The sequence below is a fragment of the Ornithodoros turicata genome, chromosome 2, assembly GCF_037126465.1.
Source record: "Ornithodoros turicata isolate Travis chromosome 2, ASM3712646v1, whole genome shotgun sequence".
NCBI lineage: Eukaryota > Metazoa > Arthropoda > Arachnida > Ixodida > Argasidae > Ornithodoros > Ornithodoros turicata.
In genome coordinates this window covers 127493937-127566025 of record NC_088202.1, presented here as the reverse complement: position 1 = coordinate 127566025, position 72089 = coordinate 127493937, and positions in this window count along the sequence as shown.

Below are 72089 nucleotides of genomic sequence, written 5' to 3'. Positions count from 1 at the left end.
CAGGGAATGTATTTTCCAACGGAATGGTGTAAACCCGACGTGCACTTTCTATTTCTGTCAAAAAAAAAGAAAGAAAGGGAGAGAGAGAGACAAACGTCAGGTTGACTTGGCAAATTTCGGAGATCAACTGGAAAAATTCATTTTCTCGCGATAATGTTAGGACAAGGAGATTTTTAATACGATTTTCTGTCACGTTAGTGAAACGTACTGTAAATTTGCTGTTGCTTGAATATGGAATGGGCTGTCCTCGTTTTGGCCCAAAACGAATTTCACAGTGTGTTTGAAAGGATCTGGGGCCGCGGTAACATGAATGCGACAGAAGTTCTCGCACATCCTCGCACCTATGACCTGTGGATTGGTTGATGTGGTCCTGTCGGAGAGCATTTGCTACAATATGTCGATACGATACGCTTTGTCGCATTCATGTAAACGCAGCTTGAGTGCGGAAAACCAAATTTCTCATCAGTGATAAATTTATATTCTATTTCTTTGCTGCATATCAGCTGTACACCTGCTATTATTGTTTCGGTAGCTGTGCTACTATGACTACTGTCCCTGCCACCTTCAAGACGGAGGCGAGCCGTTTTTTGTCTTTAGCAATGAACAGTTTCATAGTTTCACATGAGCAGATAGGTCAGCATGACTTTAATGATTATAATTATAGACACTGATCGAATCAGGCCGCTTCCGCGGTTATGCGGGGTTCTCCAAATGACTTTGTAATGATTGAGCATCGCACCAGCCCTCTGGAATAACCTTAAAAACATTCAATCAAAGCAAAAACGAAAAGAAGGAAAGAAAGACAGAAACGTTCCATGTACTGGAGCTGGAACTACCGCCGGTAATGTGCTATAAAGAGTCCATCAACAATGTAAGCGCTGTAGTGCTCCGCAGCCAGCAAACATATCGCACGCACCATTTTCAGAAACACCTGCACGTACACAGCCGGCTGTGCGCCAAAGCAGAAAACACCCCTTCTGCTTCTGGCATTATTAAGGCACTAATAGAATTAGGATTTTATTTTGTTTTTATTTTTTTTATCGTTATGTTATCCACCGGGAGCACGTGCAGATGCTGCCTCAATGATCACGTCTTCTAACAACACGCTGGCTAATTATCTGGAAATCTTTTGACCAGCCGACGATGAAGTTCAGCTGCATAACTGCGGGGAAGACGACGCACGCATCAACAAAGGCGGTGCAGGTGCCCGCAGTTGCACCTGCCGTCTGTCGAGAGCGACGCGTCCGCCGAAGAAGCCAACGGTCGCGTCCTTCGAGAGGTCCCGCATGTGCCCCCCCAAGGGCGTCACGGGAAATTTCTGCGTGAGGAAATGCCTTGTAATAGGCGTAACGCGCACCCGAGGAGGACAAGAGTCGAAGAAGATGGGTTCCTTGCAGAAATGACCTCACGCACAGGAAATGCATCATGCGTCACAGGCATTCCGCTGCCTCTTTAATTTACACTTTAACGTATCGATGCTTATGGATACATTTGACTCCGCCTCCGTTCTCTTAGCTTCGAACTTGCGAGTGTGTTATAAAACAAGAGGGAAAGCCTCTCACTCTCGAGCTGAGGGGCCAAAAGAGGAATATTCTATTGATACTTTTGAGTCGACCAATCCTGTTAAAGGCACGCGTTTCCTTTTTGACGTTTTTTGCCGCTGCTTGCAAGGAACGGTGACACAACGGCACCTGGTGGTTGGATTAGGCAATTGAACCTGTCGATTATATGGCTTGCTACGACAATGCAAGTACTTCTTTGTTGGCTGTTAACACTGATATAAGAATGAAACAACGCAATTCTGTTGTCGGCTTGAAGAGTGGTGCGAGACAAATGTACAGTTCAACATAAGCTGCGTTTAGATGAAAGGGCCACATCAGCCAATCAACCCTTTGGGATAGGTGCAAGGAGTTGTGATAACACGATTCCATGCGAATCATGTGATTCGCATTCATGTAACCGTATTTTTTAAAGTCACGTACATACGTTTTGTAATGAAACTAGGATAGCTACCTGTTTTCACAGGGGGGGGGGGGGTAATTGCAGGATCGGCTCGCCGTTGTAGGCCACACATAAGTGGGCGTCGTCACGATTATAGCCAAAAAAAAAAAGAAAAATAACGACGGATGGAGGATAGGGGACGAAGGGTGGAGATGCGTAGAGGGTGCATGAGTTCGTCGGGGAGAGCAAAGCGTTAGATGGGTCGTTGAGCCAGACCTGCCTTCTGCAGAAAGAGAATAAGGTTTCTTGCTTGCTATTTTCACGCGTAGGTTATGTGGCCAGGTAGACATCCTATCGGCAAGTGCTTGGAACTACTTGACCAGTAATTACCAAAAATTCATTCATTAGCTTACTAATTAGATGTTTTCGCGGAAATGCGAGACAGCAGAATGGGGGCCAGTCATTATTTAAATCCATCCTCTTTTTTTAACAATCTTGAAACGAAATCGTATTTTGATCCATAAATCGTTAAATTTTGCTGCGCAAATGGAGCCGAAACCAAAACCGCGCACTTCTCAAGCGCAAAAGGATCGACGGGAATTCGCGTCGGAGGGCCACGTTTCTTGCAGCGACGGAGCTGATTGGCGCAGGCAATTATCTGCTGGCCAGATACACCGCTCTTCCATCCGGATAGGGCGAAGGTCGGGTCGTTTCTGCGTCCGAGAAGTGCCTAGGTGTGGTTCTGGCTCATTTGCATATCGAAATTTGGCTATTTATATCTCAAAGTACGTGCTCGTTGCAGGATATTTGAAAAAGAGGGTGGATTCAAACAATGATTGCCTCCAACTCTGCTGTCTCGCAATCCACAGAAAAAAAAATCTAATTAATAAGTTAATTAATGTACTTTAGGTAATTACTCGTTCAGCAGTTACATGCCCTTTCTCACAGAATGTCCTGCTGGTCGCATAACGCTCCTGTAAAAATGGTATCCGTGCTAAGAAATCATAGGCAAAAAAATGATATAGAAAAGAAAAACATATAAAAAGGGAGAGAAGAGCATGCCCTGTAGAGACCCTTTCCTGCACACACTTGTACAGACCATACCTGTCCCATACTGGTAAGCAAATTCATACCCCAAAGTCATAACTATGATACTGCAGTAGATGACATGAAATGGCAATCACTCAGCCTGGAACTACAAAATAATCACCGCTCAGTATAGCAGCTGCGGCCCTGCTTCAACAAAAGGCAGAAGATTGTTGCTTGTAACGTGATTTGCAAGTAGCGCAGCAAGCGGAGCCCCTTAGCTAGAAAGTAGTTACCATTTATGTTTTTTGCTTGTACTACTTCTTATCTTAACTGAATTACAGATACCATTCATGTGCGAACCCCGAACTTACATAATTGAATGCATTCTAAAAAATTTTGAGCAGAGTTTTCTCAAAGGATAAAGTAGAATGATCGAACCAAACGAGCAAGCTACCCGCTTGCCCGGAGCGCGAATCCCAATTACGGAGAATGTATCCAACAAGACAAATGAGAGCTGATGACGATGAACAAACTCACGAACTCTTATCACAACACGTCCTCATTTATCCGAGTGATGCGCTGAAAACGAGCACGAGTTTCTCAGCAATTAGAGACAAAATGACTCACAGTTACGCCTACCCAGTAAAAATATTGCGCCAAAGTCTCTCCGATCCTCCCCCCAGCAACATTCGCTCGTAATAATCGAGCGACACATAAGTTAGTGGTGCTCAGCGGGGCACGCAGATTCCCTTCTTCAACGAAGGTGCTGCCGCTATGGGGAAAGCTGAACCTTCTACACGTATCATAGAATTTCTATCAGTGGCCTAATCTCCAAAGAAGCCGTCTCAGGAAAGAAAAATGCGTCTTAGATAGGTCCGCTGTGGTCCCCTTATAATTGGCGTGCACATTCTCCGACAGTTGTGGTGGTGGCTTTCGGTGCCGTCTCTCTCTCGCTTCATTCTCTGAGGAGGAAAACAAACTTGGTTTCTACCGTCCTAAGTGGTCGACCAAGGTCGGAAAAGCAGAGAGAGAGAGTGAGAAATTCGTACTCTGGACTACAGTGGAACGAAAATAAAGAACGAGCTGTTGGAGAACGGGAATAAAAAACGACACACAGAAAGATAGTTTCATTAATGACTTCTGAGAACAGTCATTACGCAGCTACTGTTGGACGATGCTGGCCGCTGGTGGTTAGACCGGTATTCTAATGCCGGAAACCAGGACGGGAATTTTTTTGGTGTCCAGGAGGAGAGAGATCCATGCAAATTGGCGTCATGACAAAGTGAGCGTTCTAAATAGAAGTCACCAGGGAGCGGGAAGTTGTAGGTGGGAAAGGGTGTGTACGCGTTCAGTGTACGTACGTTGATAGTACACGTAGGTTTGCTTCATTCAATGAAATTGAATTAATATGATAGGGTTACTGATACCTTCACAAAGCACGTTAGCAAGTTCAGCATCGAATTTGAAAGGCGCTTCTAAACACGTCAGGTCAAACTATTCTGTTCTGTATTCTGTTCTATTGAACTATTGCCTCGAATTGCAAATATTCTGGAAGTACAACCTGTACAACGGTACTCTGGTAGTACTCGTCAGTTCACAGCAAGAGGGGACGGATTGACTCCGGTGATCCAAGTCGATAATGTGATAATGTGAGCAACGCAAAAACGTCGTGCACAAAGAACAAATGGCGAAAAGGCGTATATCTGAACTTGTAGTGGCCAACAACGTTAACAACGTTTGCGTTGTGGCCAACGTGGCCAACAACGTTTTGTTCTTACTGGTAGCCCCACGTTTGCAAGTTAAGCTGAGTCAAGTAATGAGCCCGAAGTTAGATGATGTGGTATATATTGATATTGAATATAAAGATCTATTGTTGCTTACAACATATTACAGAATACTTTTTTGGACGCGTCCTTCAAACTCCTTTACAACCCCCCCCCTCCCCAATAGCGCAAGAGTGGTGGCGCCAACCGGCGGCAGCACCAACAACAAGTCGGCCTGGGAAGAGTGACCCAGATTCTGATATGTAATTAATGCGTCAGGAGTACGAGCTTTCTACTCTTGGAGAGAGCACTTATGGAGCGTGTTGATTATGTCCAAACATGGTAACGAATGCAAGAGGATATATGTATCACAGAACTGTGTGGTCTGCAAACCAAACTAGGACATCACATTGTACATCCTTGGGAAAGCGCAGTGAAGAACATGCAACATGGCCAATACTTTTTGTTAGGATGCAAGCAGAAACACATTTCCTACCCTCCTCCCCGTACACATGCACAAGTTTACAGCGACCATTAATGAAGCAACTGGATGGAATGCCGTATATGTGGTGATGTTAATATCCTGTTCGCGTTGGCAGAATATGAGTGGCAGTCCCTGTCCTATATTCACACTTTGATTCGTGTCGCTCATGATCATAAAGAGCATCTGAAGCGCATAGGGTTAAAGGAGCACAGAGGTGACCCCCAAACTTTTTTTTTCGGTGTGGAGTGTTCTGCCACAAATAAAATGAGTTGCTGGGAAAGAACGATGAGCGTATAGGTGTCAGAGCGAGCGCGATAGGGCTCTGTTCAGCACACCCTCGAAAAATCATTCGCCTCCTGAAAACAGCGCATCGCAGAACGAGAGGACGATGTGACGTATCCTACTCCCCTCACGTGACCACTGACGTATGGCGGCGCAGCTCAAGCATGTACAAGCGGCGCGTGAGTTGCGAAGAAGAAACAAAGGAACAAGGCACGGAGCCTTTCAATACGTCACGCGAGGATCGTGTCGGCCGTCTGCGGCTGCTTTCTCCGACTGTTGTCTGTAAATTCGATTGCACAGCTAATCACCTTTTCATTGTTTACAATCAGAAGGCACAACCGGAAACTGTCTATAGGGTTCCCAGCGTCAGCGGCTGCATGTGGCCACTCTGCCACTCATTTGAGGTAAACCCTTTCACTATTTGTAAACAGTGAAAGGGTTTAACTGGAATGAGAGACACGGCGTGGCGCCACATGCAACCGCTGACGCTGGGAACCCTAGACAACTTACGGTTGTGCCTTCCGTTGGTTCTGGTGCCGGTTGCCTTCTGTTCTTGTGCCGGTTCTGCCTTCTGAGAATAACGCACCGCAGAACGAAAATATTTTGCATGGTGACGCCTGGTGGACAGCTTGACAGATGAGGCAGGATTTCGAGCGACGTTAAATGTCAACTCATTGCTCCTTTAAAGGAGTACAGAGGGCCATCCAAAAAAATTTCAGATTAAGACATCTGATGAAAGTGTGTGTGTCATTATACCGAATAGCACGAAAGGTTTTGATGTGTGCAATTTGTTTCCCAGAAAAAAACTCACATAAACATAGATCCGCGCCTTCACCCTTAACTCGCCACTCCAGCTATAACGAGCATGAGGAGGTATGATGGCACGTCACCGATGACGGCATAAGGAGACTCGTTCTGGTTTGCCGATCAGTGGGGGTCAGCGCATTGTCCCTTTGCCGCCGTAAACCCGTTTTGTCAGTTTTCCCGGAGAATTGGGGATAGAAGGAGCGGCCGAAGCATTACCGAGCAAGGAGAAAGGCTTTATCTGAACCCCGAACAGCCGAGTAGCAGACAACATTTTTCTAGGCCAATCAGCGAGCGTTCTCCTTATAGCGTCAGCGCGAGGTTCCAGGCAGATCAAAGGCTGGTACTGCTCTTCACCACCGTTGCGCACGGTCGCTTTTTGCGGCGTATTTTAAATTCAATTTCTGCGATAATTATGACTCGGTGGTGTAAATTACTTCGCATGGTGTATCTTACTGGCAAACTTCACAGTTTTATAAGAAGAAAACTTGGTGTTAAAAATGACTTCTGTGCTACTTTAATGTCCGCGGTGGATATGAGGCGGATATGACGTTCGGATATGAGACGGCCGCAGCAAGGGGCAGAAGCGAGCGCACCGGTGAGAGCTGAATCGGGCTTAGTACGTAGAAAACTCATGCAACTCCATAATATAAAGTCTTCGCAAATTGAATTCCATGCAATCAAATCATGGAGGCGTCCGTTCCGTACCACAATGCGTGTTTGATGACTCGAGGTATGTACGCACCAATTACTATCTCTCACACTTCTCTGCGCAAAGCTTAACATATTGAAATTCATTACTTCTCCACGTGTGCAATCTCAGAACGACGACGTCGAACTGCGGAACGGAGCAGTCTGCTCCATATTCGGGCAAGATAATAAGAAGTGCGCACGCTGTGTTTGGTTCGACAGACAAATACGACCATTTCATAGCAAATTGCCTTCCGGCACGCTGCTCCATCCATCCAATCAGCAAAAATTGTCGATAAATAAATAGAACGTCCCGCTGAGAGACTTCAATTACGTTAGTGGTTGGCAAACAATAAAAATGAATTGTTTCCAGGAACATCAAATACAGAAATAGACATTTTTTTTTGTCCGTCAGAATGGCTGACAGACGAGTTGTTCCCTGAAGAAAGGAAATCTACGTTGGTCTTAAAGAGGGAGATTGGACCGTTCGGGTTTACAAAAGGCCTTAGCGCAAAATGAAATGTCGGCCCACGATTGGAAATGCAAATTTAATAACGCATTATTTGGGGCGAACGAGCAAAACGCCGCGCCCCGCAGATGAAAAAGCGTATTAGTGTTCGTACAAGAAGAGAAATAGGAGATAAGTGAAAAGCCGTGCCGTTCCTTCCCCCAGCTACTCAAGCAGCAATGATAACGTGGAAGCTGGTCGTTTTATCCGTTCATTTGTTGTCCACTCTTTGTGCCGTCGTCAAATGAGTTTCTTTTCTTATTTTACCTTGACTTCATATATGTGTGTGTGTATTTGCGACATGGTTCCTGCAGATGATTGTTTCAACGGGATTAGAAAGACGGGCCCTCCTCGCAGCGGCAAATTTCAATTAAGCGTAATGACAGTGTGCTACAATGCAAGTAGTCAGAACAATATAGTCACAGCGGGTTCTGTCATAACATGAAGAAGGAAGGAGAAGAAACTATACAGAATAGTTCCTGCACTTACGTCAAGTTCATATCCTGTACGCAGTGCACCTTTCTTTCCCATATACAGATTTATCACAAGCTGAAATAGAGAAATGCATTTATGACATCTCACGCATCCAGTGGATGGCGATGGAGGGATCAGCCTGCTCAGGTCCCCACGTAAGTTCAGATCGCAACGAAAGTGAATCACATATCTTTGCGTCTCTGCTTCTTTTGTGTATATCTAATATCTGTTTCATTGAAGTTAGAGAATCAATAATAAAACTCATCGCGCCTACGGGATCTGATTTGTCAGCCTCCACGTTACTGCTATCTGTTCCCTGCAGCTTCCAACACGATAAACTGTAAGGCCAACTGTAAATAATAAACTGGAACCGCTATAGTGCTGACGCGATCGTCGTCCATCCCGCGGCGCGAGACAGCTATTATAAAAGGTGCGTCAGATTATGCAGCGTGGGTTACAGAAGAGAAAATTTCAAGATTATAGGTTTACACATTTAATGAGAGATTCAGTTTCAGTCTTCTTTTACAGCACCTGCAGGTAAAATATCAAGTCAAACTGAGGAGCCTTCGGCTTGGGTGGCTTAGAATGCTTTCTGATAAACAAGGGACGTTCAATGTTGACCGAGACTTTTGCTCGTTTCAGTTCAGTAGCCTCGTTTACATGAACTCGACAGGAGCGAGTCGAGTTGACTTCGAGCTGAGTCGAACATGACCCGACGCTGTTTACATGAACTCGTTCCAACCGGAGGCGATCGCAGCGGCGCCTAGCGAGTCCAGCCTAGCCTGTGCATGTCCAGTCGAGTCAGCGTATCCCCTGCTGTCGGGTTGACTCGACACGACGCAACGCAGGGTCAACAGAACCTGACAGCTACTACGTGAACGAATCGAACCCGACAACCCAACTCGACACGCTTTTGTCGAGTTCATGTAAACGCGGGTAGTGAGTAAATGTAATTAAATGTAATTGAATAAAACTTTCGACGGCGGTATCAAAGGGTCAGCCAGGGGTCAGCTGCGGCTATCATGGCGGCGAGCAGTGTGTCTGTAGCTGTGGAGCAGCGATGCATAATCAAGTTCCTTGTAAGGAGAAATGTCAAACCAGCTGAGATTTTCTCGTCTGAGATGTCAAACCAGTCTGTGTAAGATGGGTTCCGCGACACCTAACTTGTGACCAGAAAGGAGCGCGCATGGCAATCTCTGAGCAGTTGCTGAACCGGTTTCAATCGGATGGGGACGAATTTTTGCAATCAATCGTCCCATGTGATGAAAACCTGGACGCATCATTTCATCCCAGAGACAAAAAGAAGCAGCATGGAATGGTGACATAGGGCTTCCCCGCCGCCAAAGAAAAACAAGATGCAGTCGTCTGCTGGGAAGTCCATGGAAACCGTCTTCTGGGACATGTGTGGGGTCATCCATGTGGACTTTCCCAGTGCCCAGTTCCTCTCCACGTTGATAAAGGGTGCCATCCGAAACGCAATTCGCAAGAAAAGACCTGGGATGTCGACCTGGGATGTTATTGGGATGTTGCGATACGCTAGGAGGTTTTGCCCATGCAGCCCAGATTACCATTTATTTTTGCCCCTTAAAGAGAACCCTGGAGGAAAGACGTTCAACACTGATGAAGTATTCCATAAAGGTATCCTGCGTGGCTACGACAGCAGCCCAATTCTTTCTATGCCGAAGGCATCAAAGAGTTGCCATGGCGGTGGCAGTCGTATCTAGATGCTCACGGTAACCACTTTGAAAGTTTGGTGCTTCCCCAATTCTGCATTGTATTTAAAGAAAAAGGACTCGGCCGACCTCAAACGACCCTTGTATACAGGGTAAAGTACTTTGGCACTTGCAGTTTTTAACACATGGCTGGTAAAAATGAACGCCGCTTTATTTGGTCAGCACACACTAAGAGCTAAAATCAAGGGGAAGCGATCGTTAAAAATAAAACAAAACAAAGTTTTATCCGATATCCGGACCAGAATTAATCAGCCGAAGTAGGCTGCCAGCAAAAATACTTATATGTACAAGCTATATATTTTTAAATTTCTACTGGACTGATGCTCTTTACATATTCCCTCACACGTGCTACTTTCACTTTTTTTAAGCCTTAAACGAACATCGCATAAATAACGCAATCGGCACAAGACACTCACGAGTCATCTTCAGCGTACAATTCGCGCTCACAGAAAAACGATGTTGTGCCATTCTTCATTGCAGCGCCATACACATTGATATATCTTGACGTAGGGCCATCATTAACAGAAACTCTCGTGCCAGACTTGAGATAGAAACGTCCTTAGCGCATGCAAGCAATTGCATGCGCAGAAACTTGGTGCCCTCTACCTCCACTGATTATTGCAGGGATCCACCCAGCGTGTTTGGTTATCCTACCGTTTTAGTTTACGTTCCGTGGTAGTATTGCTTCCAAAGACAACTGATACTTTTAGGATGATGTATTATCTAGATAATGCGATGCGCGAGTGCCATTGCCGCCCACATCCTTATGTCCAGGCATGCGTGCGCGTCATTTTAATGGAGCCACTAAATGCGTGGGAATCGTATCCTCTTTAGGAATCGGACAAATTGTTAGCACAACTACTTGTTGCATCCCGTTCTTGCGATAGCGTCATGTATAATTCAACATTAAACAGATAACATGCTACGTCTCAATAGCTCAGCGGGTATTCTTGTAGCAGGTAAGATTAATGTCTTGGTACCTGAGGAGCATTGGTAACGATGTATTATAGTCCTTGGTCCTTGGTGTATCAGCAACAAGCAGTCGCAAAGGATGGTGTAGGGAGGCCATTCAAGTTTTAAAACAAAAGCAAAATGCAGCACCGACGCGGTGCAGAGGGTTATTGAGAAAGCGTTAACCTCGACCTTATCAAGTCAAAGTCCTGGAATAAGAGCGAGCCCTTGCAACAATATCTAAGAACTATATGTAGCATCATCGTTTCACAACCAATTAATGTCGAAAGTTAATAAATAACTGAATTTTCGCGATGGCAAAACGGTGAATACAAAGCCATATGCTTCTCCTGCAGTAACGTATACAGGGTGTTTGCTTTACCGTGTCCAGAAATTATATTTACAGCGAGCGATAAAAGAAAAGCATCTGGTACTTTTCTGCTACTTGAGTAAGAAACAGGTACTGCTTCACTAGTAGCACCTGTTTCTTAATCAAGTAGCCGAAAAGTAGTGCCTGTTTCTCTTTTATCGCTCGCCTTAAATAAAGTTTCAGGACATCTTAGAGCAAATACCCTGTATATTGCCTCACTCCTTTGCCGTTCTGACACCAAATTTCGTCCAATTGTCCACAGTGCTTGGCTTCGAACATCGATGTAAGAAACTTTACACAATGTGTATGTCGTCAAAATGCACGCAGCATAGTTCGTCCCCACTTGTTGCAGATGTTGCACGACCTGTGCGGTGTGAAATCACTATATACACGCGCCGTAGTAGAAAAATAAACATAAAAATAGGCAGTGAACTAGACTAGGAACTAAGACGCTTCCCGTGGTGTCTTGCTCTGTCCCAGTATATTTATTTTACTAGCGACGAAACCTCCCTGGCTTTTACAGCGGAAACGACACGGAACAACTTACAAGCTGTTCTCTTTTTTTCTTCTTCTGCTTCTTTTTCTGCTAGCCGTAGCGAAGCAGCTATCCGTGACATTTGCATTTAGATGGGGCGCGACTGACATTTAGGTTTCTTTTCCCTCATATTCAAATTCGAGCAGATGTAGACACAGATATAAAAATGCTGCTATCAAAAGTAAAGGGGGCTTGGGCGGTAAGATTTTTTTTTTTTTTTTTACTGTTGGAGAGGTCTGAATTCTAAATAAGGGGTAATGCCCCTTGAGCTGCTACTGCATTGCTTTTACCCGTTCGAGCCTTTTCCGCTGCGATAGGGAGGCATTGTTCTTTTTTTGGAAGCCTGTCAGAGACAGTATTGGAGCAGCACGGCAAAACGATGAAGGCGTCGCATAACACGCCGTTCGTATGCAGGAGCACATGTTCCACGTGCTTCCAGGAATGATAGCGAGGATTCGCCGCATTCAGTCCCATAGTGGGTGTTGAGGGTGGCGATGTATGTACGTGCTTAATGAGCTGTACAAAAGCGAAAACAGCCATAAGGGTGCATCGAGAGAGAGAGAGAGAGGGCTGTGAAGACTTATGAAGGGTTAAAAGGAGGGTGTAGTAAAAAAGGGTTGGAAGGATACGCAGGGGAATTGAAGTTTTTGCGGTGGGTGGGTAGGCGGGAAGGTGCTCTTGAGTGACGGCTTGGAGCACCCAGGCAAGGGAGAAGAGGGGAGGGTGAAAGGAGGGGAGAGATTGTGGTGTCACAGGAGAAGGAGGGTGTGCCCCTTGCTCTGAAATTTCGGTAGTCCAAGAGAACTACCGACCACAGAAAAGATGCGAGCATCTCTCTTAGTCTTCATTGGGATGGTCCCAGTACCACGGTAACCACCAGGATTATTAGCGAAGTTATACCTTATGGAAGTTTTGTGTTGCCCCTGCAGATGAGATGAGGCTCTGTGAGACGCGTTCGGAGTTGGTTCACAGCATACAAAGGGAGCTCACGTGAGAATACTCTGGCGTTAAGTATCTTCTGGAAATGGTCAGACCTGAGTACAGGAGCAGTCATACGAAATGAAAGCCAAGTGCGTGCACTTACAGTCTCAATATTATTTGCGCTTAAAAATTATGCAGACTTAAGTTTCGTGTTGCGCGTGGCACGGTGAAGGAATAAATTATCGTTCATTTTATTCTTCGCAGGACATAACTAGCTCGAGGACAAAGAGCCGTTCCATATAGTTAGGTGGGAAGGTGCAGTTATGCTTGGAGTACATGTGTCGTTAAATTCGGTACACTAAAGTAAATGCTACTAATAACCTCCTGGCAGGATTAGCTGTTTACAGGAACATTCATTATTCAGAGTGGTCGTAGTACTCCCGACAGCATACCTAGCAATTCACTGGTTAGTATAACAATATAACGTGCAAATAAGTACATTCGATATTCTCAAGGTGCCACCCACAACAACACCGAATATCCTCTGGATGTACGAATAATGTCCTAACTAATTCGTACGTCCTATGGATATCCTCGTAATATCCATCGGATGTACGAATCCGTTTGGACATTATTCGTACATCCACAGGATATTAGGCGTTGTTGGGGAGGAACATGTAGGCAGATTAAGAAGGTATGCTGTCCAAATTACTCTGTCTAGACATTGAAGCATGTTCAGTTGACAGAAAGGTGCACTTCACCAGCACCAAGAAGCACATTCCACATCTGCGAGGAAGGATCGCCGAAGCACCCATTACGACGGAACGGGATGGCGGGGCAGACAGATGCATGATCCCACCATGATCTACATGCCCAATAAAAATACCTCACACGTATCTACGGACATTACCTGAAAAGAAAGCGCAATGTCAGCGATATTCTACCCCACGGGAACCGTTGAGGGAAATAGATTTTCCTTCCCAAATTGTATTATGTACTTGGCAGTCTCTCAGCTCCCCCACTTTTGATGGCCGCGAATGGAAGGAGGGAGGGAGCGACTGTGCAGGCCTCCATATTAATAAGGAGAAATGGCTTCTGTGTGCTTCAGTAAAAAGCGGCAGGAACGCATTCAGATAAAGTAGTCCATTCGAGCAGCTTTATGCGTGCGGCATGGAAATTCTCAAAACTGGCAAGTTTTGGTTGTACCGACGCAGAAGTACGTCTGATAAGGCAGAGGTACACACACGCACAATAAGTAGAGAAGGTGATGAAATGAGCTGCTGCAGCGAGCTCCTGGAAGTGCAGCTCGTTATTGGGTGTAGTTGGGGAGTTGAAACGGTGGATGTGAGGGGTTGTCAGTGATCGGATGGATGGGCGTGATTGTGGCGTGCTTTGTGTGCTATGTTAGGGTTATCGGGTGCTGAGAACGAACGGGTAGAAGAGAACATTTCAAAGACGGGCGACTTTGCGCTGTTAAGGAAGCGTAGATAAGTTTTGAAGAGAAAAACATATCAGGAAGGATGTACAGGGTTCGCCAAGATAAACTTCGGGGTTCGTAACGAAGGTAAAACAAATAGAAACAGTGACGGGAAGCTAAAGTAGATGTTAGAGGACGTATTATGCCCCAAAGTTTTATGTCGATACTGCCACTTGTTTCTCTGCGGATAAATCGCGAAAAGGAAAAAAATAAAAAATAAACGCCGCTGCCTAACGTTTCCGACCGGCTATACCTGTGTTTCAGCTCCTTCCGCCAGATGGCGACACGGTCGAACGCGGCGTTGCAGACGACTTCGCACAGTAGTCCTCTGCATTCGGTTCCACTTGTTCATTGGTTTCGATATCGTCTGCAACGCCGCGTTCGACCGTTTCGCCATCTGACGGAAGGAGCTGAAACACAGGTATAGCCGATTGGAAATGTTAGGCAGCGGCGTCTTTTTTAATTTTCACGATTTATCCACAGAGAAACGGACTAATCGGCAGTATCGACATAGAATTTTGGGGCATAATACGTCCTTTAACATCTACTTTAGCTTCCCGAAACTGTTTCGATTTGTTTTATCTCCGTGACAAACCACAAAGTTTATCTTGGCGAATCCTGTATATACGGCTCCTTCACGCTCTGTATTCTCATGGCGCTGCTATTTGCTTCCGGTGCTTTGTTAAGGCTCTAAAGTCAAGAGCGCTTTATGCAAACACTTATAACACTGTATAGGCAAGACCGCTCCTTCGTGCCGTAGGCCCGTACTGTTTTGGTTGTGCAGCGAAAAGCGCCACTGACAGAAGGCGGCGTTAAGGATTTCCCGTCGTGGTTGCTGCGAATACTCAGCAAGCGCCGATGGATGGAATCGAACCCCGACCTCTCTGACTGCCGGTCAAGTGCGCTTCCTGATGAATGATAAGAAAACCATTCCAGCTTGGGCGTTAGTGAGGCTTAAGTGTTGTATTTGTTCTAATATGTTGATTCAGCCTCTTCCATTTTATGTTATTACGGTGTTACATATTTGACAATCAATAACGCATACTCCATTCCCCTTTTTGTTCTTCTTCCTTTCTTCTCTTGCGTTATGGCTAGCTGATAAGTGTTATTAAATTTTGTCATCTAAGCGATGCGGAGCAGCCGGAATCCACGTAGATGGAGCCAATTTCTTCATATTATCTTTACACTCACACAAGAGAAAAGAGATATACGCATTATAGGAGTTCAAAGTCGTTATTTTTTAGTCCCGTGTTAGCGCCGCGAAGCAACTGTAGCTATGAGCGCCGTACAGCCGTGGACAGATTGGAGTGATGACAGCATGAAGGAGGGGGGGACATCGGGGTAGTATGCGTCTTGGGCCTACTTCAGGGGGAACTGTGCCGACATTCGTCTCGAAGGTCTTCCGAAAGCCTCAGACAGCATAGCCGGTGGTAGGATTCGAACCCACCACCTCCCAGTCTTCAGTACGACCTTGGCTACCACCAACGAGGGCGACGCCTTAACCCACTCGGCCACGCAACTGGTTTAAATGTCGTTAAGGTCACGACCTACTCTATACTAGAGACCTGGACAGCTGGCGATCCCCTATGGGAGAGACGGGTCACGGGTTAGTTACGTTAGTGACCGCTGCAAGCGCCACATAGCATTATTGGGGAGAGGGAATCACCCTTGCCACCGCCTTTATCCTGCTACGCAGGGATACACAGGCTGTTGCTAAGCACGCGCTATTATCTTTCTTATACTGCTTCGTCGTTGTCAACACAGCCTACCATACATCGCCGCGGTTTCGACAAGTCACGTGGTAACGAATAGTGCGAGCTAGCGCCAAATCCCATAGCCAAGCGGCGATTGCCAGAACTACTACCCCGGTGCTGGGAGCGTTGCGGCTGTCCAGGTCTCTAGTATAGTACTAGGTCATGGTTAAGGTGATATGCGTTTCCAACTCAGAAAGCACCGTGTGTCATATTGGTGATCAGAATACCGTTGTTAGCCGATGGACTCGCGCCCGTCAATGACACATAGCGCTCCATGTATTGTTCCGTGTATGGCTATGGCATGTAGAAATGTACTTACAATTGCGCACGCATTATTCTCACGTTCTCCTAGTTGTGGAGGTGGAGGCAGAGGAGCTGCTTCCGCTGTTGGCCTCACTCGTTTGAAGTGCGTCACAACTGTAGATAAGATGAGGAGGTATAAAGGTTGAATGTTGATCAGCTGACAAGTCGCCCTCCGGATTGATAGGAAGACCTCTCATGGGAAGATCCGAGAGGATGACTGCCTTCGTTTTTTCCCTTGACCTGTACCGCAGCTATTGCGTGTAGATTTATCATCTGAGCAGCTCCAGAGCGTATCGGAAATCGCGACGACATTCCTGGTACGGCCAAGTTTAGCAACGTTATGTGTAGTAACCGCAACTAGCGGTTCTGCTGTGGTTGTTGACAGAACCATCTGTGAAAATCGTCGTGTGCGAGTGGGGAATGTCGGGAAAACGAGGGTCAGATTCACGAATTCTACTTCCTTAGTCTGGAAATCTTTAGTGAAACATTCTGACTATATCACGCCATGGCAGGGTGTGTAGATTAACGGGACGCGGTGTGCGATCCTCGTATTGTGTTAGCTGAACTCATTCAACCTGATTTTAACTGCGTGACCATCCTAAGACCACGTATGCCCGTGCGGTAATGCGAACTAAATGAAAGAGTGTACAAGATGTTGCTGGACCAACACACAAAGCCTGCACCTATGAAGAATCTAAGAAGCCCCATCGCCAGTAAGCAATGCACGCATGCATGCCACAGACAGAGGACACAGCTGTTCAAAGGAGCCGCTTGCTGTATTCTTGTTCACTTAACATTGTGCACAATGCATCTTACAATCCAGGGTCAACAAACCAAGTTTTATCACTGAAAAATAATAGCCTGATATCAGCGCACTGCCTTCAGAACAGAGCACGATGGTACCTGTTCTCACCACACAACGGACGGCCTGTTTGTTACTCACCACCTCGCCGCGCGAAATTACACGAGGGACACTAAAAAAAGCTAATCCCAATGCAATCTAGACTTGGCAACTGGACAACGCTCCATTGAGAACTGCTGCAGCGAAAGTATACCACGCATTACGCCGAGACGCGGCTATACAAAAGTGCTCCTCCTGCCAGAGATAAAGCTCGTATCAAAGAAGACGAAGGCAACTTTGATAAGAAGCGCGCCCCTTTTCAGCCGGTCGTCGTCCGCAAAGATGCGGTATACATCTCGTTGACCACAATAAATCAATGTGTCCATGGCTCCCTCGGTCCTTTCCCTCTCATAATCCATCACAACACTCGACATTCAGCGACGTTCAATCTTCGCTCCCTTTCCATGTCATGGCAGGGGGATATGTCGCTTTTCTATTTCTTCTTCCTCGTGTATCCGCTCACACAAATGTTTTTGACGCAGCATCGGGAATAGAAATTTCACCGACGCACGAAGCTCCAAAACGCGAAGACCCCAGTTTTTGGATGCCCCCCATGACGCAGGAAAAATGCTTCGACGAAGAAAAAAGAAAGCGGTACACTAACAAGCATCTTCTGATACCGTCTCTGATAGGTCCACCGTTTACTCAGTATCACGATCAATATGCTAATGAAGACGAGATGAACAAGACATCGTAAGTTATGGGTTCCTTTGAAATGCAAAGTAGCTGCACCGCAAAATGCCGTCAGCCGTCCCCGAGCACTTATTCCTAGTTTCTGCAGTTCACGTAAGGGGGCGCTGCAAGAAGGTGCGCCGGCCAATAGCTGCACAATGGATGGAAGCAACACCGGAAGGTCCCCAGATGACGTAGTGACTCATGGCGCGGCTCTCGTAGAGGAGTGGGAGATAAAGTAGGGAATAAATCCAGGGTAGACACATGAGTCACATGATTTTGATAACAGCAGGGAGAGGAGGGCTAATAAATCCAAGTGCAGCCAACCATTCCGCCCCATCTAAGTCCGAACAATCTCGTGTGCAACACTTACATCCTCTTAATCAGTAGGGCGAGATTGCCGATTAGAAAAAAACGGTTGGGTTTTTTTTTTTCTTGGTGGGGAAGGAAGAGAAGTGGGGTGACAAGGATTGCCTACGGTGCATTTTTCGGTCGGGGGATGCTGGGTTTGTAGATGAGATTAGAAAAGAAAGAAATATCAGAAAGCGTAAACGGGATGAACGTGTGCTAGTGCATACGATTTATGCATATGTGTTCGGGTAGGGTGACCTTTACAAGTGGCAGCGTTCGGTCAATTACATTTGATTCCAATCTCTTCCCCCTGAAATCAGGGAGCGGAGTGAATTGAGTTTCGTGAAACGGAGAGTCCTCCAATTTCTCACCCTTTCGTATCGCTGTGCAGCGGGGCGATCAGAACGAAGGCTGAAGTTCACATACAACGCCAAGTTAATGAAGGGGGGGGGGGGGGGGTTCAAAATCAGAAATCGCACATAACCTTTTCTTCTTTTTCTTTTTTTACGGCTTAGCGTACGAGAATATATCAAACGACTCAGAAATGTTTTCTTAACATTACCGACCTCTGCGAACTGATTTTTCCTTTCAAGAAGTCTAGTAGCATGCGGCAGCCATATGCGAGAGATGTACTCTGTACGTACTCCGGTACTTTTGCTTCTATTTCAATAAATCGATACTATCGAAGCAAAACGCTTTGTGTCACAGAACACAATAGAAAGATGCAAAATAACTGACGTGTATAAACGTGACGAAGGTAGCATCATCTCCTGTAGAGAGTCTGGGGAAATAACGACACATTTGCTAGTCGATTATGCATGCTCCTCACTCGGAGGTGGTATGTCGTTTGTTGTGATGTATGGCGCCATTCCCAAGCGCTGCAAAGCACAAAGATAATGGAGATTAATATTATACAGTCTGCGCTCGCTAGAGCGGATCCGGCTATAACACCACATACGGATATAAACCCCTTCTCTCCTACGCTATTAATATGCATAACTTCGTTTTCAACGGACCTGGTTATAACATACTTTCGGCTACAGCAGACCGAAATTAAGGTATGTAAATTTGGTCCAGTATACTTAAGAAAATTTATTTGAGCAGCAACAACAGTCTGTTTTGGCGCCGAAGTTCAACGGTTGAGCTCCACCTCACCTGGTGTAGAAAAAAAATCGTGTCTGCTTAAGTCCTATGTGATGGACAAATTCATGGCTAACGGAATCTGCGAGGCGGGAGATGGGACAATCCTGGGACGCCGATGGTAGAAGGCAGGTGGACGGGCCGTGGCTAACTCCAAGATATCCTTTTACGCCAACCTCTTCAAGTAATTTATTTCTCAAATGCCCACCAACAGCCAATGCCGTTTCAGTGGTACACACTACCGTCACCATACATACAGAAGGCATAGCAATGATATGGCAGCCCAAGTATAGCAACAAGCGGATTAATGATGATGTGAGATATTTTCAAGTATGAACATAATTTAGGATGGTAACAGGCCGAATAGGTCGTCGTAGAGCGATCTACATCAACGGATTATAGACGACAGTCAATTACAACGTGGCGCATCGCCGTTAAATACTACGGTGGCGCCACTCACACACATTGACGATGGTCATGTCAGCTGACGGTGACAATGACGGTGACAATTCCCAGACAGTGAAGGTATAATGAAATCAATTGTTTACGTCGTAAGTGAAGTTTTAAACCGGCCATCTTGTTCTATACCTGTGACAAATGCCTGCGAGGTTTGAGCAGGAAGCAATTCAAAGGCATAATATTCTTTCAGGGAGGAGTTAAAGATTATCGGCGCTGTTGAGAGGGGCGAAAGGCAAGCAGGCATCGCAAAAGCAGACTGTGAACTCGTTAGTAAAGAATAAAGTAGATGCCTTTCTTTATTTATTGTCTTTGATGTCGCGTACTCTGGATACAACAAACTGTTTCTTCTGGATCGTAAGGGTCTGTTGCACCAAGCTTCAGCTGTAATTGATATGCATAATGTAAAAACCCATAGACTCGGGGTTTTTACATTATGCATCATCTTCACCAGCTCGCTTGCTTTCTAGCCATTTTTTCGTTGTAATTTGTATGATTTTGTAGCTGTTGTGGTGGCAGGCATACAAGTAGTACATTACGGAGTATAAAGGACGGAGCACAAAGTGTAGTAACAACCTTCCCATGTTGTCGTCGGCCATCTCTACACATGGGACCCTCCACTATAAAGTTTTATTGCAAAGGAGTAATATTATAGGGCAGAAAATTCGATGTGGATCTGCTGTAACATCATGGCAGGTTCTCCCGCCATTAAAATAGCGGCTGCAACGTTGGGAGTGGCCACATGCTTGTGAAAACCAATGGGAATGTACAATTATTCATCGAAATTGGGGAGTGCTCATGAGCTTCTAGCTGTAAAATATGTCCAGTAGTATAACGCTTTTGTACTCATTAGTCTGGCATGAAGTATAATGCAAAATATCGTAAAATACTGATATTAAGGTTTCGCAGTCCCTTAAAATTTTCGTAATACTGACATGTTCAAGTACCAGTAATGATATTCAGTGCTGTACTTTAAGGCGACAACATTCGATAACAAGCAGCCTTCCGATCCGCAAACGCTGTGTCATCAAAAGTAGAAATTACGTAACTTGTAGATATGGATTTCTGATAGCTGTGACATTAGCTCCAACGTTCATATCATACTGATACTTTCGTGATTGAACTAATACATTTTCGGCCTAAGTTCCACTCTGTGTTTAGTCCCATACAAACAACCTACAGTAAGCACACTTGATTCAAGGAGTTCAGTTCGTTTCAACCAACCATGAACTGATGGCATGCTCTGAAAACGTCCCGGTGTTCTTCTTTCAAATATAACTAGCCATCGCCTGTTTCCACCACGCCGGTTGTTTCGGTCAGCTGCGTTCTGAAATGTTCGGCCCGTAGCCACTATTCACAGAAAAAAGACCAACACCGAAACGTTTCTATCTGCAGCCAGAACCACAATTCCATTGTGGCGCTCGAAAGTCTCGCTCATCCCGAAAGCGGCGGCGTGGTCTTGTGGACTACCACGCCCAACTGGCGTTCCCTGTCGCAAGTAATAGCAGTGTACAAGGATCGCAAGGTTGACTAGGTACCAACACAGATATCTGAATGCACGAAGACACTGTGGTCTTCTTGGAAGGACTAGCGTGTAAAAAAAGTCGCATTTCCGCCTTGAAGCATTCGAAGCCTGTTATACCGGTACACCAGGAAGTAGGCTGATGCGGTTTAATCCGGTGACAAGTTAAAGCGGTTCACTTCACACAAAAGGAAAGGGTATAGAGGATCATTCAACAGTACGTGAAATCCCGTTAGCTATGATTGATCGAAAGCGTGGGCACATAGGATGTGTCCTTCCTGCGCGTCAGTTCTGTGGCTAGTGTCACGTATTCATTCTTTTTCATTACAGGGTACCTCAAGTGTGCCCATTAGCGTTTGAGGATTGGAGGCATAAGATTATCCGTCTGTGTACTGTTTTTCACCAAACCACTTTCAGAGAACGATGCATAACAAAGGCGAACTCCGATCGCCTCTCGAGCTGCTGACGTATTTTATAACTGGACATGAAAATTACCTAATTACTGTAAGAAAACGTTGCATTAGAGAATATGTGTGTAGGATTGGAGTTTAGAATTCACAGGCTAATGTTGCAATACCCGTGTGTCACTGGTGCGCACGTTTTTGGGAAACCCTAGCGAAACGTCGCATTCTTTCTGCATTCTTTCCCAAATGATTTGACGCGCTGATTCAAATGCACAGTTACAGAACTGACTTGGTATACGTTTTCGCCCTGTTCCTTGCGCTTTGTTGCACATAATGACTACTCAAGTATTAAATAAACGTGCTCTGTTTTGCCTCGACAAGGTTTTGCTTCCCTTCCTGACGTGAGCTGCACGGATCCTGATTGTATTTAGGGAAAAAAGTTAACCAGATAGATATGTAGGCAGTACCGCTCCGAGGGTTCTGCCGCACACACACACACACGCATTGCTGATGCAACACGTTTGCCGATTTTGAGTCGCTCTGTTCATCTCTTCCGAAGATGCGTCAAAGTAGGCGGCATTGCACGTGTGGAAAGAAGAGAACGCGGAGAGACAAGCTGCTGTGCCTTCGGCGCGCAGAGTCGCATTGTGGCACAGGACAAAAGTCATTTGGTTTAGGTTGCGGGTCGTTGTCTGCACAGTTTCCTTCATCCATGATTTGAGCAACAAAGTACAGGTGCAGCTCAGTGAACCGTGCCAAAAGCAGGTGAACGCAAGTGAACGCGGCATCGGCCGTGTGAACCTGGATCGGTTAGTTCAGTGTTTCACCGTTGTGCGGCGTCGCTTCCATGAGAACCGCGAATATAGCCCGAGATATCGTTATCAGAAACCTGGTCTTTCCCCTTCTTTCTTTTTGAGTCTCACTTCTCTTCCTCTTCTTTTTTCCCTCTTCTTTCTCTCTTACATGTAATACAGTCAGTGGTTCCCAAACTTTGCCGACCCGCGACCAATGCGACCAATAACCCCCCTCCCGCCTCCGGTTTTCCACGTCCAAATGCGAGAGGTCTTCCGATCTCATCGCATGGACGTTACCCAAAACGATACACAGATATTTTATTGGAGCCACATTCAGAGAGAGTTTTCTGAACCAAAAAGACTTTTACCACGGCATGCCGCAGAAGTCCATGCTTGTACCACTGCATGCTTCGCTCACCGACAACGCACGCCAAACGATTCTCTTAGGGTCTGGCGGCCGCTCTAATAGACGATTTTAAAAAGATGCGCGCGCCACCAAGCGCGTGGCGCAAAGCATCATGGGAACTTTGAGAAACACTGCTCTGTCGTCTGCTTCGGTTATGGTTTACCCCGACTGACGCTGCTGCTGCGCACACCGGGAATGTCGTTGTTCTTCCTGCACCTCCGCCTCTGGCTGTCTCGTAATGCTTCAAGGCGCTCGAAGTTCCCATGAGCCCTTGCGTGGCACAGGTGGCTTAGACACAGGTTTTTCTTGGCAGGAGCGTGATGTGGGCAAGCTAACGCTTGTCCCATCCTACAGTTGGCGATACAAGGTCTATTCGGGAAGACGGAGATGACGTGGAGGCGAGGCGTCCGTGTATATGCCGCGAACCCGCGGTAGACGCAGACGCTGTATGGACCTTAGTGGGAGTGAGTGTTCCTCACGGCATAGATTTTGGGCCTCATGTACAAGCGAAAGCAGGCGTCGAAAGCTTTGCATACACTGAATGCAAGCGCATGTATCAGAAACCTCCAGGCCTGCTGCCACGGGCTTCCTGGTAAGGCAGAATAGCGGGCACGGCGTATATTTCTTTTTTTTTTTTTTTTTCATTCGTGGGCCGGTTCGCAGCCCCCCTCGTAACGTGTCGCGACCCACAGTTTTGGAACCATGGTACAGTATCTCGATGAGCATGCATGTTCGTGACTGAGAAGGGCTGACTGTTAACCAAAGATCGCGAGATTATTTGACACATACCGCTTGCCTAACTTGTGCTCATTTACGGACAACATTGGCGGACACAATTGGTTTTGTAGCGGCCTTATAAGGGACACGTGACTGACCACTCTTAACCCCGAGAAAGCAAACAAGGATAGAAATAATGAATCAAAAGACGAGTCCGTGATCAGTGCACCTGATGAACAGCTCGAGAACGAATGTTGCTTATCTGACTTTCGCTAATATCAAACAGAAGAAAAGGCGGCGGGGTATAGTCACTTTCACCGGTGATAAGAGCTTCAACAGGCAGTGAGAAATCTGGGCGATTTGTTTCTGGCACCGCTACTGTGGACTTATCTGGGAAATAGAGTGTCGGATGCAGAGAAAGTTCATTGGGGAATTAGGATCCGACGTTGTAGAAGATAGCTCTTGTTCGTAACGGATATCTAAGGTGCTTTTGTATAAGACACACTAACAACACCAACGTTATGTGCGGATGCAGAGCAGATGTAAACGAGTGTGACTACTGTAAAACTTATATTGATCGCGCACTCGTAATTTTCGCGGATGTCGCGAATTGAAAAATTCGCGAAATTTAAGAACATGCTAAAATTCTTAGCAAAAACTGACACTTCCAAAACAGTTGTATACTTGGAAACTTTATTTTCACCCTTGGTCAAACGCATTTCAACTGCATTTCAACTGCACTACAGGACAAGCGTACGCACTATCCTTAGTTACATTAAATATAGTAAGGGTGAATTAAAGCGTATCACAAAGTGAGTCAACCAAGCCACGAACTTTAGCATCTTTCGTGAAATGTAGTGGCCGCGAACATGTTCCCTGGGCCCGAAAAGCGAAAAATTCGTGTCGCGGAATGGAAGTGTTTTACATAGATGACTCCTTTGCGCTCGCAGGGTAGCAGAAGATAATAATAATTTAATAATTGGGTGTTTACGTCGCGAGACAACTGAGATCATGAGCGATGCCACAGCGGTCGGTCTGTGGATTACTTTTGCCCACCTGAGGGTTCTGTAACGTGCGATGAAAGCTCATCACACGGCACCCCGTATTTAACGTCCCTCGCGGAAGACGGCGTGTCTAAGCAACTTGTACCCTGCCGCCAAGTTGCTAGCGTCCTCGGCCGGGTTCGAACCCGCGATCTCGGGATCAGAAGGCGAACACGCTACCAACTGAGCCACCGAGGCCGGTTGGTAGCAGAAGAAAATACAATGTATACTATTAGGGAGTTTTAGCGAGTCACCACCAGCAATGGGTAGAGTATCGCCCCTGGCGATGGAACGCCCCATTCATCATTTCCTAATAAAGTTGTTGTTAGCGAGTCGTTTTCGCATGAACGAAACGACCGATTCGAGCGTCGCGCATGCTCATTACGAATCGGTGCGCGAGTCGTTGGGCGCGCGGATACGAACGAACGACCCACTCGCGCTGAGTCGTTTCGTTGTATTCGGCGAGCATGAACGATTGACATGGCGACGCAAGATGGCGGCCGTTTACAGTAGTGAAGCTGCAGTGGGACTGCGAGATGTTTGGTGTTTCCAACCATGTATATCCTCTGCGATAAGTTGTTAGATGCAACGACTTATCCATTAGAGCGTTTCACACGCACCAGCTATTCAGTTGTGGCGCCAGAACATCTAGTCCGCGTGAGAAAGTTTGTGTGTATATGCAAGGCGCCTTAAGCTATGCAAAGTGTTCATCCCTGTGTCTTTCCTTGTTTGGGTAACTGTCGAGAGAGGCACGCACGCGGGTGATTAGCCCTTTTCCAAGTAGGGCTAGAGTAATTCGCCTCACCTACAGCCGCCTTCTGCAAAGGAGAAAAATGTCCGGAGTACATGCACAACGGTATGTCATATATACTACAAGAATTAAAGCATGCGAATGATCCACAACGATCCAGTTGACCCTCAAATCGATCTGGAATACATTTGGAGATGAACGATTCGTTCGATTTGCTAAAAGTCTCCGTAGTTCGCTCCCCACTCGCTTTTCCAGTCGGCAGACTCGGTCGGTTGATTCCTGCAAAAGCGAGTTGCTAAAACTCCCTATTATAACGTTCCCATAGATCTACTAGACAAGACAGTTGCTATACAGAGGAATCTGCGTAGAATAACTTCAGTCTTATTTTTACGGTAGCATATGCCCCCATAAATGTTGCGAAATAAATCACGACGACACACGTACACCTGCTCATCCGGATGTTGCTGTTCATGTCGTGAACCAAACGTTGCGAAAGGAGAGTAAACAATGCCTCTAATGACGTGAAAAATATCCACTTTGTCCTCACAGGCCAAGCGCACCGTTCAGGATGTTCGATTCACAATGTGAGGTGACTCGCGGTACAAATGTTAAAGCTGAACTATACACTTGCCGTCATATGCAAACATTTTGTACAATATAATAATTATTCCCGAAAGAAATTCCGCACAAAGGATGTGGAAACGGTTTCTTATCATTCGAAGCGCCACCTCGTAAGGCCACTTCGCGCACGCCGCTGAACGAAATCCGTATACCAGTAATACGACGTGCATATGGAATGAAGTGCTCAAGCACCTCCGTTTTCGAGCGAAACATTGGCCTGTTTCGTGCAAAAATTGCTAAGCACCGCCCACAGTCAGACTCCAAATGAAATTTCTGCTCCAACATGAATGCGTCACTAGAAAAACTAAACAATGACAGCAGTCCGTCCTGGAAGAGCAATAACAGATGACATCAAGTGCAAACTTCGGGAAAACAGTTTCCCCTATACACACTGACGTATCCTTACAATGTCACGCTACAGAAAAAGAGACATATACGCCATAGCTTAACTTTCACCTCTGCCTCTTTCCCTTGTCCATCTTCTTGGACGTCTTGTTGTCTTGGTCCCTTCGAAGCTGATGACCTCACCAGAAATAAATGAGTTTTCTTTTTGGGTACCCGAAATTTCGCTACATCGATAAGCCTTACCCTAACGGGAAATCTGCCACGAATTCCCAAGAGGATGCCTTCCTCAACTTCTACATCGTTCTGTCTCTGCTTTCTGTGCCATAAAAACAAAACAGTTTTCCCCAACCACCACCACCACCACCACCAGTTTTCCCCAACTGGATTTGAGCAGCAGAGAAAGCCAAGGACTCCCTGCACTTGTCCGGAAGGGACTTCCCCACGCGCACGTCTAATCTGTGTCTAATCTTGCTTATGCCGGCTTCACAACCGAACTGATTGCTGTTTCATTGTTAGGGCGGAATTATTTTAGGGGTGCTCTACTTCTGGCTGTTAATCTTCCAACGTCAGGACAACAACGTCGAAAGCGTCCCCTGGTCTAAGTGGGAGCTCTTAATACGCTGGCATTGATTCCTCAAGAAACACTTGACGTGCAAGACAAATGCCACCGTATAAGTGAGGGGTGTTGGGCCACATTAGTCTTGTGTTCTTAAGATGATGAAGGGGTAGCGTTCGTGGACCTAAGCGGTACATAAGCAAGACGAACAGTGGCATCTGCGTTAGCCTGGCGCAAATGGGTATCTGGCATTAACTATTTCTTTCTCTGAACCAAAATCCTCTCAAAGCTCGACGAATAGTATGCCCGTTGTTCATGCGCTATGCTAAACTAAAACGACCACAGTGATGATGCGGTATTTCGCTGTGCTATGCAGCATACGCGAATGCTGAGAGATGCTATGGATGTCGAAACACTCCTTACAAGCTTCTGATGACGGGTACGATTATGAAAAAAGTAGTAGGCGAAAAGTAGAAAAAGAGCAAGAGGGTGAAGGAACATTGGCCTGCACATTGCATTCGAGCAGATATACTATGAACGTTGGAATGATTGTGAACCCGGGAGCTCCCTTCACGCGGTTAAACCAGGAAACAGGTTAAACCATGTTAAACGTTAATGTATAGTGTTGAATGTACCCTACAACATGAACAATCTTAACTTGGGCTCAAATTTTGAACAAATGCATGTCGTATCGTAATGTCACAGGACCAGGCTAATAGTGCATTTACTTCCACTCTTCGGTCTCTCAATAACTACGTCTTTCACAAATGCACGCTTCCTTTCGCACCATTCGCTATTCGCTCCGCCTGACCCGCGTAAACAGAAAACTTATCCCAGGCGCTAAAATATCACGCACAGAAGCAAAGCGTATTCCTCGCCACCCTATTATCGCAGCCTCCATGTTAAGAGAAACCGCCTCAATGCGTTGCAGTTTGAACTGCATCCCGTCTCCCTACTCCCTAAAGGCAAATCGAAAGGCGTACTTTACGCGCACAAACACACGCACTCAACATCGAGAGACCCACACGCGCTTTGAATACCGAACCCTACCCTACAGTATCCAAATTTGCCGACATTATCTGTGCTTATCTCTCCGCAGGCTGCGAATGCATCGAGCATACAGCGTCGCCCATACCAATCAACAGAGCCTTTCACCCCAAAGCTCGGGCTCCCTAAACAAAAATCTCTGCACGCGAACGGACCGTAGCGAATCCCGCTAGAAAGTGCACGCGTGTTTTCTATGTATTTACTGCCTTGCGTTCCTCCGGGAAAACCCTATTTGTGGGGTGTGATACGGTCTTCGTCCCCTTTTCGGTATGTATATTGGAGGGAATCATATTTGTGTGAGCTTCGCGTATAGAGAGATACACTGAGGTTGCGTGTGCTGGCCCGTCCTGGCTTGCGGCAAGCATCATGTGAACGAGACATTGATGGATAGAAAAGGAAAGGGGGGACGGCAGGAAGCGCTAAGCCGAATTTCGCTGGGCTCTGAAACATTATAGAGAAGAAGCGGATGAAGGTTATAAAAGAGGGAGGGAGGGAGGGAGGGAAAGAAAGAAGGAAACGTAATCATGACAAAAGCAGCAGAGTAGATGCGTAAACTTACGTGGGAGAAGTTTTGAGCAGGGATGATGAAGTATTAGGTATCCATGTTGGATCAACTCTGCAAGGAAAGTAATGATGGATAAGCGGGATATCTGTAAACTGTCCAAATTAGATATTCTGGGAAGAGTGTAGAGAATCCATACAAAGTCGGGGAACGGAATTACGCTTGCTGCAATAGTTTCCTGCTGATGTTTTTGACAGGCGACTATCACACTTGGTCAATATGGTCTGCGTCCCTACGATTGCAACGCAATTAAACGGCACGTTGCACTCCTACTACAAACTATTTGTATGTGCTGCCTCGTTACAAAACTAACTTTCGCAACGATAAGCTGTATCCAAACGTTAAGCTACGTAGTTGTGTGGGGCGTACAAAGTTTTGCAACAACATAGTGCTGCTGTGCGTCAATTACGAGTGGGGCCATAACAGTAATGTTTTGGATTGTAGTACTACTCCTATAATACCTCCGTGTAATTTATATTGTACTCTTACATTATCTGCGTTCGTCCAGCCTGAAAAACCCAATTCCATTTGCTAATAATCAGCTTAGCGAGGAAACCAAACAGGATTTAGGAAGCTTCACTTAGCGAATATTAGCGAATACTGTGCAAGCAAGCGATGGACGAACAATAGGTTCACTTCCTAACAACAACAACAAATAAGTAATGGTGATGTACCAAACGAACACGCCAACAGTATAGAAAATATACACAAAAACGCGATTCAAAGAATGGGCGCCGCCATTAGTGTTCCCCCGTGCGAAGTGCCACCCCGTGGTAGTCACAGGAACTGTGTACGTGTGGACCGCCGTCTGCCGAGTTCCTTCATTTTCCCGTGTGTGTTTTCGTTCATTTTCGTGTCCGTTCGTGTTAATTCCGCTCCCGTAAATTTTCTCCCGCTCTAGAACCGCTGTAGAAAAGATATCGTTTCGGCGAACACTCCTCACGTGAACAGCTGTGCATATCGCACGCTGAAGCAAGCAATCTTCTTTTCCCTTGAACTTTCGAACGCTGATACGCTACCCAGATGTTTACCGGATGACAATGTTACGTTATCGTCACTCGTACTCATTCAAGACGGCGGCCACCAGTGTTCGTCCCAATGGGAAGAGCAATTTTGGCAGTCCACACTGTTGTTTCGTCGCTGGGAACGAGGCTAGGGAGCGCACGGAGACTGGTGGTTTGAGAGTAACGCGACGAGATCTACAATGGAAAGTAACTGTGAGTGCGTCTCCTTCTCCTTGAATGATGCCCATTGGCAAATCGTCGGTAAGCCGCGTGCCAGTGTTGCGTAGTGGTTAGCCCACCTGACCGGTAATGAAGAGGTACGGGATCGATTCCTCCACCTGGTTGACTTTCTTTTTCAACGGCTGCCACATTTCAACCGCAAATAGGAACAAGAAAATCGCGTTCTTTAAGATCGTGTAAGAGTAACAGGAAGATGAAATTCGTCGTGACAATGGTCCCTGACGGAGCAGGAGGAGATCGTCCTGTCAGACAGGTTTGCCTTTCGTTTTGCTATTAGGGTAAGGGGACACACGGTTTTCGGTGCAAAATGTCGACTGTCTTGCGATCACGATAGGGACGATGTTATGGTGCGTCAAGTGGCCGCACATAAAAGTTGTCGAGCAACGTTCCAGACGTGATATACGTAACGTTAATTCGGCATGAACTTCGGAGGCCGTTCTATTTGGCGCAACGAGCATCCAGAGCAAAGAGACAAGCCTGGTAGTACTATTATCAGTAAAATAAGAGCGGAATAGTTTTCAGAGCGTTGTGTAATGTGAAATAATCATCTGCCCTGCCCTTCCACTGGAATCCACGTAGGTTACATCAACAGCATTCGTGTGAACGAACACAACTGAAAACTGAAATTTCTCATATTTGTACATTTTCTCAGGAGCTTTTCTACCCTTGAACAGACGCTGCACCGTGGAACCTGTCTGCAAGGAAGAGCGAATATTGGGATAGAGAGTAGTATATCGCTGACCACTCCAGACTGCAGCGAAATCAGGCTCCTCTCAGCATATCACGTGTGTCTTCGCATATCGAATTCTTTTCTCTTTCCAGTTTTGCTTCACTTCAAGTATGTAATATAAGCTATACAATAAATACCATCAAAAGTGGCACTGCGCCCCATACTTCAAGCTTCATGGTCCGTGAAAGATTACCGGACGTTACTGAAGGAGAAGTTGTTTCATGGCTGACAGCGATGACTAAAGCCAAATGGGCCGTCAGCGTCCAAGGAAGAAAGTGTCAAGGCTTAGGCGTTGTTCCGTTAGCGCATCTTTGGAGAAACTCACTTGGGTTTACATCCGAAGTTACACTACCTCTATACACCGTTGACGAAAACCTTGAACGAGACAAAATTGAAGCCTAGTGTACACAACCTGATTATAGGTCTCAACTATTATGCGTGCTTGGTTTTATTGCATTGGGACGAAGGTGTCTATCGCATGCAGGGGGTAAGCGTGAGTTGTTTTGCAAGGTACCGAATAGCACTTCCACAACAGTTTACGCCTTCGAAGCTTCGTGTCAAAGCACTTGAGAACAACGTCAACGTATTCAGGCTCCATATTACCTCTTCTATGACAAAGAGAGATGTGCCTGTTCTTATAGCTGATCTAAAAAGCACCTCACGGTCCGGCGATGAGCTTCGACTCGCAAGCACGTTAAGAGAGCTTCTCTCCCCATGTAAAGATAGAAAAACGGCAAATAAAATGACGCCACTCGCGCATTACTTCGATTAAATCGTCCCAATTACGAAATTACACTGCAGCAATTGACCGACACCTATGCACTCTGACTCCCGGAATAATTATAATTTACTCTGTTACGACGAGCAAATAGCTGCTCGCAATTATCATCTCTCAACACATGATTGCCTCCTCACGCTGGCGCTCCTCTTTTTTTTTTCTTCTTTCTCTTCTTTTCTTGAGGGCACTGCAATCGTTCACCTTCCAAATCAAGGCCTCAGCAATGAATGGGTGCAACGATAAACATCTGCTAATTCATGCCTCTAAGTGGCCGCCTGATAAAAAGCATGCGTCCATTGTCAATTATACACGGCTGTCATCCCCACATAAAAATATCCAGCCTACACTCCCAAGCTAACCAGATTTGAAAGGGCGCAACGGTCGCAGAATGCGTCATCCGTCAATTGCACTTCAGTGGGCGTCATTTAGTGTTCCTGCGTTTCGACGCATTGTATTGGTCCATGGTCCCTCATATGCGAAATGAGCTTGCAGTTGAAACGTGGCCAAGGGGCATAGCAGGGAGGATCCATATCAAGAAAAGTGGAGGTTAAAAGGTCTGCGACTCTTCATGACATCATGCGCGCATTGTTGTACACGCCAGAATATTATGGGAAAACAACATTTTTTTTTTTTAATCTGTCGTGGTTGGCGAGGTCCTAACGATTGAATACACTTCCCGTCGTGTTCTGACGACATAAGAGCGAGAGCTTCGGCCATTCTTATTGGTTCTTGTAAGCACGTGTCCTCTACCACGGCTGCCTGACAGACGAAGATGACTGTCATGATGCAGTCATTTACACAGGCCCACGTAAAACCCCTAACCCCCCAAACATTTGGCAATACCCCCTAACTTTTTCTAGCTGGGTACCCCCTACAGGGGGTACGATTGCTATATCAGCAATGTCGGTATGTTACATACATGTACTGTAGGGGACAGGGTTGTCTAAAATCAGCACTACGTGATGTATTCCATCTCAAATGTCCAGGTGCTGCATGACTATTTCTTTTGAGTAAAAAACACGTGCAGCACATGGTCCACCTTCAAATACAATATTCGCACAACACTTTCAAGCGCAACTGAGCTAATATGGGCCGCCGAACTACTGACAGAGGATTTTAGCTAACCGTGTCCCCAACAGTACATACATGTCGACGTGTTAAGCTGTTATGGCATAACTATCATAATGACCCCCCCCCCCCTTTGTTTTTTTTTCAACTCCCTCACGTGCTTGGGATTCTGGAGAAATCACTGTCATGATGTCACAGTCATGTGAGATTCGATATTCTTGGTGTCGATTTTTACGTGTCTGCTACACTCTTTGATGTAAAACTTGGAAGGTTTGTTCACATCAGAAGCTCAAAGCCTTTTACACTTATATGGTAAGACTCGTGGCAAGGTGTCACAACCCCTTTCTGCCCGTGCCATACCGCTTATAGTGATGTAAAAATTGCAATCTTGAACGACAAGCGTTCAGGAGAATGGCTTTCATACTGATATTTGAAGGCACCGTAACGAACTCTTAGCTGTGAAGAATTATTGCACGGACCGATCGCTCTCGTAAGCGTGGGAACAACTCCCAGAACAGGCTCACCTCATCATTCGTCTCAATGAGACGCCAAAGCGCTGTACATTGACAATACAGAGGGTGTTTCACCTGAAGTGATAAAAAATTCTAACTCGCGTCGTACTCGCCGGAAGATTGTGGGACTTTCGGCAGTTTCCTTCTGGAAACTTTTGCCGCCCTTTAGGAAGGCCTTGGACAATTTTTAACTGAGGGTAATTCATTTTTCTTTCAATCGAACTTTGAAAATTGTCAAGCCAACCTCACTTTTTTTTTACAGAAATATGAAGTGATAACCACAGGCCCAATAAAAACTACGCACAGTGTAGCAACAGAAACAGTGGAAACGAAATTACTAAAAGTGCTGCTTTAGCCCCGCCTGCTTGATAGTCGCAAAAAAAAAAAAAACAGCGCGCGCGAAAGGTGCGGCGATAGCAGGAATTGTCCCCGCCTCTTGTTTTACATTTCTTTGCCCCGCTTTGACCTTGATGCTGGTGACGACCGTCTTATCCCAAAGAACGCATGAGATAGGTGCCTGTTTCTTTCAAATTTGCCAGTCACAAATAAAAAGGGATTTATCTCTGCTGGGAAGTGCTGTCCGCTGAACCAAGGTCAAAGCGCTAAAATCAGCAAAACAAAAGGAGGCGCGGCAGCAAAGGGCGTCAAGCTCTGTCTTGGCCTTCCTCGAGCAACGTCAAACGCTTTAGCCATGGCAGAAGCACGGGAACCACCTGTATCAGCTCTCAGGATGCAAGAAACGTTCCGCCACTACGTGCGGTTGGCAACGCACCACCATCGCCATCCTCAGCTTCGAGCCATTATGAGTCGTCACCACTCTTCTTTTACCCAAGCTATCCAGACACAACGTGGTCTTATTCCGAAACACAAGCCACATGCATTACCAGATATCCCAACATGGGTCCTGCAGCCTCCTGACGTAAGAACTAGTGTGCCTGGACTCCCGGGAAACACACACACACACACAAATAGAGATACGATGATGAGATGGGGCTGATGCCGGCCAGCAGGCTGGGCGCTGCCCCAGTGCCACTTGTACATGATGAGAGATGATGATGATTATGATAAGGGGTCCGGTAATCAAAGCAGGGTGGAGAGGCCTGTTGATGACAAGAAGTCCCAGAGGTGACGCAGACCTTGGCGTGTATGAGCTGGACTGGACCATGGGCCCAGCACCTTGCCTATGGTAAAGGGGCGATGATCGATCGCATGCAGTTCGTGCTGCAATATCGCACGCTCTCGCTGGTAGTCCGGGCAGTCCATAAGTAGGTGGTGCAGGTCTGCACGCACACTGCATGCTGCACAAAGGTCCGAGGGCGCACGGCCAAGACGCTGCCTCATAACTGGTGTAAATGCAACATTCAGCCGCATGCGGTGAAGCAGGGATGCGTAGTGTCGCGGAAGGCGATGAGGAAGCGACAGTGAAAGAGAAGGATCCACTGCGTGGAGCAGAGAGTAGGGTGTAATATCATGCAGCCACTGTGATCTTGTCTTGTCTGCAGAGCGAGCACGGACGAGGGCCTGACGATCACCTTTGGGCAAGATGATAGAGTGGGCTGAGGCTATATGATGACCCCGCAGGGCCGCCCGGTCGGCCTCTTCATTGCCGGGTACGCCGACATGACCAGGTACCCACTGTAATACTACGCAGTGGCCCAGGTCTAGCAGCTCCTTCTAAGTTTCAAGCACGTCAGCAACAATGGACGCGAGAGGACCTCGAATGCCCATTGTTGCGAGGCATTGGATAGCAGCTTTCGAGTCTGTGTAGAAGACCCATGGCCGAGATGAACACTGCAGGATCTTGCGCATGGCAAAGAGCAAAGCATGTAGCTCAGCACATGTTGACGACGTCAGATGCGAGAGACGGAAGATACCAGTTATGTCTTCGGACGGAATAATATAGGCGCATGCAGAGCTGGATTTTGTGGACGAGCCATCCGTAAAAACAGGAGTAAAGCCTGCATACAGCTCGCTCATCATATCCAGTGTGAGCGCCTTGGACACACCTGCAGCGACATCATCCTTTCTCTGCAGCCCGGGAACGGATAGTGAAGCAGATGGCAGAGGGAGGGTCCAAGGTGGTGTTGGACGCGCCTGGGGTTCAACTTGAAAACGTGGCAGGTGAGGCTTTAGCTGTTGAATGCAGGGCCTGAACTTGTTATTCCTGCGACGGGAAAGCTTCAGCAGTAAAGGGTGGTGCCGGTGATGAGCCAACAAACGGAGATAGTGACGGCTCGTCTCATTAAAGCGCTGGATAGCAAGCGGAGTCTCTCTCGCTTCTGCCATGACTAAACAAGTATCCGTTGTTCTTGGCACGCCCAGGCACACACGAAGGCTACGTGCCAAAAGACACTGAAGCTTGGACTCGGAGGATGGCGAAATCCCGTGTAATACTGGAAGGCTGTATAGGAGCGGACCACGCACCAAGGCTCGATGAATGGCCAAAAGAGATCGCGCATCGCAGCCCCACCTAAGGCCAGCAATGTGTCGCATTAGGGCGATCCCTTTGGAGAGTTTCGCCTCTAGGCCCGCTATATGTCTTCTCCACGAGAGTCGGGAGTCCAGCGTTACACCCAAGAACTTACATGAGGTGGAGTACTGGAGCTGCTGTCCAGCCACAGAAAGACGATATGGAAGCATGTTCCTTCGCGTGAAGGCGATGACGTCTGTCTTCTCCCACGAGATATCTAAGCCTGCCGTCAACAGGTATTGGTGTATGGAGTTAAGGGTTGACTGCAGTCGCCGCTGAATGGCGGGGCGAGATTTTCCGGTAGTCCAGATGCAGATGTCGTCAGCATAAAGAGAGAAATATACTTTCCTCCCTATGCAGTCCTTAAGACCGGCCATAACTACGTTGAAGAGAAGCGGGCTAAGCACACTTCCCTGTGGCACCCCGTAGTCTGATGGAACAGGCGCAGTATCTCCCTCAGCTGTGCGGATAAACAGGGACCTATCGCGAAGGAAATCCGTGATCCAACGCATGGCCCTTAATGGCAAAGAAGCACAAGTAAGCATGTATAGGATGAAAATGCGACTGACGGTATCATACGCCCGTTTCACATCGAGGAATACAGCCACCATTATCCTTTTGCGGACCATTGCTTCCTGTGCTGCGGACACTAAGTCGATGATGGAATCCAGCGCTGAGCGGTACTGACGGAAACCCGACATTTCTTTGGGAAAAAAAGATCTCTTTTCGAGCCACCATTGAAGTCTGTGAAGTATCATGCGCTCCAACAGCTTCCCGACACAACTGGTTAGGCTTACCGGCCTAAATGAGGACAATTGTGAAGGGATCTTGCCTGGTTTCAGCAAGGGGACGACGCGTGCGCGTTTCCAGGCTTCGGGCAATTTACCTTCCCTCCAGGATGCATTCAAAGCCCCGGGAAAGAAGGATATACCAACGCATGTTCTTCGTCAGTTCAGTCTTGAGCTACTAAACAGCTCCGCAGGCAGGATGCAGATTTTCACGGATGCCTCTACGACATCATCCGGCTCCTCGTGTGCATTTGTTATCCCGGAGGCGAATATTGAGAGAGCGGTGCGGCTGTCTCACGTCACCTCTGCAACGGCCGCTGAACTTTATGGAGTCCTCTTGGCAATAAGTTTCATCAACTCACAATCTTCAGCTGCTCGCTGGACCATCTATAGCGACTCAAAATGTGCGTTACAGACCCTAGCTACCATGTTTACTACGGGATCTCTGGCGACACCAGCACAAGATGTCTTACACGCACACCATGCAGCAGTTTTAAAAGGTCATGACATCCAAATGCAGTGGATCCCTAGCCACTGTGGCATTGCAGGTAACGAGGCTGTGGACGCTGCTGCACGCCGGGCTATTCAACTAAGGCGCGCCCAGGTGTTGCCCATTTATTTCACCAAGGGTGACGCGGGGCGAATGCTGAACGAGTTAAAACAAAGAATGTGCAATACCTCCTGGTTAACAGGATCGGCTCGGGATTCGCTTCTGTATAAGGTCGACCCAGGGTTACGCTTTCGAGTACCACCTTCCTTTAGGCGACAAACGACAACTGTCCTACATAGGCTACGGCTCAATGTACCGTACAGCGCACGTCTCCTCTTCAAAATCGGAAAGCGAGACTCTCCGAACTGTAGTGAGTGTGGCGTTGTAGAGGATGTAGAACACATCCTTCTCAGGTGTCAGAAGTACGTCGCTGCTCGAAGGGCATTAGAGACAAGCCTCTCTCGTTTGGACTCCCGAGCCTTCGACATCACGAAACTATTAGGTCCTCCTTCGTCCGACAAGGCGCTAAGGGCACTTGAAGACTTTTTGCATGCAACCGGGCTTATGGACATCCTATGACACGGTGAATGTGTGATGTGTCCTGTGTGTGCCCCCGGTGATTCCGCCACTTTACTCTAACTTGGGCGCAGCTCTTGAACTTTTGACCTACATGTTGAACTCAATTATCATCTCTGTTCGTCTCTGGACATCATCCTTTTGCGTTTTCATCATCTCATCATCAGATTGAACTTTCTGTATTAAGTGTACTGGGGTAGCCAGTTTGTCTTCGTCGAAACTTACATCCCCATTTTTTTCTTTACTCACATCACATCACATCACATCGCGGACACTTCCTCCTATCGCCGCACCTTTCGCGCGCGCTTTTTTGCGACAATCAAGCAGGCGGGGCTAAAGCAGCACTTCTGCTAATTTTTTTTTCGACTATTTCTGTTGCTGTACTGTGCATAGTTTCTGTTGGGTCTGCGGTTGTCCGTGGAGGACTTCTTATTTCTGTAAAAAAAAAAGTGAGGTTCGCTTGGCAATTTTCAAAGTTCGATTGAAAAAAAAAATTTCCCTCAATTAAAAATTGTCCGAAGCCTTCCTAAATGGCGGCAAAAGCTTCTAGAAGGTAATTACCGAAAGTCCCACAATCTTCCGACGAGTACGTCGCCAGTTAGAATTTAATTATCACTTTAGGTGAAACAACCTGTATATACACCCTGTATATAAGGTATATATGTCACCCTGGTAACATGTACCGAGGTGAGGTATCGAGTGTAATCTGTAGAAATAACTTCTCAATTTTCTTCAATTAAATAACAGATTAATTTAATCGGCATCTCCGTTCGTGTGTGCACACTTAAAGGGCGTTTCCATCGCAGATGCTACTGTGGTAAATATCTCGTAAAGCCCTCCGACTTTGATAATAATATTTTGTCACAGTTATGTACCCCCAAATTTGCAGCAAAAAAAAAAAACAAATTTGGCCTTGCAAACACTTCCATCCAAAGACTTAATTAGTGCGCAAAACGCACGTGAACTATACAAAAGCGAGTGGAACCCTCCAAAATGTCACCTCGGTGGTAGGCTGCTTCCCGCACCTTCTCCTGCAGTTTACTTTTGAAAGTTAATAGCATCTCCTCGGGAAGCACAACGCATGTGTGTACATACACACAGAGCTGGGTAGCAATAACTTGAAGGGCGAACCCGTTGGCGGTCTGGACGCAAGATTTTGGACAACTTATATTACTTTATTACATATTAGCACCGCCAAGCAACTGTGTCTGGGAGCGGTGTACACAGCTTCGTAATAGACGTGGAGATATCGACTCAGAACAGAAAAAAAAAAAAAAATACATATCGGGAGGATAGGGGTTAGTATACACCCTGAGGCCAGTGCAGTAGGAGCTCTGTCGACGTCTCTCTAGCAGTATTCAATTTCAGAAGGAAAAGAAATGTAGTCCGTCAGCTCTCAAAATATTACTGGGCCACAGATAGGATAGACCTGTTTCTGTGCGCCAAGTGGTGCGAGTCAGCAGCAACGTAAGCGCGCCAAAATATGCACCGCGCGGTAGTTTTGCAGACGACGTGACACTTTAAAATACATTGCCTCGAGTTGTTCGCACTTGGCATGATGCACCGCTTTTTCTGTGGATTTCCTACAGGTTTTGTAGCTCTCCTTGACGCATACCGCTTGAAACACCACGCAGTACCCTCTGATGAAACTCCCTACTGTTTGGATCCGTGGCCGCTTGGGCCCGAAATGGCGTTGTGCAAACTTTGCTGCAACAGCCTTATAGCTGGCTACAGAGAGGTCTCGCTCCCTATTTGCGCCAGATAATGTAGTCCATCATACACACTCTGCTTCCGTATTGGCTGTTAAGACTTGCCGCCTTCTTTCCTTTTTTCGTTTTCTTCCTATCTTTTCGTCCCCTTTCCTTTTCCGTTCCTCTTTACGAAAGGAATAGCAAGTCGGCCTTTGCCTGACTAACCTTTCCTTGTTTTTTTTTTTTTCTCAATAAACATATCCCCCCCCGCACGACACTACGCTGCGGCAGAAAGTGCGCTGCCCTACTGATGGAGCATGGTGGCGTGCTATTGCTATCTCCAACAGCGTATGTAGTTGACGGACTAGATTTCTTTTCCTTCTTAAGTTGAACACGACTATAGCAAGCCTGTCGAAGAGCGCAGGGACAATTTCAGACAGCTATGCCCCAGATGGGATTCGGTCTTACCTCCACCATGTCCTTAGCATTGGGTTGTAGTCACCAGTTTCTAGCGGCTGCTGTTTTCCATCAGGTCACGTCACCCTTCTTTTTTTTTTTTTTTCATTTGCATAATGCTTGAGTATATCAAAAAGCTTACGAGAACGAAACATGATGTTGAACATGCAGGTGCACGCAGTAACTGTTATAACAATAACTGTAGTAGTGACCGAACAGAATGGGTGGCACTGACACAAGACGAAACATTTGTACTCTGTTTGATGAGCGACGTATACAGCACGCGTACATACAGCACTCCATACAGCGTACATACATACAAAATATGCAACTAGGAGCACATGTGAGCATACGCGTAAACCGAGTTGCAGTATCTGCAGATATTGCTCAACATTATTGTCGCACGACGCTACTCTAATGCTCTTACATATTGTGCCGTGGTGATGACAATCATTGTTTGATCGTTGTGGCATATGCAATGCTGCGCGTCCTGTCCATTCTGGGATGGAGAAAATGATCAGCATTATATTGCAAACAACAAACCTCTCCCTGTTTACAAACAAATGACGTCAGATGGTACGCCGCCAACTCGGTAGACTAGAACTACCATAGCAAAAAATCAATAAGTCACGAGCATGCCACGGCTTAATATAACTTTTCATACTGTAAGGCTTTCATGCTATTCCTTACATTCCTTCTCGGACTTCCCATGTTGGTGGCCGTTGTCTACGCGTTGCAGCAAATCAATTTAGGCCTACCGTCATCGCCACGGGTTTTATGTGAATGGTTCAGATCATTAAAATCAATAGCTCCCAAAATGCACTGCAAAAAAAAAAGAAGAAGAAGAAGAAGAAGAAAGATAGCGTGACTTATGCAACCTTCACTCGAGGTGTCTGCCTCCAGCAACTGTACGACAATCGAGTTTGAGTTTGATTGTGAACTTGACCCGCTGGGAACCTGTTTGCAAGAGGACTGGACGCGCTGAAGTGCACGGATTATATAACGTATTTCAGCACTCACAAGCCGTCACCATGCATGTGCTAACCTCGTGTATACAACGAAGAATAGACAAACAAGATCGGCTTGAATAAAAACGTTATCCTCTAATTCGGGTCACGCCAAACCCCACAGTGCCTTATCCTCTCTAGCACTGCATCATAACTTATTGCAGTTCTGCCCCTACATTTGATCCATACCTGGCAACAATTATGCGCAATTTGAAATTAGTCCCTCATTTTCTTAGGAGTTAAACAACTGCTATCGCTTTAATCCTCGTTGCATATCAGCAGGGAGACCGCTATATGTTTTATATTTTTTCATCCTTCTCTATCGTTGTTAAAGGTTACCTACACGTCTTGTATTGCGCTCGTATAACGCCCCAAAATTGGCGGAAAAAGATAATCACTGCACTTGAAACTTTCAAAAGTATGTAATCGGAGTCGACATATTTTCTCGTGGATGGTTACGAGGTGGTGACAAGTGCGCAAGAATACGCTGCAACAAAACGCGAGGGCGCTATATTGACAATAAATATACATTCAGAAGCGCCACATTCCCTGGCGAGTGGCTGTCTTCGTCGAAACCCCGATGCGAGAGTGACGTCAGTTCCGCTGACGACCGCATGCATTGTATTTTGCCACGAATATAAACCCTCCCGACCTCACCACTCTATGGAAATTCCGCAGTGATGTCACACCGATTGGCGTCCAACTTGAGCACGGTAATAACGCGACAAGGGATTTATATTAGAGAAAGTAATTGGGAGCTGAAAGAAAGATATGTTGACTATAACTTCAGCGTGAACATGAAAACAAATGTGGTTCGATGATTGTTGGTTACGTTGTCAAAAATTCGGGGCGTAAGTCGAGCTCTCCTATGGGATCGCACATAGGCCCTTACAGCATACCGCCGGGGAAGTTTCAAACAAGCCCTACTATAAATCATTGTAGAGTGACTTTTGTGTCTTGGCTCTTCAAGGCCAAATTAACCGCGCTGAGTAAAGAAGGACACCTGGCGTTACGTTGTGCCACTGCAGTTTTCCCTCAAGGATAGCGAAATTGCTGTATCGACATATGGATAGCGAAGCACATTCGCCCTGTTGACGTACACCACACGCCATTGGCGGTCTGACATCTTCATTTTCTCGTGCTGTACTCTCTCCAACAGATTTGCATGTAAATCGACGAACGGAGGTGCCATAGTGCCATATGGTGAGCAGAGCCATATACCACACTTGTCCGTCGGAGAATATGGGAAAATATAAATAGTTTCATTAGAAATCACGTGTGTGATACAGTATGTAAACGTTCGTATATTGAATGTCTCCTTCGAGGAACGCTTTGAAGCGTACAGGATCCTTTGCACACCGAGCTCCGCAGCTGTTCTTTGATCTTTCTTTCGAGGAGACCGATAGGAGAATACGCGGCAGCGCATGTGGGTATGGTGGTATGCGACAACTTTCTTAGTACAAGTAGAATTACATGCAGGTATAGTTCCCGTTGGTGCCAGGCGGTTCCACACAATGTTCAGTCCAAAATAAGGACACATTCGTGTAGCGTGGCAACAGAAATAATACTATAACCCCTTATTCAAATTATAGTAATAATTACTACGTGTACTACCTTACTACTACCATACGTGTAAATGTTCTCACAATTATTATTATTAAAAATAATACTATAGAAAGTGCAAAGGCATAACATAGTCATGATTCTATCTTTCCCTTAGCACATGCTCTTTTTTACGCTTCATCATTACTTCAGAGACCTAGGTCCTTCAATGAATGGGCCCAGGGACTGGTCCCAGCCCTCCCAGGTTACATGTTAGATCGCAGTATGGACGCCACCCAATTAAAGGTCTAGTGCAGGTTGTACCTCATCTCCCGATGGATGCTGATGTCCTGAGGCAAAGAAGACTCAGATAAAATTAAATATATATATATATATATTGTTCGCATGTTGTCACTGCAGCGTGCCTTGATCACAGTTAACCCATGGGTAAACCCTCAAATTGTGACGTCATTTAGTAAACCAAACCATGAATCACCATGCCATCGCACGAAAAAATTTAGTGTATAGCTAGAGGGTTATTTCTGTAGAAGTGAAAGCGTGCGAGAGGTGCGTTCTATAACTTCAGTAGAGCTATGCCATTTACCTTATTCTTTGTTTAAGATTCATCACAACTCACATCACAGCGGAAAACGTGACCACCACAATCTGCCTTCTTCACATTCCCTGCTCAAGCTGGCCCCAAGCAAGAAAAAGAGAGGAAACGAGATTTGGAACCATTTTTGTTCTTTTCGTGGAGGAGACCGGAATTCGGAGAGCTCCGACAGAGGGAGACACCAGACGGATCACGGCGCGAATTGCTCCTCCCTTTCCTTTTCGATGCTCTCTCTAGGGCGCCACTGCATGATATCCGTGCTCCAATGGTAATTCGATGCTGCTCTCGTGCGGGAAGGTTATAGAGAGAAGGTTTCGACTAATTATTTATCCGTCCACGTCTACTTGGAAAAGCCCCAGGCAGCCAATACGGCACCAACTAACATCGGAGTTTGCTTGCAATACGTTTTTGCCAAAACATGGGACATATTTTAGTTTCCTAAACACAATGATGGCAAATTGTGGAGAAGAAGAATATATGCCTGCGCGTGTAGCGTTCTGATATTATTTAGCTTAATGAAACTCCCCAACCATTATCATAAGTAAAGTTGTTTTATATAGCTTAAACGTGGAAGTAGTAAGAGATGTTTTGAAATAACTTTACTTATGTTGAAATAATGAATGCGAAACTAGTTAAAGGAAATTGATTCTGTGATTACATGACGTAATACAAATTCATGCTAGGTGTTCCCTCCACCATAGCACTTTTTGATTTGTAGTTAATTTCCTCACGGTAATTGGCACAAAGGGATTACATCACACGCTTTGGATTGTATGAGCATATGCCCATGTTTGTTTGAAGTGTCCATACGCAGATTGTTTGCGATATTCGCACCCTTGTCGATTACAGGAGTTGGTGTCCATAACACGAAACGTTTCAGATCTGGCATGAAATACGATGGACAAATGTAGTTGACAACTCGACGGCATGATTGAATGGATTAAAGTTTCAAAAAACATTACAAATCAGAAATTGGTCCTTGTATAGCGGCGACTTCCTCCATAGACTCAGTCCGTCTCTCTCTCAAACGCACACACACGCATATATATCTCTTAAGCCACAGAGGTCATCCGTAGCTAATCAAATAAAGCGATCACTAACCTAAGCAATCAGACAAGAGTTGCGATTCGGTCTCATGCGTGAAATACAGGAAGTGTGTTGCCTTTCCACAAAACGTGCATGTCCAAAAGCAGGTTATTTTGAAACTGGAAAATGCATATATAAAAACTGAAAACTAACAAAAAGCTGGCTAATGAAAGTCGTATTCATCTGATCTCAGAGAATACCCATATGCAATTCTGTGAAAACCATGGGCCAGCCGTAGAACAACAAGGGTTGCAGACGCCTTGTATCAAAGGCCTGCCTCCAATGGTTGGTTAGTATGATGATGGGGTCCTCATCTGTTGCTTCTTCTTCTGCCCCATGTAGCATGGCCATTAGCCACAGCTTTGCTTTAAGTAATCCTATCAGTACTGCAACAGACCGGTTCGGACGGCTCTGACCTTAACCGAAAGTCTTCAACTTGTAGAAGCGCAAAAGACTCATAGTAAAAAATTAACACCGTTGAAAACTAACCACGACCGAGTCATTTGTCTTGACCAGAAATAAAAAGTACGATATTAAAATGACGAATTCCCATTGTGAGACATGGCACCTAATGTGGTACACCGGCCTTTAACATTAAACCGTTCCAGGAAATAGCCCGGGTATACGTGCAATAACAACCCTTTCGACAGCGGCAAGCGTACAGAGCTCAGAAACACTAGGACTGCGTGATCATTACTGTAATGGCCTGGCCCAACCATTTTAAGGGCTCTTTCTGGAGGAGACGGCCTGAAAACACTTGGACGTTCGCCGGAATGCATAAAACTCCCCCGTAAACGGCATGAACAACCCACACAGTTGTAACGGCATCAGGGTTAAAAGCGTTGCGGTTTATTTCTCTCGCGTTCATTAAAGGCTTTTGTACACTCTCCGAGCTTTTAATGTCGGGTATACACGAGAGAACTGTACTTAGTACAGCCATCGGGAACTCTCAAGCGTGCAGTTTTGGGCTCACATGAATAAATCGTATCACGCACGGTTCCTTAGTCACTTGACCACTCGGGATTTCATGGCGACCTGTTATGCGTTACAACGCTCTAAGACGCCTAAAGAATGTCGCTTAGAAATGCGCAGCGATACTTTCACACTGTGGTGCTGCTGGTTATTTATTGTCCCGGTAGTACCAGGGTCGTTGCCATACGCCGACCCATCCTTATAACCATACACGCAAAGAGTATTTGTCAGAAATAATTCAATTACAATTGCAACTGAATGCTCATAAAGTAAATAAATTACTCTTGCAATTACAAAATAGTAACTTAATCGCAACTACAGTCACTCCAAAAGCATTTGAGTTACACCGAGTTACTTTTCAGTACATCTTCATATACATTTCGATATGTCATTTTGACGCATAACTTCATTTGATTTAACCTTGATGTCTTTCTATTTTTATCTTCTCATCCTTTCATTTTTCTTTTCCCTTTCCGTTAGGGGACCTTTGTGGGAGTAGCGGAATTCGTCAGGAGACGAATTCAATATTTTCCGTTTTTTTTTTCTAGAATCAAACTCAAACTCAACTCAACTTCATTCTTCTCCCTCGAGGTATGCATTACAAATATGAAAACATTGATTGAAAGGAAAAATTAAATAGCTGAGTAAGATTACTAGGGAATAGGGATACACCCCGAAATAAGCTGATCGAAATCCCCGTTGCAAAATAAGCTACTGCAAATAAATGTCATCTGACTATAAAATGCATCCTTGTTTCGAGAACGTGAATCTCGAGATCGAGGATTTCGCAACCAGGAACATCGAGGTCCTCCCATTACTAGACACCTATGCTTAGCAGAAACATAAGAACATCCCTGAAGTACAGGCTTCGAAAGCATCACAGAAATTTGATGAAAAGGGCTCTTTTTAACTTGTGCCAGACAGACCAGTAAAAATCGCTGACATCGTGGAAAGGATTCCAGATTTCAAAAAATAGTTAGTTACTGAGAATATTATAATTGTATTAATTGCGTTATTTATTTATTTTACAGGTCTTTGCACGTCATAACCACACGGCTGACCTTGTAAAGGGCGCATCCCTTCCCAAATTGAACGAATTCTTCTTTACAAAACTTATATAACTTTCCCAAGGTCGAAAACATAACACATCTGATGCTCTGAGTTGTTCCACGGCATGGATATTGCTGTCTCTAAAGCTTAATCATTATGTTTATTGCACAATCTCGGGTTTACGATGTAGCAATGCAGCGGTACATACAACACAAATAATCCGCACTCCGCTCACTGACACAGGCAAAAACAATTCTACGGCTGGCCATATCCACAGAGGTCAATTACACCTATGAAATCCCTTCAGTAGCGATGCGAGTTGTTTTCATCGCTTCACCTCCAGGAGGCCCTTTGGAGGGCACCGGACGTCTCACCTGTCTGGGTCCGCAGGGTCACGTGCTTTGCACAGAGGTTTTGCCCCCTTCTTCTTGGGGTCTTGACATACAACCGCGGGGGGCTGCCGAAACGTCTTTGAGGAAAACCGGTTCCAGAGAGGCACATCTCGACATGATGGAACTTTGGTAGCTGCATTTCCACTTTTGCCGAGGTCGGCTACACGTGCATGTATTAGAAACGATATTTCACCGGAGGCCATAAAAAAAAAAAAAAAGAAAAGACGTGACCTCTCGGCGAGGTGGCCGTAATTTCCCGAGGGGGCATGGTTAGAACCCCCGAAGGACACATTCTAAACAAGTCGGTGGTCACGAAGAAATAAGCAAAGCCGGGAATGAATATCAGCGTTTGCTAGGAGTATACAAACAAGAGAAAACAAAACAGGCTTGAATAATTCATTTGGGGAGCTGAGACAAGCAGGAGTCAATTTCTTTTTTTTTCTTTTTTTCCTGCGGCGTCCTGGAGTGAGTTGGTTACAGGAATATGAAGCATATGGTGTTGCAAGCTGAGGCGCAGCGGGAATAGACCTGATCTATGAAGATGAAAAAGTGAATATTGAGCTTGCGTGGGAGGCACTGGTGGTTGCTATGCATCACACAAAACTCCGTGAGATTTTTGTGTGATAAGGAGCGCGGAGCGAGACCAGGAATACATGTGACAAACGGCATACGAGGAAGGAGTATCGGCTATACACCATACGTTACTTGCACGTATATATGTATTTCTATCATTGCATAATGTTGTTTTATTTTGATCGACTTTACTTTGCTTTCTGCATGGTTATTACAGGCCCATGTTGCTATCCTCGTGTTGTCCTTTCTTAGCCTTACCTCCACGGAGCCAGAGAACGGTAACGGAGATGGTAACGGTTAATACGGACATTTTTGTCCCTGCCGAAAACTGTCGTCCATGTTGTCGGATATTATAGAATAACTAATCAAAATGCATAGCATGCATAACAATGTACAACAAGCTAAATAAAACAATGTGTACCTCAAGGTAGACAAAATCTAAGCAAAATGGACAACATGCTGGAGGTCGCCACTTCACCTCCCCCCTCCAAGAAAAAAAAAAAAGGGAGGAGCCATCGTCGTGGGCAAAAGTCCCTGGCTGTATAGAATCACAACAGTGGTTGCGGTCATACAGTGGTGTCATCAGTTCGCAATTGTGGCTGTACTCACTGTCACTCATTCTCAGTGTCCCCAGTGACGACGACTACGATGATAATGAGGAGAAGAAGAAAAGGAAATTGAAACTTGAGTGCAGCTACTTCGTATTAAGTGAGAAGAAATTAGAATGATAAAGACAGTAAAAAAAAGGGGGGAATGCTCAACCGAGGACGGAGTCACCCGTCGGGGAGCACTTGTCGAGTCCCCGCATTTATGAAGAAGGCATAAGACGCATGCAGGCTGGTTGGTTACACATTATGGAAGAAAAAAAAAACACGAGAGGAACACGCAACACAAGGCAACCAAATTCCCCGCATTTCGCTTAGTGACAAGGAAGTCGCAAAGTGTCTATCATGCTCTTACTGGTATTATTTGTTAATCTTATATTCCCTCCTCCTTTCTTTACTTTCGCGCACCATTATTTCGTAACTGCGCAACGACAATTATGAACGTGGTGAAGGAGGAAACGTGCACACAGAGTGCTAGTCTTGCTTCATAACACTGGGAGACACAGGTCTCATGAACAGCCTGTGGAATCAAGTCGTGCCATCTCTTTCTTCAGTGCCCCATCCTCACCTCTCACCCTCAACGCATTAACCTCATCTTTTGTTTTTCTTATGTCATCTTTGTCTTTAATCTATCTCATCCTTCTTTCACCGTTTGTTAGTTTATCCTTTATTTCCTAATTCCTTTTCTTTTTATTTATTTTAGTTTTATTTTATTATTGTATTTTCTCTTTTCTTTCTTTTTTTTTTTTGCGGAATAACAAGCCGACGTCCCGTTTGGCTGACCTTTCCTTCTTTTTTTTTCGTTGTTTTAATAAATATATACCCCCAACAATATATGACTGAGTTTTTTTTTGTCTCTTTATAGATTGTACTTGTAGTTTCTTTCGTTTTTTTTTTTTTCTCTCTTCTAACAGATCGCCATGCGGCTCACTTCTGCACAGCGGGAAAATTTAAGAGACAAGACAAAGCAGTCTTTGCAACCCAAAAGAAATGAGTGTAAAAACGAATACTTTGAGAAACGGTAATCCGTAATTAGTTCTTCAACGCGGAACCTCCCATTGATTCATCTGCGAACGTTATATGAAATTATATTGGTTCTAACTTCTAATACAATAAGGGATGGATAATTTTAGGCAAGTTTTCGTAAAAACAGATCAGCCAGTATTAGTGTGTGTTAAGTACGCTTAATATGCTATACGTTTTAAAATTCACTGTGTAAAAGCGCGGTAACCAGTATTAGCCAGTATTAAACTCAAGCTTTTAGATAACCAGGAGGCGATTTAAATTTTGCTTTGATGTGGTTATCCACACTAGATGACAATAGTTTACGTGATACATGAACACTGAATTATGGAGTAATAGCTCGATTCTGAATGGATACGTGTCTGTACCTGCTAGTCATAATCAAAATTTTACACAGTTTATTGTTTATATACCTAATATGGTGGTGCAAGTGATGTGGAGTTGCGAGCCTCACACTTGTGAAGCCAAAATCTACATTTTATTTTTTCTTAAAACAAAATAAAATTATGTTCGTCGCAAAGTAACTGCTCATTAAAAAGAATGTATAAACCATTTAACCGACTTTACTATTTCCAGGGGAGAATGAAGCACAACTAGCTGCTTAGTTCACGTGATCTTTTCATTATTTAACGAAAAACGAAAAAAAAAAAACCGTCTTTTTTAACGTTTTCGTGTTCGAGTTAGGGGAAGGAGGTGCAAACAAAGTGAAACCATACAACCTGGACATGCAAGAAAACCGTACATGCGAGGTCAACGATCACAGGAAGTATCTGAAGCATTCCAGGTGTGGTCAGAAAGGAAGTGTGACTTGCGTCTGTCGCGATCACATTTCCTTTCGCTCCACATTTAGCTGCCCCGCGATCAGTCACACAATACGTGATCCCGAACCGTATTGTCGGAGGACAGTTAACAAAAACCACCTGACGCAATCCGTCCCCAGCGCCGCAGTGTGTGCTTATACTGAAACATATCGAGTTTCGCCTGTTGTGGTTCTTCCATTCTTATCTTTGCAAGGCCTTGTTCCGTATAGCTGCCTGTTACTGTAACCATTGCAAGTATTCTATTTTCTAAATCAACCGAAGCAAGTTCATGATCTACTGATAGCTGCTGACAGCTTCAAACAAATGTCACACGTGCGTGAAAGAGCGAGTCCCCTTAGTGTCCTTCGTGTATTCATATTATACGGCAGCTAAGCAGTATAATTTGTTAGAATACTTACAACTAGATCATCCGGCAAAACGACAGAACGGTGGCACTGCCAAGTAGGCCACACAGGCTTTGACAGAGTACTACAGCAAGACCGATATATCATTTTAATTTATGCAGTTTACCACGTACATGGTAAGACAGCAGAGCCAGAAGTTACCAACCGGCACCTTGAGAAAGCCTCCGCCGACCAACTTTGCTTCAGGGGCGCCGATGTTATATTACGTGTGAACAAAACAGTAGAACACTATCATGACCGAAGCTGAGGAATTCGCAACAACAATATAATCTTTCTTCACCAAAATGCAGAAGCACGCCTAAGACGGTGATAGCTACACTAAGGGCCGGAACCGGAGACGCGGAAGAAAAGAAATTTAAAAGTTATTAAAAATATTTTTTTTTAAATTTAAAGAGTATAGCAAGCCTTAGATTATGGCTAACAACTCGTAACACAAAACAACAAGAAGAAAATAAATTTCTCTGCTCCAGCCCTCGGTATGCACAAGTAGCTTTCCTGCGCCTTTTCACTTCTGTCGATAACTACACTATTTGTTCATAAATAAGACCGAAGAACCTTTTTGACGTACCCGTTTACAAATACTACAATTAATGGAATATTGATTAAGTGGCTGTGGAATATGACTCTTACACCGGCTTTCAAACATCTCCTCGGTGTCGTCGCATCCAGCCTCTGTTCTACGTGTGGTGTGATCTTCAACATGTCGTTGTCCCATAACGTGCGTTAAATGCATCACTTCGGCCCGCGATTCGCCACGAACTCTTGCGCGAGCCTACCACAGCGGCTTTGGAGCGCGCGAATTTTAAATATAACGATAACGATCGCTATGTGAAAGTTGAAGATCGGGGCGAGTACGATAGCGAGCGCGCCCTCGTGGAAACTGCTCTGCAACGCATCGATCAACGCCAGTTCGATTTAGCCTAGAGTCACTAACTTAGGCAACATTCTCGGGCCATGGTCGGATCCCTCACATCAGATGCAAGGCCTACGAGTTGTTGCTGAGTTTCTCTCCAGCACTGGACTAATTGAACGAATTCTAATAGGACACTTTTCCATCATCGTCCCATTCTCATCCCTTCCGCAAGAGCAATGGGGCAGTGTATGCAGTGAATGACCCATCACGTCATCATCCTATTTATGTGTCTCCACTTTATTTTTTTTAACCAACCAACCAGCCATTTATGTGTCTGTGTGTGGAATATTAAAGCGAAGTTTTTTTTTTGTGTTTTTTTTTTGTATTGTTGACTCTATGAGATGGGCCACAGAAATGATTGTAGAAAGAAAAAAAAGGTTGAACGAACAGTTACCATTTAAGCCTCGCCAATGCACACTCGCTCACGTTTCCCCAACTGTAGTCTTCAAATCAGGAGGTGTGTGGTTCGATTTCCGCCGATGTCTGCTTTTTTTTTTTTTTTTTTCACGATTGCCATATTTCAATCAATCTTACGTTTCTATATCTCTCATGCGACTGACCTCTGGAACGGGGAGAGGAATATGTTTATTGTATGAAAAAAAGAGATAATGAATTGCACCAGTTAATTATACCTTATTGGTGATGTAGATGTCTTTGTGGAGGCACAGCCCGGTACGACTATATAAACAAATCGTTAGTTGTGGTGATGTTGTGAGGTAACCATCATTACGGGGGGGAGGGTGGGGGATGCTTTTTCGGTTGACACTGTTCCTCAGTGTATTCTCGCGCTGTAAGTGTTCCTACAGGAATCAGCAGTATTGCAAATAAATAAAAGTCAAATATATGCACCAGTACACTCTAAGAAAAAAAGGAGTACTTTTACTCCTTTTGGGGAGTAATTGCATTGCCACAAAAAATAGTCCCTTTCGGGAGTAAATGCACGGGGGTAAATGAATCTCACAGAGTGAAGACCGCATTTCACGCGCTGTTGTAAGAGTCCCAGGTACATAATTGGTGCGCATGCATGAAAATATTTTGAAGCAAACCGTCAACGGTGATATATCGAGTGATATAAGATCTTGCGCCATACTAGGGCACAATTTGCGAAGAAAGATGCGCTAACTGTTTCTTACTCTGTGTGGCTGGAAAATTGCTACGTTGTCTGAGTTATACAGCCTTATGTCGTTCAAATTGACCAATGACACATATTTACGTAGACTGTTGCATTCAGAAGACCATTCGCGAAGTTTAGTGACAATTTGCAGTCCCGCAGAGTAATTGTCGGGACTAAACGTTGGGTTAGGGGACTAAAATAGGGAGTAATTGCAGACTAGGGGAGTAGAAGCTGCAATTACTCCCCGTTTTACTCCTTGTTTTCTTAGAGTGTAGCTACCAACATAATCAACGGTGATCGAAGCGAGGAATAAGGCACAAAGATCTTGAGCTTACGCCTCACATTACGCCATAGAAATACAACTCGGACTGCCACCCCCAGCTCACAGACGCGCACTACCGTGTGCGCCCCGGCATTCAAAGGAGGTGACAAGCTGTGCTGCTCCCTCATTCTTTATTCTTTTGACTTCCTTCAGGTTCCCTCGCCGCAGTAGGCTGAGAAAAAAAAAGCAAGCACTCCCACCACCTAACCTGCGCCCAACAAAAGCTTGCTCGTGATGACTCGCAGAAGACACCCCGAGTCAGGCTGTGCACAAAACCCTGGACTTCATTGTTCAGCTGTCAGCACAGCAACAGCGGCTGTGCTGCTCACACAACCGGCGCGGGAAGAAAAGCCGGGCCGTAAATATAGCGGCAGGAATGCATAAAGGAAACTCTGTAAATCAGAAAGAATCAGCTTCTCCCTATGCTCCCCCCCCCCCCATTTTTTTTTCTCTGCCTTTTCTTGAAGGTAGGTTGCGTGTGGACACTGAGTTATAGGTTCGTAATATCTCACGCTTCAAACACCTGCTTAGCGTCTGTGGTTTCTTTCTTACTTTTTTTTTTCTTCTTGAGGATGGGGTTCCATTTTGTGCATTCAGCTTACGTGTATGATGATATGTATGTAATCGGATTAAGTTCTCAATTATTGCCGCAAGCCGCTGTTGATCCGCATGAGGTACTGTTCGGGTTGAAAGGCGCCTCTCAAGATCGTGCACAAGGTCTTGTGTGACCAGGAGATGTACCGCGGCGTCTGCACTACAAGATTATGACATACGGAGTACATGAGCTTTATATATGTGCTCTAGGTGAGCCAGGCCATGTGTTATAGGATTAGTGGCGATGAAGTTCTCGGTAGAGAGTATAGACGGCGGAAAGCTACCGCGGGGGTTTAGTCGCGAGCCCAACTGCGTCTGTTGTAATCATAGAGGGTTTAAACCGTGACGTATTTTCTATGTACGCTGAATGTTCTGTTAAAACAGGACTGTTTTAAAATAATTTGCGAATATATAGCACGTTTGCTTCCTGAATAATAGTTTAACGCATGCAAACAATTACTAACTTTCTAATAACTTTCGAATGCAAATAAACTTCTTAAGGCAATTCACGCGGTTTTAAAGCTATTCGTTCATATTATTTCGTTTGTCGAGTTTGATTTCAGAGTGAACACCTTTGCTCGGCCGTATTGAAAAATAAAGAAAAACGAGCTACACCTGATCACACTCGAACGACACTGACCGCGGCATCAGCGACACCGGTTTATAACATAATCACAGTTCACAAGACCTTCGCGAAAAAAAAAAAAAAAAAAACAGAGTTGCTGAGAAATCTTCAACTCAGCTGGGGGCTGAATTCAATCGTGGGTTAGCAATTTCCATTGTGGTCTAACTTAAGTAGGGCATTAACCACAGTACAGTAGACCTTCAAGAGGTTTGAGAAGCCTACGACGCGTCTGAAATGTTTTATCGAATATATTCTTAACATAGAGAGTTGGGTTAGTTGGTTTGACAAGTACATTGCGAAAAGAGCCAAAAAACACACGACGAGACACAGTTCTAACTTGACGTGCTCGCGTTGCGTAGTGGTTAGGATGATCGTCTCCCACGCCGACACTGGAAAATGACACGGGTTCGAATCCTGGTACCAGACGAACGTCGGCACACTTCCCCCTGAAGCCAGCCTAGGACGCATACTAACCCCCCCCCCCCTCTGTCTCTGACTGTGTCCTGCTGTCCTCTCTCCATCTGCCCACGTCTGTACGCCGCTCATAGCCACAGTTGCTTCGCAGCGCTAGCATGGAATGAAATAAAGAAAATAGTTCGAACTTGTATGCTTCGATATCATTCATTAGCTTGGGAAAGTATAAGTACACAAGCATAATTACGTTCGCGAGGAGAGACCGGTAAGACCAGCTGCTCCATGACGCTTGGTTCATGGGACAAAGATGCTCGCACGAACACTGAGGGAATTCCTCAGCAACTTTCCCAGTGTTCTTCAGCGGGCTTCAGCCATAGATTGAGAAGTTACCCGTCAAAAAGAACTCGTTACAAGTTAAGTTACCGTGTGCAAAATGTAACTAAGTTAATAACGAAGTTCTTCAGCTTGAAATGTAACTCGCAGTTACTGAGTTACTTAAAACAAAGAACGAGTTACTTCCAAGTTACTTCAATTTGTTTCGGTTTCAGTCTGTCTACCAATGTCATGATGACGCTTCTCTGGTGGAGGTCTATTCGAACGGTAGCATCTTACTCCGTGTGGGCGCACAATGGGTCAGCTTCATTTCAATGGCAGCGGTTCTTACTTCCTGAATAAAGTACTGTCATTGATTGAATATCATGTTTTATGGCAAAATGCCATGAAGGAACCGGAGAGAAAGCAAGAAAATATGTGGACTTGAGTGAAAAGCCAGTTAGAAGTAACTTGGAACTTAACTTACTATGGCAAAGTTACCTGAAAAAGGAACGAGTTCCTCTGAAAGTTACCACGGCGCAAAAGTACCGAGTTAAGTTACAAGTTACCAAAAAAAAAAAGACCTTAGTTACAGTAACGAGTTACTTGTAACGAATTACCTCGAACTCTGGCTTCAGCGCCAGCCCGAAGCACTACCGGAGCTACTGAGGACAGCACTGAGGAATCTCCTCGACGGTCGTACAAGCGGTTCTGGCTTCCACACATTGATGCGTCGGCGTATGTTATTACGTGAATACAGAGAGTGTCAGAGATGTTTCTGTAGTCTTGGTAGGTGAAATGTGCACACAGTTTGCCTTACAGTGCTCGCGAAACAGGGACAATGCACACTCTTTCTGGAGCCGTGTCTGTGTTCGTCTATATTTCGACTTTATTTGTGCCGAGCACTGGGACTGTTATCCATTTTAACTTTCCGGAGCGTCTTCCCTTTAACAAGAATCTTCCTTGCTCTAGGGAAACAGGGGAAAACACATTATTCAAACGCAAAACATAACGAGTGAAAAAAAAAAATGCAAAAGACTGGCGCAGAGAGACAGAGGTTGGTATACCTATTGCTGTCGCAGTGACTCAAGTGATGCGTCATATCCTCAGATGCAAATGGACCTTAATAATCAGGTGTCGATTTACACATAAGGTGAGTCAGCATATTTGTGTGGCGACATCCTGCACGTGCCACAGGGTAGGACTGCGGATAATTTGGACCACCTTTAGTTCTTTTGATGTACCGGCGGAAATATCCGACACACGGTGTTGGAAGCAATGTTTACCTCCCCCCCATTGCTACTGCCCGCGGCCGGGGTGGAACCCGCAATCTTGAGCTCAGCAAGTCAGTACCTTGTACCTTGACGATGTCACACGTGCTTATTGTTCACATACAGTCTAAAAAGCTTCTGTGATGGTATGCCAGACATTTACGCAACCACAAATTGAACGGAGAATTGCTCAATAAAACTCGAAGAACGCTGCAATAACACAAGAAGGGCACGACACGATCTACCGGAAATCTCTACGAATAATATTTGCTCCTGTGCCTGATGCACCAGACCATTAAATAAATGGATTGAATACACGACGCCGGGCACAAAGCATGCGACGCCTTCGCGGTACCCACAAAGTAAACGACTTCGTACAGTAGCGACACAAAGCGGAAGAGGTTGGTCGAGGAGGTAGCGCACATTTAAATGCAAAAGGAAACAGGATAGATTATACTACACACGAATAGAAAACGCACAGAAAGGGCCGCCGAGCCCCCCGGAATATACTTTTTCGACAAGGGCGACCCCATGCGGCGATACAGGTTCACCCCTCCCTACCTGATACCCCACATCCAAACCTCAAAAGGATATAGAGGAAGCACCCCGCTTTCTGCTTTCAGCGAGCATCTGTTAGTAACTTTGCAATGCATTCCTTCTTTGTGGTGGTGGGAGACCTCCACGTCAACAAATGAAAAGCCCCTCGCGCGCGTGTATATACCGTAGGGAACTGCCCTACGATTCACGAACTAAAGGATCTAGGGAAGTAAAACTACATAATAAGGTGCCTCGCGTGAATGAATTGAGCCAGGGAAATACTAAGGCGGCATGCGGTGTATTTCGTCGCCCGATATATACACAAAAACGATGCGAGGTGACTTTAGATCACATCCGGAATTGCTTCTTCCTTTTTGTTTGCTTGTCTCTGCATTTTTTTAGCGTTACCCGCAGCAAATGTCTTTCATGGCGTCGAGCTCAACTAAGGCGGCTGTGAGGGCCGGCTTCTGCTGATAGAAGTGTAGTTTGTAGAACTGCTTTCTTTGCGGGTTTAGTTACAAGTTTCGCGTTCGAGAACTTCAGGGAGCGAAGCGCGGTTTCGTGACTTCTGAAATTATAGGGCAGCATCCGCAAAGACGGAGTAAAGCTGCTGTAGGGATGATTTCGTCGTGTACTTGTAAGGCTCGTTCGAGCGCTGAACAGTGGCGGCTGTCCTGGTGTTAGTTGAATGTCCGTATCCATTGTGGTGAGTAAATACATATGTTGGAACGCCTAGAAAAGCAGCGCGGCGTCCCCCCTTGACTTCCAGGATGCAAGTTACACAAAGAATAATGTCAGTGTGAATGTTAAGAGAGATAGGACGGATACGGACTTCATAAGTGCAGGTACATAGAGAAATCTTTTGTGTCCCTGGATGTAATCTTTTGCGTTTCTATAGTGATAGCGCGGGAAACTTCTGATCCACTTTTTGTAACAGTAGTTGACTACGGAGAACAAGCTATGAATGATAGAAACGTTAAGGTGTGGAGAATAGTACCGGGCTCATGGGCTGCAGCAAACAATAATTGAGAGCCGCGTGGTAGCACATGTAGCCAGGAGTGATAAAAAAAAAAGTGCTGTTTACTATGTGTGTACGGGCTTCGCAATTTGTTTCGTGGCAGTAAACTCGTGCAGCAAAACATCGATATTGCGTATCGAACACGTCACCTAGGTAATCCCTTGTCAAGAAAACGTCTACCGAAATGGATGAAAGTGCGGAGCTGTATTGCAAAGCCTCCTTTCACTAAATCTATGTCGGGCGGGGGCGTTGGATTTCACCAACGCTAAGGAATTAGGCTATTCTGCGGAAGCCTCGTGGCTGGTTAAGAAGGGGGGGGGGGTGATATATGTTTATTATAAAGAAAAGTATAGGGAGATGATTTATTACAATACAATACACTGCACAGTTTTGCTTTAATTGAATTGTGGTCCACACAGAGCCCGTGCAGTTGCAGGTGTCTAAAGGTTATTTGTATGTGTTAGGGCATACCAATTTATTTGGAAAGACGCACGCTTGCCATGAGCTTTTATAATAAACAAATTAAGAAAGCCTCTCCGACGAGCTAATCCAGGGAAGTAAATATACAAAAATGAGAAGGTATATAAGTATAAAACATTTGCACCGATCACCGCACTGATGCGATACTCCACTCACGACTCATGGTAAACTGGAGCTACTAGGACTTCGCTGCTGTACAAGGTTGAAATTTTGCGCGCTTTCTGCTATTTTTCTTTCTATTTTTTAATTACTACTCTACTATCTTAGCTCCGACCTTGTAGTGACTCACGCCCCCTCTTTCTCTTCGCTTTATCATCGTCGTCATCATTACAAAAAGTATCATAAATGATAAATCACAAACGTAAATAACAGTCATCAAGAAGCAATCGCAGTGTTAGTTATTTGTCGGTGTATCTTACAACTTGGGCATCCTTGTAATTCTTATAAGAGCTACCAAAATAATTATTGCAGTATCGAAGCAACACGATGAGAGGTACTAAAAAGACATAAAGACATTAATGAAATGAAGCCACTTGAAAAAAAAAAATGGAGAAGAGAGAAACATCAGCAAACGAATGAGCAGGAAATGTTAATGACTTCCAAATTCATAGCACCTGAATGCTAAACAGCCTTTGTGTTGTGGACCTTACAAAAACCACCCATCGCCTTTGTGTGTTATGAACCATTCCTCTTGTATTAGCATTATCTCTCTGGGTTTCATAGCGACCAAGAAGAAATAACCATCAGAAAGATACCTATTCCACGGGGACGAGAACGCAGGAAGTACGAGTGGAAACGTGGAACATTGTGTAAGCGCGAAGCGCTTGTGGTAGGGAAACGTTTACGTTCCGTTCGGAAACATTAAAGGAGCGCACAGCAAGCGAAGAAGAGCTGCCAGGAAGAACAAAGTGGACAATAGCACTCTCCGAGGGGAGGTGAACTTGCTTTTCTGTTCTCCAGTCAACGTGTAAGTTCCTTTGTTAGAGCAGCAATTTACTTTCGTCCCCGCTGCGTTCTTCGCGTCTGCTCTTCGTTTTCGGAGTATTACGCAGTGACTTTATTTGCCGAACGAGAGCTGCAGCTGTGCAGAGTTTCAAAAGGAAATAACTTTGCACGCTCTGCTATAGAAAATATGTGGCGGACGAATGACCTCTCGGATTTCGATGTTTCTCTCTATGTTTACATATGCTGTTAAGGAACAGTTGCATTGTGAAACCGCCGCGTACGACGCTGCTAACGAACACAAAGAATGAAGAAAACTAGTAAGTGCCATCTTTTGAAGATAATGGGAGTCGGCGGCAGGCGCGAACGAACTATTCGAGGGTTTTTCGATTGTGTCGTTCTGTACGGAAAATGTTCTCTTCTCTTGTAGGTTGTTGAGTTCGAGCGGCCACATGTACGTTCATATGATCGTTCATATGTGCTCTGCCCTCAAAGCTCTCTTGATCTTTCTGGATACCATAGGACCTCGGTCCTTATTGTGAAGTGGTTCATTATTTCATTCCCCGCATCACCAGGAATGGGGTAGAGTATCGCCCCTGGTGATGAAACTCCACATTTATCATCTCACAATACAGATGTTGTTGTTGGTGATTGATTGATTGAAAAAAAAAAGGGGGAGTTGGTTGTTGTTGGTACATTTAAAAGGCTCACTGCTTTCTCCATCTTCACGAAAACTGTGTGAAATGAGACGGGAAGTTTCGTCGTGATAGTTCGTTTTTCGGCCCCCCTTCTACTCAAAATAAAAGCAGCGTCTCATTAGCTGGGGAAGAACCCAAAGAAGATAAGAAGGACATTTATCTTCGCCTTTCATAATTGAAATGTGCGTCTTCTGTGGATAGAATTTTGATGTGCATTTAGGTTTAGTGTAAGTACAAAATATCATCATTCAGTTTAATACATTATTAGGTTTTGGGAGAGCAATAATGGTCAGATAACACGTGCCTTATACTATGGTGAGGTTAGAAAGACCTAATCTCAACAAACAATGTGGAGCTCATCTGGAGGCATGGTATGTGAGAATATAGAGCTCCTAATTTTTTTCACTTACCTCTTACGTTCTTTTTAGCACTAAATTTTGAAAAAGAAAAAGAAAAGCGTTCGTTAAAACATCAGCCAGAGATCCATAAAGTGGACACTGAGGGGGATGACAAAATGACTTCACTTTGTCTATGATAAACTCATGTTTGCGAGCAAAGCCACGTTTCGCCCTACTTAGATAACTCACCGGCATGAACTTGCAGTGAAATCGTTTTCCATCAATGAATAATCTTGTTTCGATAAAGTTTTTACTGCAAACGCAATGTAATATTGCCATTACAGAAACAACAGCTCACGCCAAGTATACTATGAAGGAGTCTTACCATACACACATACTGTATAGTATACGCCGTGTACTAAAGGTTCAATGTCATGCACCGTCGCGTCTCCGGTTTTCCTTTTTTTATTTTCTACTTCTTGGAGTTGCGTGGGGTAGGAAGTGTTTACGACGCCTATGCAGCCATGTGTCACATATACACGGGAGGCTGCGTAAAATATTCACGCAACGTTTGATCACGGCTAAGAATCCCGACGGGACACAAAAAGAAACACACAAAACTTCCAGGCGTGGGCACTCGCGTAAAATATAAAGGGCAGCTGGTAATAAAAACGGCGCCATATCGTAAACCTGGACCGTACGATGGAAGCTTGCCGCGGTGATCAACACCGGAGGCAGACGCGAAGCAGGCATTAAGGTATATACAAACACACCTGCTGTTGCAATTTCTACTGGGACACCGCATTTTTTGTCGATTGCCCTAAATTTGTGGTATGCTATTTGGCTGGATTAACGTAGATATACTATTCAGGGTCCTATTATAGTGTTATACTGTCCTTTCGAGCATATCCTCTGTGTGCTGTGCATGTATTGTTATATCAGAATGCTATATGACCTATGGAATTGAAAGAGCTGCCACACAGACTGAGTCAAGTTTGAAGTTAGCGCAAAGGTTGACGATCAAGTCACGAACGGCCTAATCCGCCTATTTTGTCCATTTGCCTGCCCCACTCCGGGACATTGATGCAGACAACAAGTTTTGAGCCTGTGTGTGTTTGGTGGGTTTTGCTATTCTACTGTTTGCGTGTTGCGCGTTTGCGCGCTCTGTGACATCTCAGTGTGTGTGTACTTGTTTCCTGTCGGAATCACCACCACCACTAATCATCATCATCAGCATCATCATCGCCATCGTCATCGCCATCATCCTGCTCACCTTCATTGGCATCATCATTCCAGGAGTTTTCTACCAAAGTAACTGGTGCAATTGATGTGGAGTTGCGGGCCTCACATTAGTGAAGCCAAAATCTCCACTTTATTTTTCCTTAAAACCAAACCAAACCATACCAAACCTGCCCCACTTTCCTGTTCCTTTATCCTTCAAGCGTTTTATGACAAGTACTCCTCTGTTAGAGTTCAATTTTGTACAGGCCACACGTCTCGAAGACAGACAGTTACGTAGCAATCGGTGGAAAATGGGCAAACCCCAGACACCGAGTCACTCTCATCTCGACGTTATGGCACGCTGCATTTCAAAGACGTTTCGCGTCGTTTGTATACGTACATATTGCTGTGCTGTTTGTCGCCTAAAAGTCTTCCTATACAATACCGAAAATGGGAGATCCCGTTTCCACCGTTTCTTAGATTCCATGGAATAGCACAGAGCAATCTTTTACTTGCAGCGCGCGAGCAGCTGCCTACAAGCACTGGAAAACAGCGTCGACGCCTTGCAATGTTTTCCGCATGCGCTGTTAATCAGTTACTAGATTGAAGTTAGTACGTAACGTTCACATAAACAAAGTCTCGTAATATTTACACTAGCTACGCTGCTAAGCCCACACAATATAGTCAGGTGACAAAGGCACTTGTTCAGTTCCTGCGGATCTGTGGCCTTCTGGGTGAACTGTGACCAGTTTCGTGTTTGTTTTCCTTTTTGTTTGTTTGTTTTACTCTTTTCTTTCTTTCCTGGGAATAGCAAGCCGCCGTAGCGGTGGCTAACCTTTCCCTCCTATTTTTTTATATAATAAACATATCCCCTCCCCTCATAATATTTACTTAAAAAGTTCGCGAAACGAGGCCCTACTCCTCATGCCCTTTTCGTGGCTCAAGTATACTAGTCCTTACGTAATGAAAGAAAAAGGATGGTACAGTTAAAGAATTAAAAAGAAAGAGCAAAGAGGGGTGGAGAGTAAAATAGTATAGTGCCCGACGCCGAGCACACCGAGCCAGATACTTAGCAAATTAGGATCGTTCTCTCTTTTTAGAGCGACCAGATCTTGCTATCAGTCTTGCAAAGCTTCGCTGCAGCTGTGTACGTGATTGGCACTCGAGTAAAGGGAGGTAAAGCGAAGAAGATGTGAAAAGGAAAGAGAACAGAAAAAAAAGGGGGATGAGCTTCCTTTTCGCATCTCAGTTCACGGCTAGGTAGTTCTGTATGGGTAGAAAGTTAAGATTGCTCTTTTAGTTTTACTCCCCCAGACCAGTGCTTCACTGACACGGTACACGTAACTCTTCTTCACGTTCAGTTTGGATGGTTAAGAACAAACTATGAAAGAAAGAGGAGGTTAATCAGTCTGAGTTTGCTGTTTTTCCCTAGCGCAATTTTGTGCTAATCCAGATATGAAGGGAAGGGACTAGATTTATCTTTACCCGTGTATTTTGAAGGAAGGTCATGAGAGTCACTGATTTGAAGCGTGCAGGCGCAGCTCGTCATGGACAGCACCATGTACGTCTCAGTACTGTCAGAAGTAAATAATAATTGAAAGAAAATATAGCCGATAATCAGGCGCATAGGACGAGCTCGTCAAATGAGGTACGTCGGCATGATAAGCAACGTTGCTTAACTAAAAGTCCATTCCATACGCTCTCCGTTTCAATACCTTCTGGGTCTCGTGACTTTTTACAGTCGATGTTGATATTGATGTTGACCAACAAAGACAGGGAGAGATTGAATTTACATTTTACACTCTGAACATCTGTCACTGAACATCTGCATGTTTCTTGCTAGCTGGAAAGCGCGCTAGAGAAGGATCAGAAAAGTAATATACCATAAACATAGCAATTGACGGGTTTCTGTAGTGCTTGCTCAGTGCCCCCTATCACGAAAGCCGTGCCGAAGATTTTGTGCTGCATCCGACCGGGGTTTGTTTACAGAAGGCTATCCCCATATGGTTACCAGCTGCCGGTTGGGGTTAATATGGAGCAGGCGTGCTTGCCGCAACACGAGACTACAGTAAAGAGAGCTTCAGTCATCCTGCTGGCGACGATTCATTGAAAAGTCGAAACAAGACATTTGAAACGTCGAAAACTCAATATTCAAGAATATTTAAAATACATAGATTGTGGTTTCTCATGAGCTTATTAAATCCGGTATCAGCAGAGCTGCACACTACGGAGCTCCACATATGAATCATGACTTCGATTCGCGGTCAGTATTTTCGTGCGACCCCAACGTGATGCACGGCGTCATTCGTGCATTTTTTATTCGTGCGCAATGCTAAGTCCAACAGGAAAGTAGAGTAATCGCATATCGAATCAAGGAGCAGTTATTACAGGTTACACGTCTTTCTTGTCTTTGTCGTATGTTGTGCGTGGAATATGTTCTCCCAAATGGAACCACATGCTCAACTCCACATAAAGATGTCATTAGGGCAGTGCCGTGCAAGGTTGCCAGCGTCACGCCTCACCGTCTCGCGAAGATCATTCACGGCTGTATATTGAAAAATAACACAAGGAAAAGAAAACGGCGCCGTGCTGTTTCCTTTAATGACCATAATAACGGAAAGGTTCCCCCAGACGAAACACGTGTTTCTGGACTCCCCCCTCCGTCATGAAGAAGACGCCTGACGGCGTCGTGTCTCAGTGCTCTCCTTCCGCCGTCATGCCGCGTCGGTCACGATTTTCCCCCAGGTTGTTTCCTTTCCACAATATGATTACTTCTTCAGTGTATATGCAACAACCTTAGGATATGTGGTGTCTTTTCTGGGTAAAGGTGTCATCTAATATTTTGTTCGAAGAGCAGGATGTGAACAAAACGGATTTTTTTTTTTTTACTTCACGCCCTGCTCTGCTCTTTTATCTCCTCTGCTCGTGAGTACCAAAGAGAGAAGGTGCCGACGGCTGCTGTAAAATTTGGGGCGTCTGAAAGGACAGAGCCCGAAAGTACAGAATAAGAGGCGTGTGTTTTCGTCGTTGCTTTGTAGTGTCTTCGCTCTTTATTAATTTTGTGTTTTCTATGCGGCATTTCGTGGTGCAATGTTCTGTGTAGCGAGCACTTAGCACGTACGCTCTCCTTGCTTTGTTTATTCTGCATCTGCATTCTGTCGCTTCCTCATCGCCTTCCGCAACGCTACGGAATCTCTTCTTCACCGTATGCGACTGAATGTTGCATTTACCCCAGTTATGAGGGAGCGCCTTGGCCGTGCGCCATCGGACCTCTGTGCATCATGCAATGTGCGCGCTGACCCGCATCACCTACCTATGGACTGCCCTGTCTACCAGCGGGAGCGCGAGATCTTGCAGCACGGAATGCATGCAATCGGCCACCGCCCCTTTACCCTAGGCAAGGTGCTGGGCCCATGGTCCAGTAGCGTTCACATGCACCGAGTTCGCATTCACCTTTGGGATTTCCTGTCATCAACAGGATCTCCACCCTGCTTTGATCATCTGAATCCTCATCTCCATCATCGTCTCTCACTACCTACAAATGGCGCTGAGGCAGCGCCCAGCCTGATGGCCGGCATCAGCCCCATCTCATCATCGTCTCTTTATGTGTGTGTGTGCCTATTCATCGTCATTAATTTATATGTTGTTGTTGTTGCGCGATATGGCGCGCATCGAACTGTTGGAGACATTTTCTATTAGAACACACCGCATTTCAAATCAGACTGTCTTCAATTGTGCGACATGGTGACACACGTCATCGTTGACGCGTGACGACCCTTACCTGAATTACTTTCAACTCTGTACAGCAAAATTCCGCCGAACCTAAGGCGCCCATTTCAGGCTTACCGCACTCGGACTCCAATCGCGTTCATTTTCTTAGTTCTCCGTCATAACTTCGCTAAGAAGGCGCTACGGTTTGGCCGCATTTTCACTCCCTTCATGAAGACAAACGTTGCAAATATCACAAGCAATCTTTCGTTGGCGTAAAGAGCCCTGGTGCCGGAGATTAAGCGACCGCATCTTGCCGGTTCCTACTCTCGCAGATGAACTCCGCGTTCCAAACGTGATCTCGGCCCAGTTTCTCCAGCAAGCCAAGAGTTTCCATCTCGCGACTGGCTCTGCCATGATGGAGCCCTTCCAGTGCGTACCTCGTTTTCTCGGGAGTTTGACATCCCTGCAGCTCACGTTCCACCGTTATTTTCCCAGGGCACCGCTTCTCTTTGATTTCTACCATCGGGCACCCAAAGAAACAAAAGGGAGTTTAAGACGGACGTGATGGCCGGTACAGGTAAACAACACTTCGTTGGGCAGCCACTGCTATATAGGCGATGTAAAAGATTAAGTTCTTCTCTGTTTGTTTCTCTTAGGGATGGTGAGGCACAGGAAGGATGAAAAGATTGGACGAGTTGTTTTTCGGATTCTTTCCCCGAGCAAATATTTTGATGCTCTTTTCAATGTCCGATGAATCTGTTTGGACGAGAACGAAAGACGCGTTCTGAGAAACAGCACGGGTGAGCGCCGCATGTGAATCCTGTGCTCGTTGGAAATAAATGGTTCCGTATGAGAAGGTTTTATTTGCTGAAGAGAGGACAAGGGCTGTTGTGGACTCAGCTGGAATGGGCAGCAGGAAGGTTCGTGTTATGAATGAGCACTGGGTAAACACGGCAGCTGAAAGATGCTGCTGTTTCGGAAACGTTATGAGCCTCCATCTGCAGTAACTCGCGACAGTGCGGGGACAGCAGCGCAAGATGGCGCTTCCGGGTTTGGCAAGGCTGTTTCATTTGAGTTTTCTTCCAGTTACATGAAAGTCACGTGCAATAGATATCGAAGGAAAATAGGTGGCGAACAATGATTTTGGCGTCTTCAGAGCGAGAAGGTGCTGAGTTTTTTTTTTTTTTTACTGAATGTTCCTTAACGGGGCTTCTTATTAATACACACACAAGAAGTGCTCCAATGTAAAAGCAGACAGAATATACAGGGAGAATAATGGCTGCTATCTCGCATTTCCCAGAAAACATCTAATTAATAAGTTAACTAACGGATTTTAGCTATAGTCGCCCAGTAGTTGCATACGCTGTCCTACAGGATGTCCCCCTGGCCGTATAACCCACGCGCGAAATTTTATGCAGCTCAATAGTTTTTTAAATAAAAATCTGTGTAAAAAAACACAGAAAAACACACCCTGTATATGCAGTGAAGATGAGGACGTTGGAACTGCGTAGCTCGAGCCCACAACTGAGCACGCTGGTGGTGGATGTGATGGCGAAAGGGCTCGCCGTTGTGGGCCTCACACAGGTGGGCAACGTCACGACTGACGCCCTGGGGGAATGTGCGTCTCGGGCCGACTTCTAAGGGAACTGTGCCGACATATGTCTGAAAACGTCTGAGGAAAACCCAGACTGCACAGCCGGCACGGGATCCGAACCAGGGTACCTCCCAGTCTCGACGTGACATGCACCGAGCACGTATACGACGCTCTGCTTACACATGCATGTCAACGGCAAGAACATCTAATAAACGACATACTCCTGGGACCCGGGTGCCACACCTAGTCCCTTCAGGATTCGCATCTGTCACACCAACATCGTTCCACAAAACTGCGCCTGCCTCAGCCACCCTCCGCGTACCTTGAAAGTCTGAATTGCACTAAACAACGGATATGGAGAGGAGCGTCGAAATTTTCTACTTCTAAAGAGCGCCGGAGAAAAGACGGGACACTCAAGATGCCCGCTTCGAGATAAACACACTGAACAGTAGCCCAGACTCCGTGTACGCCGATGAAGACTTCCGATAACTGGACCCCACAATGCGGTCTTCCGTGAGAGAGGCTTCGCAATGTGGCCTCCGAAGAACGGTTCAAGAACTATAAAGCTACTAAAACCACATAGATTACGACCTTCCGACCCGATAATGGATGTTAGAAAGAAGGGAAACGCGACTCCTTAAAACTTGGTCCTATCCCGAACCTGCGGCTTTCAACGCTCGAAAGCTGATTGTTATCTCCTGGGCGCTTCTCTCATGATGGACCTTATAGGCAGTAGAGATGGCGGAGGAGATGGCGGCGATAGCCGAATAGTCCAGGACAAGATGTCAACTGCGGTGGTACACAGAGAGAGTTGTGTCGTAAAATGCATCACGTTAGGCCGCCCCATGTGATTTTGTAAAAAGGCACGCACAGCCTTCGGCATATGGAGCACTTCGTGAGGGAACGTGAAAAAAAAATAAAGAAAAAGCATGCTATTGGAATGCGTTGTCGTGCTTATGTGCGTCCTGTCATTACGAAGTTCTAGAGCGTTCGATTTTGAGGTCAAGTAGCCGGAACAGCATAGGCCGTGCCCTCCAACGACGACAAATATATACATGTTGCAATGAATGAGGAAATTTGGCTGACTATTCCACGGCGGGCCATGGCACACACTTGCGCTTTAGCATGTCATGGGAGTGGTATTGTTTTAATCTGCTGCGGTATTGCACTACTGTATGAACAGTAACGTTGTATTCGGAGACAAAAAGAAAACAGCGTTTTTATTCAATTATCTATTAAGATTCCTATATCGCTAGTACGGGATACTGGCTACAGGACAGCAGATGAGATAGATTTACAAGAGGACAGGAAGAATTATCTCATGAATTATACACGACGTTAATACATGATGTATGTAGACAAACGTTAACCATTACTACGGAACAGCTTAGCATAACACAAATTAGCCTTCATGCATAACAACAACAAATAAGTCATGATGATGATTCATGCATAGACAATACCATTTGGCAATGCAATATTCTGTACTGTATACAGAATGAAATTTAAAATAATATTTAATGTCGTCCGGTCGGTAATCATACTAGCGAACTGTTTTTGAATTATCGATTCTATAAGATATATAGCCAGGTGAAAATAAATCTAAAAGCGATAAAACCCCGGTGCAGGAGACACAAAGAGACAACACAGACGAAGCACTGACTGACAAACAACTTTAATGGCAGGGACACATCTTAAATATACCAACTGCACACCCGACCCCTAGTGGCAGCGAAGGCCGTCATGCTGTAATCACAAAATTATCAAAAAGCTATCACGCAAACAAGGCACCAAGTAAACGCCCCCCCCCCCCCCCAGAACAGATAACTAACACGAATTCTGTTTCGGGGGGGGGGGGGGGCTTTACTTGGTGCCTTGTTTGCGTGATAGCTTTTTGATAACTTTGTGATAATTTTGTGATTACAGCATGACGGCCTTCGCTGCCACTAGGGGTCGGGTGTGCAGTTGGTATATTTAAGATGTCTCCCTGCCATTAAAGTTGTTTGTCAGTCAGTGCTTCGTCTGTGTTGTCTCTTTGTGTCCCCTGCACCGGGGTTTTATCGCTTTTAGATGTACCACCAAACAGCCCGGTTTTTATCGCCTTTGAAGATAAATATCTGGAAGGGTTTAAGGCACCATGAAATATTTCTCCTACGTATAGACAACATATGCCATCCCAGTACAATTTTATTTCATTTTCATATTATTACAAGGTTCCCATCCCTCAGACTAGAACCGAAGAAGTCGTAGTGTCCGTGCCCTTCTCCTCGGACCTCTTCCTCATTCTCGTAACACTGCTCCCCCTCCTTCCTCTTCAGATTGAACAAGGTGTTCCGACGAGAGTTGATGTGGGTCTTGGGAATCCAAGTGTCCATGTTACGGGGCTAGGCGATCAACGTAGACGACAATAGGCCGGGAACGTCCAGAACGCCTGACGCGGTACCCAACGTCGTTCAGACGCTTCGTTATGACGTAGGGTCCATGCCAGGGCCGCTGAAGCTTTGGAGGAAGTCCGCGTCATCCGGACTGGGTTGTAGAGCCCCACCGACTGGCCTTCCGAGAAACCTGCATCTGACGCTCGCAGGACGTAACGAGTTTTCATGCTTGTGAACGCCTGTTGTAGGTGAGCTCTCGCGAAGTTATGCACCGTTTCCAAGCGGGAGCGCAGGCTCTGAAGGTAGGCGGGAACGTCAATTTCAGCATCCGGCGTTGGACTAAGTGCTAGGTCATTGGGAAGGCGCAAGTTCAGCCCGGTGAGCATCATGGCTGGAGTTTCCCGTGTGGCTTCATGCGGCGCTGTTCGGTATGATAAAAGGAAAAGAGGAATGAGCCCGTCCCAGTTTCGTTGATTATAAGAAACGAAAAGGTTCAACCGCACCATCCTGCAACATCTGAACATGAGACTCCATGAGGCGTTGAAAAGTAGCCGGTGCGTTACACAAACCAAATGGCATAACCTGGAACTCCCAATACAATATTGCATTCATTTCATATGTCATTGATTTGAAATTGTATATTCGAGTACGGGTCGCGCGCAAACATAAAGTTCTGAAGTACACAGTTGCTTCGACATTTCGGAGGAGAATTCCTAAAGTTTCCAACAGCGAATTCGGGTGATGTGTTTCGATCCACAAGTGAGAGCGCCCCCGTCTGGATCAAGTTTCACACAGGAGCCGCCCTGAGGAAGAAAGCACCTGAATTCATTAGGCACTCTTACCACGAGGGGCGCCTCGCACAAGGAGCGCTAGGAGCACTTCTCTCGAGCTTTCGGGGCTGGAGCGGAAAAAGTGTTCCAGAGAGCCGCGAAACGCTCCATGCTACATCATCCGAACGCGCGGCTCCAGTTCTGCTTGCATTATCCGAACTTACACTCTCGTGAAGGGCAGAAAAAGGCGCATGAAATGCAGCATCCAAAATCGAGACAAAACAAATAATGCTGGCCTTTCCAGCTCTGCATTTCGTATGATAATTCCAATTTAGGTATCAGGAAAACATAACACCAATATTCACAACACACACACACATATTCATCAACTCTTTGAAGGTCCGTATTAGTGAGGGTGAAGATGCAATGCCAGGGTTTCTGCATCTAGTGAAATATACAGGGCGTTTTTCTATCCTTTACAGAATTTTTATTTAAAAAAAAGGTATGGTAGCAACATAGGTGTCGTTTTTGCAATTGAGTTATACGGCCAGGCGGATATCTTCCGGAAGAGAGTATGTAACTACAAATTGATTAATAACCTAACATTCATTAGTTATCTATTTAATTCGAGGATTTCGGGGAAAAGGGAGATGGCCGAATGGGAAACAATTAATCCTCGTAGAAAGCCATTTTTAAAATTCATCCATCTAAAGTTATCCATCACCAATTTTGATCGGCAAATACCTAATAACAAAACATCCTCGCCGACCGGAAGCGCATCGATCAACTTCGCCGGCGGAAGCTTATTTCGGATGTTAATCGGTGGTGGTGGTGCTAAGGGAAGAGCTCGCCCTTGTCGGCCTCACAAAGGTGGGCGACTAACGCTCTGGGGGAATGGGCGTCCTGGGCCGACTTCTAAGGGAACTGTGCGTCTGAGGAAAAGGACGAGGCAGCACAGCTGGCACCGGGATTCGAGCCCGGGTACCTCCGAGTCTCGAAGTGACTTTCGCCAGCACGCTAACCACTGAGCCACGCGAGCGAGTAGTACCGGTAGTGTATCGGTAGTTCCGGACAGCAGATCAGCACCTACTCCAATCATCTCCAGCGCTGCAAACCACGTGGCTCTCTGACGTGAAATGAGCGCTGTGCTCTCTGCGCTCCCATTCGCCGCGGTTCCAGTTTTGGGCTCTTTTGCATATCGACATGCGGCGGTGGATATTTCAACGCACGTGCGGGTTTCAGGATTTTTGAAAAATGGAATGGTTTTCAACAAAGGCTACCTCCAATCCTGCTATCTCGCTTTTCACGGAAATCCCCTAATTAAAGAGTCAGTTAATTAACTTTAGGTCATTTAGGTAAGTGTCATTAGTCATTTTCTAGTTACATTCCTTCTTCTAGAGGACGTCCGCCTGGCCATATAACTCAAGTGCCAAAACGACATCTGCTGCTTATAGCTTTTTTATATAAAAAATCTTTAAAGGATAAGAAAAACGCCCTTTATAACTATGTAATTATAATTACAACCCGTGAACTTCTATAAATCTTATCTTATTTTTCTTACCTTTGAAAAACTTCTGCCAGTCATGGTTCATGTACTTTTGAAGATTTTACCGATATACGTGTGCATTAAATGAGTATGGAAGGCCTCTTGACCGTTTTTGCTTTTCTTCTTCTTTTCTTTTTTTAGCGCGTGATATCAACGTACCAGCTTTAGGAACTCTCGCACAAGATATTTCCCTTGGGAAGCGTGCATTTCGTGAGAAAATTACGAGTAGTTTACTAGAAGCAGTTATGGTTGCTGCTATTCTCCCAGCTGTTTTTGGCGTGTTGTAACGTCAGATCGTCCGAGCACTTTTATTGGCTGCCGAGAATCGTCAAGTACAGCGTGAAAGCCAGGCGACCGGACGACTGCGTTGCGTCAGACGCGGGACGGGTGGCACGACGCAACCGCAAAAAGATAGAAAGAAAGGCGGCCACAGTATCGGGCGGATGAAATGACGGTGCGGTCTGCCAGCCGAGGGAAGAGGCTTTCCTGACCCGCGATATTTGAAAGACCTCTTGCGCACCAGGACTGCTCACTGCACTCGTATTTTTTTTTTTTTTGTGTGCAAATATTCGTATTTGTATTTCTGTAACTGGCATCATAAGTCCCAGACCATGTAGTCATAATTTCTAGGCTTCCTGACATTTCTTTTTTCTTTATACACTCCCATGCTACTTCAGAGGAATTGTGAGTCTTAACATGCGTTGCATTCAATACGTTAACAAGCTTCCCATCGACAGATCCCGCGACCTTCGTCGTAACGTTAGCTGACGGGATAGTGATGCAGCGGAATGACGCAACACAATCCAAAACCTTCATCATTGTGGCATTACCGTGTAACCGACTAATGGACGGCGGAAGCGTGAATGATCATTAGCTTGAGTACCTGATACTCTTGTAGCCGACGGTCAATAACATGAGGTCTTCAATGTCATGGAGACAAGAGAAAGGACGGTATCCCTGGTATATCATCGTGTTGGACTGAGGCATGCACGGGAGGTGCTTCTTGTACGTACGTGAAAGAGAAGATGAACATTATTCTTCATAACACCACCTGGCATGGAGTTCGCCGCAAAGACTTGAAGTGTTCATGAAGAAGAAAAAGAAGGGGTGGGGTGAGGGGCGAAACGACACCGTGGATTTACGCCAGTATGGTGTAAAAAATTCAGTGGCGATTTAGCGGTAAATGCGAGAGAAATGCGTAGGCTTTAAGCGCCTTTTCCGGTCTGTACTTGACTTCCGGCTATCCGCTTACGGTCTAAACCCGACTTCCGGCTATCCCCTTACGGTCTAAACCCGACTTTCGGTTGTCCACTTACGGTCTCACATGATTTTCGGTTCTCCACCTCCGGTCTATACCTGACTTCTGGTTCGATACTTTCAAATACTATATGTGAGTCCATTTAATTACACTTTAATTAGCCTCAATGATTTCCAATTACCCTTTAATTACCGAAGGTAACCGCAGGTTACCTGAGGTAATCTTGAATTTCATTTAATTCGTTTAATTACGTTTACTTGCTTTAACTACTCTCAATTTCCATTTAGTTACATTTAATTACCTCAGCTAACCTGCGGTTGCCTTCAGTAATCTTTAATTTCATTTAATCTTTCTCTTAATTACATGTATCTTACATTCATTACATTTAAACTCAACTTTCTTACGTAACATGAAAAACGGTTAGGAGCAACTAATATTTATTCGAACAAGAACTTTCGTGCAAGAGACTCTTGCCTCTTATTCTTAATTACCTTCAACTACTTCAATTTCATAACATTTACCGTCTTATATCTCCTTTTATATGTCCACTTACACCTCTGCCTCGGTGAGGCTTCATCATCTCTCTCTCTCTCACACACACACACACACACGCACACAGCTTTTTCCATTTTGACACTTGTGATACCAACGCATTAATATTGTTTATATATTGCCACATTGACGCATGACTTAATGGTAATGGTAGTGTGTATTACACGTAAAGTTGACGGACGACTTACACCCACATACGCTACACAAGGCAAAGATCGAATCGAAAACCAGTAAGCTCTTTTCTCCATATTTTTCTTTCTTTTTCCAATCCAATCCAATCCAATCT